The 51627-nt window shown below is 42.8% G+C and overlaps 1 protein-coding gene across 1 annotated transcript; it reads right to left on the bottom strand.

Annotated features, from left to right (window-relative positions):
* Nucleotides 1-27112: 27112 nt before the first annotated feature.
* Nucleotides 27113-48985, bottom strand: BUB1B (BUB1 mitotic checkpoint serine/threonine kinase B). The gene is made up of 22 exons (XM_056851076.1): nucleotides 48793-48985; nucleotides 47581-47640; nucleotides 47340-47484; nucleotides 46253-46449; nucleotides 45988-46160; nucleotides 45695-45894; nucleotides 44870-44964; nucleotides 43145-43371; nucleotides 42600-42667; nucleotides 42243-42385; nucleotides 41995-42044; nucleotides 41174-41258; nucleotides 40649-40751; nucleotides 38961-39235; nucleotides 37643-37800; nucleotides 36519-36662; nucleotides 35577-35686; nucleotides 34918-35079; nucleotides 34167-34309; nucleotides 32195-32366; nucleotides 31699-31805; nucleotides 27113-27302 (listed from the first exon to the last, which is right to left on the bottom strand). Exons 1-22 carry the CDS (start codon nucleotides 48930-48932, stop codon nucleotides 27113-27115), a joined length of 3147 nt encoding a protein of 1048 aa, XP_056707054.1. The 5' UTR covers nucleotides 48933-48985.
* Between the last annotated feature and the right edge of the window lie 2642 nt (nucleotides 48986-51627).

The following is a 51627-nucleotide window of genomic DNA, read 5'->3' as shown; positions in this document are numbered from 1 at the left end:
AGAGGTCAGTTCACACGGTCAGATGTACATTGCTAAGTGAAATTGCATCAAATAACTGGCCAGCAAAGGGTTGACCATGAATAAGATGCAGCCAAAGCCCAGACAGCTTCCTAACAGTGATGGCTAGAAAAGTGACTTTGTCCTCGTATGAAACCATCACATTGGCCTTTTATACTGGCTAAGCTGATGCTCTTATTCTTGTTAATAATGAATTATAAGGGGGAAAAAAGGATTAAATATATTATTTTTTCTAAGTCATGAGATTTAAACACCTGTTATCTTTGAGCAAGCAGAATTCAAGTGATTTTCAATTTATCAGTTGTTTTTTTTTGAAAAACAACAACACTTAAATCTTGCAACCATACATAGGAGGAACCGAGAAAATATGAAATATAAACTGCTTCATTTGCAGGCTTGATCCATTTATCCCATGCAAATTCTTTTGATGAACCCTGTTGTTTCACCTTTGTTATCTTCTTAAATTGAAAGAAATCCTAAATTCACACAACAGTGTACCATTAATCCTTTCTAATCTTTTTTGTCTTTTTCCTTGCTTTGTTGGCTTCCTCCCAAATTTAGACTGTATGCTGCTTGGGGCAAGTCCCTGTATGTTTAACTTTTGTTATTCTCCAATGGTATAAGTAACAACAACTTGGTCCCACCAAATAATTTCTGCAGATCAATGTGATTTCTGTTAGCCGAGAGAGATCTCCTCGCTTCCCCGCTCCTCCTGCAACCCAGAAGACCCCCTGGAACATCATGAGGAGAGAGTCAAAAATCTGCAGTGGGAGGGGAGAATCAGCAAAAATCACACACACACACACCCTTCTTTCATAGAAATCCTCCAGTGGATCCAGGTCAATCTTTTTTCTTCTTCTTTTGGTAACAATTCTTTGTCACAGATTGAAGAGCAAGAGCGAGGAATGACAGAACATTCCAGAGGCAGCCTATAGGAGCCGAAATTGTATTGGGACAATGGAGAACCCTTTGGAGGCGTCCGGTACAAAAGTCTCACCTCTTGATTACTGGATACTTGTCTGATTTCTAACAGTTTAGCAAAAAAAAAAAAAATGCACGTATATGTTTTCAGATTTTTCCCCTAGAAGCTTTGAGGGCTAGAAACATTTGTTAAAAAATTCTCAGATCTCAGGTTCCATGACCCTCAGGGCATTATAGGTTCTTAGGTTTCTAACAGTTGAACTCTCCCTCAAAGTCAAATACTCATTTCAGCATTGATAAATATGTTTTTGCATGGGAAACAAATAGTTCCCCTCTACGCCTATATTTGTATATCTAGCACACATTATTGTTTGCTATGTCAAACCCTGCAGAAACCCAGTGTTTACTCTCAGGATTTTCTTGGGCAGTATTATTATTTATACCTAATAATAGAGGTTCACAGCACTCTGCAAGCGAACAAAAAATGGAAGGAATCTTTTCCAGAGGTGCAAGTAGTCAGAACCCTCCTCCTGCTAAGGGGTACCACAAAGGCACGGGGGCCAAAGACTGGCAAAACAGCAAGACACTGCTCCCCACAAAATGATACTTCTCAGAGAGTTTTGGGATCCATTTTGTGTGTCAAGCATGGGTAGGAAGGCGGTTGACTACTATACTTCCCCCTGGCCCTAAGGTGTGCCTGGCTGGACAATGGGGCTAGCTACCCCCTTTGTGTTACCCTAAGGTGATTCAATCAGTGCTCCAAGCAGACTATTATTTACCCTATCTGCACCCATCCCAGCAATCAATCAATATTCAAGAGAATAGTCCAGGCATTCTCTTGTGTCTTGACGACTCATCAAACCTCTCCTGACTTTTTGTTTGAACCCTGGAAAAGCAATCAATTCTTTGTCTCTGGCTTTCCTGCCAGCTTCCTCATACTGCCTCAGAACCCATTTGGGGGTATAAATATTGGTCCTTTGGCCATTCATAGTGTGTGTGTTCTAGATCAGTATGCGCACCCCCATTTGCGTGTGGGCTCTTCCATTTGCTCCTGGAAACGCTGGTTGTTTTCCTCTTCAGCACTGCTTTCCCTGGATGTCCCTTTAAGACTGGTAACTATCGCCCATCCCAGAAACCCTATCCAACTTCCTCCCTTTTAGCTCTTGTATGCCTTGTGTCTGTATGTTCATTGCTTAATATATATTTCTTGTTTTATTGTTTTTATTCTTTCATAAAGCCAATTTTAATTATACAACTGCCTACTCATTTGGTATACATAGGTTATCATCCCAGTTACCCTCTCTCACTCTCTGTCTCCAGCTAATTTCCCCAACTAAAGTGAAGACTGCCTACTTAGGGTAACAGAGGAGCTGAACAATCTCATGCACACATAAAAGTAGTGTGCATAACCCACTGAATTCAGTGAATCATGTCCAAGTAAAAATGAATGAAGGTTGTGAAGTGCATTGTATTTTACATAGCAGGGGCTAGGAAGAAAGAAAGAAAGGTCGGAGGCCTAGCTTAGTATAAGGAGGATGGGAAGGCATCTGGTGGCTGCTGAGCTGACTTCACTCTTTGCTCTTTTAAAGAGCCACAGCTTTATAAATGCTGTTTTGCTTCCTAACAGGAAAAATCCCCCCACCCCAATTGCAGAGTGAGTGTAAGCATCTAAGATTCTTCTTTTCTCTCTGATAATAAAGCTGCGCTCCTGGCAAGATGGGTGTTTCCACAGTGTAAGCGGCACTGCAAACTGATGCGATGCTCTAAATCCTTTGTGAACACAGATTACCATTCCATTAGAAACAAGCTTAAGAGAGGGGTCATCTATTCGCTATACTGTGGGGTATATTTGGGGACAGATGAAGAAGAAGCTGCAAGATCTGAACAGTGGGGATTTTTGCACAGAATGAAAGAATAGAAAGGCTATAAATAAAGGCTCGGACTGCAGGGATTTTTGCTATTTTTGTTGCTCTTTTGTCTTTTTTTAACTGAATAATATCTGAACCATAATAAACCTTTGAGCTTGCAAAGAGCATTTTTGGCATATGACATTCAGTAAGACATCATGCACATGTACACCCCCATGCATGTGTCAAAGGAGAGGTTCTGTGGTATATATAGTATGAGAGGATCACTGCTGGAAACAGTGGCACTTAAGCCCCTCCTCTTCCTGCTCTGGGGATTAGAGGGGTGGAAGCAGGTGGCCCGTTTGCTGTGGTTGGAGCCCGCCAGGTTAGGGTTGCCAGGTCCCTCTTCACCACCGGCGGGAGGTTTTTGGGGCAGAGCCTGAGAAGGGTGGGGTTTGGGGAAGGGACTTCAATGCCATAGAGCCCAATTGCCAAAGCGACCAATTTCTCTAGGGGAACTGATCTCTATCAGCTGGAGATCAGTTGTAATAGCAGGAGATCTCCAGCTACTACCTGGAGGTTGGCAACCCTACACCAGGTGCTGGTGCAGTGGTGCCCCAGGGGCATTGCTAAGCACCCCTTCACCCAAGCAATGATCCACAGAGTGGCAATGTCTGCTGGAGAATGCTGGAGAAGCTGTGCCACTGTTGAACACATGAAGCTGCATGATACTGAACCAGACCCTTGGTCCATCAAAATCAGTATTGTCTACTCAGACCGGCAGCAGCTCTCCAGGGTCTCAGGCAGAGGTCTTTCACATCACCTACCTGCCTAGTCCCTTTAAGTGGAGATGCCGGGGGGTTGAACCTGGGACCTTCTGCATGCCGGGCAGATGCTCTACCACTGAGCCACAGTCCCTCCCCTCCATGACTGAAGTCAGATCAACATGACTGAAGTCAGATCAGTTCAGAGCTTTGGCTCAACTGAAGTGCCCCCTAAGATTCCTAGGATGTCCATGACCAGTCTCCATTCCAGCAGCTATAAATCCCATACATGACTCTTTAAAGAAGGAAGCAAGGGGTCCGATCTTTAGACTCGTGGTTCATATACTCACTCACATGCCGGCTTTCTCTGGGTATTGGCATCTTACACCAGCTATGGGGTGGGAGGAATTGGGCTAGGGAATGTTAGGAAGGGAGGGCCTGCCATGCTCTGTCTTGCCAAGGGCCTCCCTAAACTCTGGCATCAACCTTGCTGTTGTGTGCAATAAACATTATAATTTTACTTTGTTTCTGTTGTTTGAAAATTTCATTCATTTCCATTTCACTTGTGTCTAGCATGGTGTAGTGGTTAAGAGCAGTGGTTTGGAGTGGTGGACTCTAATCTGGAGGACCAGGTTTGATTCCCCGCTCCTCCACATGAAGCCAGCTGGGTGACCTTGGGCTAGTCACAGCTCTCTTAGAGCTCTCTCAGCCTCACCTGCCTCACAGGGTGTCTGTTGTGGGGAGGGGAAGGGAAGGGAAGGTGATTGTAAGCCGGTTTGATTCTCCCTTAAGTGGTAGAGAAATGCATTATATAAAAACTAACTCTTCTTCTATCATTTTTTATCCCTTGTTTCCATTGGGAACACCTTCTCATCCTCTCCCCGTCCCCAGCCTGCACCTTTGATATTCAGCAGGCACCCTGAGGACTGCAGTCCCCTGGGTTTACCAACATGCAGCACTGCAAATCCCCTCCCCATACTTCACTGCGGGGGGCTCCATTGGCTGGTTTGGCCAGTTGGCCCCTGCCTGCCTGGTTGTGACACTGCAAACAGCAGCAGCAAACCCATCCCAAAGCATTCAGTCAATGTAGAGGAGAGTAAGCGGAGGCTTACTCTCCTCTACATTAGTATACCAAATGAGAGTTCACACACGCATCCTTTGTATCAGAAGTGCAATAGGAGTTTAGTACTTGTCCCAGACACATGACAGCTCTTTTCTGCTCACTGCCACTGCATGTGGGGAGAAGCAGCTTCAGCGTGTGGGGAGAAACAGCATCCAGAAAATGCGGGCAAAATGTGCAGGGAGAGCACATACGAAATAGTTGGGGAGGGGAAACAGCCATGCATAAAAGGCTATGGTTTGCCATTGCCTTCCTCTGCAGAGCCTTCCTTGGTGTTCCAAGTACCAACCCTGCTTAGCTTCTGGGATCTGACGAGATCAGGCTATACCATGTTGCCTTCCCTCAATGCAAAAATTACATACAGCCATATAAGTAATGTGATATTCAAGTATGTTTGAATCAGCTGAAGGATCGATACTAGGGGTGTCAAACATAAGGCCCCGGGGCTGGATTTGGACCCTTGAGAGTTCTAACCCTAACTCTAACCCACGAGACAGCCGAGACAGCCACCTCCCCCAGTCCCAAGGTGTCAATGATCACAGACTGATATATAAAAGAAAATACTGTAAGAGTGTTATTGTGTTAAGCATGTTTGTATTTTAAGTAAAAAAAATAATAATAATATCATTAATTGGCTTCGCCTGTGTCTTCTATAAAGTTTGTATCTCCGGAACCTGGCATTAAATTTCATGATACACATGACCTGACCCAACAAAGTGACATTTATGTCAAATCCAGCCCTCGTAACAAATGAGCTCGACACCCATGGTCTATACAAACCTCTCACTAAATGGAAAACAACAAGACTTCTGAAGAACGAAGGAATTTCTTTCCTGTGGCAGCATGCCTGTTGCTAGAATTGTTCCAGGAGGTCATTATCAACAGTACTCAGAAACTGCACTGGAGCAAAGGAGGATGGCAGAGGATATAATCTACTTGCCACAGCACAATCTGTGTGGATCTAATGTGAACAACAACCAATTTATAATATATTTACACATGGTAATGAGGGATTGTCTAGATTAAGGAAGGCAAGAAATGTTCTATGTTTATGGTCTGGGTCATACTTTCACATGGGGCTTTGGAGTCACTTTTCGTGATAGTACATGCTTCCTTCCCTATCAGAAAGACGCATCGGGCTTGATAATGAAACATATATAGGCCAGAAATATATATAGCTATGTATAGCCCAGTGACTGTGCAACCGTTCCCCCTTTTTTCCTTAGGAGAGTGCTGCAGTCCTGGGAATCCATCCCATGTTCTCTCCTTCAGATGCTTAGCCATTGGGCTTAGGTTCTCACAGAAGTGTTCCACAGAAACCTGGTTTCTCCCTCTTTTTTTCCTGAGATCCATTTTTTCCCTGAGGTCCTTATCTGACCTTCACATCTGACCCATATGTGTATGGCTGTGGTGAGAGGTGCATGCCTGATCCTCTACTACATATTTATTTATTGGTTCAACATATTTCTACCCCATCTTTCTGCCACTTTTGACCCCCCAAGGTGACTTATAATTATTGATTTCATTCTGATGTGCTCTTAAAAGCAGCAGCAACAACAAAATGTCCAGCGAATAGGATCCACACCCCAGCTAAGTCTCTGTGTCAAGTAAGTGTCTCCCTATTCTACCACAAGTTTCTGTGCAGGTTTCCCAGCTCCATTATATTTTGAAGTTCTCACTCACCAGCTTGCTCCACAGGCTGCGGCCTCTTCACGCTTTGGTCTTGGAACACGCTTGATCCTTAGTAAGCTGGCCAAGAAGAGCACACAGCAGTGTAGCAGTTAGCAAATGTTAGTGGACAATTCCCATGCAGGATGCGATAATTATGCATATACCACAAGTGACAATTACCTCTTGCTTAAAGGAGTCGCAGGTTTGCATTTCTCTTAAATCTGGCAAGATGAATTCTTTGACAATTAAAAAATTTAAAAAATGTGTTACACCAAATTCCAGGGGATACAACTAGAGTATTTCAGGAATATAGACAAGGACTTTGTTAGCACATACAAACAGGTGTGACTAGGAATTCCCCCACAAGCAGAAGGCCCTTAGTAAACAAATGGCTGTGGTATGCATGCAGGTAGCAGGCAGACATGTACCTGACAGGCTTTCTAAAGCATCAATTGGGCCACCTTTAACTCTTTCCTCTCTGCCTAGCCAGTGTCAACCATTCATTTTCATTAAATAACCCACCTAATCTGACAATTTACAGAGAGTCACACACACACACCCAACAGACATCATGTCACCCCACAACAGATATACTTGCAGGTCCTCCTCCTAAAGGTCTTGAAAATGACCGGGTGAGCAAGGAGATCAGGCTTGCGGTAATGATGCTGGTGAGGACAGTTCTAAGGGAGACGGAAGAAAGGGCTGCAAGCGAACTCTACTTCTGCCATTGAGCAAAGCTGATTGGTGGATGGTTGTTGCTGGGTTACAAGAGTGAAGATGGAGTAAAGGCCTTCCCAAAGGAGTTCAGCTTTCAGTTTTCTTTTCTTTTTTCCCCAGAACAATCCCCTGAAGGGGGGGGGGAGAACTGCACAGCCCTCACAAACAGCTCACCCTCACCGTGCCAGCACATCAACACTCGGCATCTATTACTCCCCTTGGCAACCCCACCAATTTTCCCTTTCAATGCTGCCCTGCAGAGAAAGAGTTAATCCTCATCAGCAAAGCCACTGGAAAGCTAAGACGGTAGTTGAATCTGACAAATCCAGTCCTCCGTAAGCAGAGACAAACGGCATGCGGGAGCAGCAATCACAAGCCGGCCTTATAAATAAGCGAGCCTAGCCGTGCTCCCAGCAGAGCAGTCTTAAGGTTGCTTACCCCCCCCCCCCAATACTTTCACCGCTTCAGAATGAACCGGGGTTCCTCTCAGGTGAAGCCCGCTGGCTCCCAAAGAAACTTAGGAGTGAAAACGGCAGGCGGAAAACGCGGGACAGAAGAAGGGGGCGGAGGCAGACCTGACATGTTTGTACAGCGCTCTGATCACCTAGCTGGGAGTTTGACTTCAGGGTGTGGCACGGCAGACGTACGCTCAAGTCCTGGCACTGAGAAGGTGCAGTTTAGAATTTCAATGACTAGAGGTATGCTGACACCAAGACTTCTGGGATCTGCATCGGTCACTCCCATATCCACATCTGGAAACAGAGGGGCTCAGAATTTAACTACAGGCACAGCAGTGTATGGAGTATCCACTTCCATGCGATCCTAGAGCTAGTCCTCAATGACTGACCTACTAAACTTTGCTGAACTCATTAACTCTTCTCTCCCAGCTCTTAGAGCCTCAGGACCACTGCCATCCCTGATGAATCTTGACATTTCTTTCCCTGTTTCCCAGATTGCCAATTTCAGGATCAGCCTTAAATGCCTGGCTATGCCTAGCAGAAGCAGTTTAATTCCATATACATGGACACATGATCATGGATGAATGTTACTACCTTGCAGATGTCAGGACATAAATTAGTGCTTTTCTTCTTTTTCCATAGTGTCTTTCTAAATTGCTATCAGGTGCAGGTATCCTTATACTATTGTGTCAACTGTGCTAAAGTTCTAAGAAATACATGGTTTCTCCACCCGCCCTTCATTAGCCAACTGGATAACGATGGATGTACATAGAAAACACTGGCATTGGGAATTTGAGGAAACAGTAGGGTCAGAGTTCACAGCTTCCAAAGTCATCAGCAAACAATAGGGACGTCTTGTTTCTTTGCAAAGCTCTAATGCAAACAGTGACACCGAGCAATAAAGTGCTTAAGTCCAAAGAGCTAAGATAAAAGCCTCGACTGTGCGCGTTGTACTTTGTCTGTCTGTCGGTCTGTGCTGCCACAGCAACAACCCATTCACTATTCTCAGTTAACCCATCCAAATGTTTGCAGAGCAGCTGATTTACGCCTTGTTATTGGGGAACCTGAACTCGCTTCTTTCCAAGCTCTGTTCTTACCAAGTGACCTTCTGAAAGGCACTTGAGTCTGTTGGCCTCTGTACAAACTTCTCTCCATACAGAATATTCAGGCCCTTGAAGATTAATTTTCTTGCCACATTCACATGACACAAGAGCCCTACAAGGTCAGGAGCAAGAAATGGCAAGCTCCAAATGGGAAAGAGAGGAGGCATTACCTCCACAAAAGTATCGTTTGATACTGCCAAAGATGATGTTCCCAACGGGATGCCATTGTGAGCAAATGTTTACTGGTTCAGAAGTAACAGAACGAGAGGGTCTGCTATTTCCAAACACCCTGAGTTCGAGTGATGGTTATGGGATGGTTGAGATGCTGAAACTTGGGCTGAAACCACAGAGTTCTACCATGAACACTGGTTCCTTTGTGATAAAGCATGCCTCAATGGTTTTTCAAGAAGCTTATGACCAAATCGCTGTCCTCTTCCCTCAAAGGAGCTTCCACTGATGAAAGTAATTCCATTGGCACAGGAGCAGTGCCAGCCTGATTCCTCCTCCTTGTTGCAGCCTCCCAGACTGGGTGGCTTTTTTGTCCATACAAGTCCTGCAGCTTCCAGCATCAGCATTTTGGAGGTTTTAAGAGGCTACTGGGGGTGAGAAAGAGCCATCTTCACATATGTCCTTGTGCATGCTCCATAGGATCAAAACAACAATTTGCTAAATAAATTTTCCTTTTGCAACTTTCATCTTCATAGTTGTGTTGTGGTAGAGATCCATATGAAGAACTGGATCACTAAAAAGACCCAATGACAATGTCTCGGTTTCAATGGTCAACACAAGTTGATACTAGCCTCAACACTCAACCATGATACATGCTGTTCATTCCAGAAGTCCATAAAGACAAGAAACTGGTAGAAAATGTCAACCTACAGAAAGAAAAATTATCATGTTGGTTCAGCCTTAATGGAACCTCTCCTGTGTTTTCTCTCATTATATGGTCTTCATAAACACATTTCCATATTCTTATTGATTATCTACACCACCACACTTAAGATAATGGCATACTATACTGCCCAGCACAAGTTACATTTTTTAACTGGAGATTTCTCTCATTTAGCATCTCTGAGGTTGGGAAACCTGAATTTCATTCACAGAAGTGGTGCTCAGAGGCCAGTGAGACAAATTAGGGTGTGGTATTGGGACTGTCATTGGAAAGATGTGACAACATGGAGAAAAGCAAAATACTTGAGAGAAGTTTAGAAAATATGTCAAGAAACTTGTATTCTAAGTTTGGTGAGGCACTGCAACAAAAGCTGTTTCATAATTTGGCAGTGTGTTCTGTAGATAATAATATCCAGTCAGAGTAGGAGCCAATTTTGTTGTTGTCTTTCTACATATTTAGTCGGATCCAACCAGATTTTCAGCTAGTGAGAAAAGCCCTTTGACTTCCAAAAGGTTTGTTGGATGGGGGCTGCAGTAAAGAAGGGAACTGGTTGAGATTGAATGAAAAAGTTGGTTGGATCCAGCCAATTGCTAAAACAAAGAAACCACTCAGGCTGGTTAAATTAGTACTAAAACAACAATTCAGGGAGCAATCCTAAGCAGGTCTACTCAGAAGGATGTCCCATGTTATTCAGTGGGGCTTACTCCTAGGAAAGTGTCAAAAAAGTTTTAAAATTTGTATAGGCTTGCTGGTAGCAACAATTTGCTTTCAGTTGTCTTTGGCTTCAAACTTCACTTTGGAACTGGGGACAGTAAGGATAATTTCCAGATGATGACAAAAAGAATATACTTTTCTATGTTTCTACAGGTATCAGTACAGCAGTAATATTACGTGCTTATGGAACAGAAGGGAGGATAGCCTTGCTGTGGCAGGTCAGCCCGACTCTTGTTATGACCCAAGACAGATACCGGTATAACATTTTAAAAGTGGTTCGGTAGATTGACAATATTGCTGACGTTTAATTAAGCATATGTTTCTCTCTCCTGGGGCAATTTCTGAAAGGATAAAAAAAAAGACTGGCACATTTTCAGCCTGAGAAATGAACATATAGACGCATAATACATATGTACTGTGTTAAATTGTTTCAGATGGGAACAGTATGCCTGATGTATGTGGGATCACTGCTGCAAGTTAATACACCTCCTTGGCATAGGAATTCACTGCGTGAGCTAGCATTTTGAGTGATTGTATGTCTGACACCCAAATTGTGAAGCTGGGCTGATACAGTAGGTGGAAAAAAAGCACTACTTTCACCATCACCCTTAGGATGTTACATTTGCCAGAACAAATTGTTCTCAGTTCCAAATTTCATTTTGTGTCTCTACAACTGTGAAAGGATCTCGCAAATGCAAATTATTGTATGTAATTTCTAATCTGTTAATCTGCAATTTGGTTCTCTAATCTGCTGTAAAGTATAGATAAATTATGTGAAATTTATATTGCCCAAATTAAAAGACAATACAGAGCATTCAAAACAAGAGCCTACCTTTTATGGAGCTTTTAGGGGAAGCAATGAAAACTACAAGACTGTCAATAAAACAACACAGATGCTACTTAATGAGCCTGAATCTCATGGGAAAATTTACTGAGCCTACAGTAATCAAGCTGCCATTATTAACTTATAAAAACACCGGTTTCTAATTTAACTTTTATACAATAACTATAGGAGCCTGGAGGAACAAAACCTTTCAAAATAACTATCTCATTTCATTATATAGTTCCCCCCTTTCCAAAAGCTCAGTGAGAGTAGCAATAAAATTCAAATGCAAATATAAAGAAACTCTACATATTTAATCTGATAAATCCCCTATTTTACATCACTCTCCCTGGATACCCTCTTTTGGTTTAATACCTATGTGCCTTCTGTTTGTCTTATACATGTTCTATGATTTTGAACATATTAACATTTCCAGTGTGCACAAACATTGTGTCATGTTATATAATTCTTTGTTCACCACCCAAAAGCCTTGGTCTAAAGCAGCATCTTTTTTATATAAAAGAATAACTATACCATTAACATGGCAATTAAAATGCAAAAGTTTAGAACATTTAAGTGCTTCTCCCAACAGCCAGTCCCAATGAGCAAAACCTTCAACACTTTGGGCAGCCTATTCCTGAGTGTGTGTGTGTGTGGGGGGGTATTTCTGTGGCAGCCAGGAGCAGCACACCCACACCTCCTCCTCAGAGGCTTCATGGCTGCCACGGAGGTAAAAAGGGTATTTAAAAAGGGTGAAAGGGGTTAGGAAGCTGATTGGTGTCAGTTCCACCCCTGGGAATGCCAGGGGAACACCTCCCCCATGGCTGTGCAGGTGTTCTCTTCCAGGATTTAGTTCCTGGAGTGGCTATGCTGGCAGGGAAGGCTGGCGCTGCTCTGCGGCGCCCAGGCACCACCATAAATGCCCTTCGTGATGACGTAAATTCCCATTATGACGGGATAACTGGGCACTTATGTCATCGCCACAGGGTCACTCCAGCTCCTAATGAGCTTCGCCGGCCCCCCCCCCCCAGGAATGCACGGTAAATGATGCTGAGACCTAGGGCTCAGTTTACACACATATGTACGTCACAGGCTGACTGTAGCACCAAGTGGTAAGTTGGACAGAAGATGAGCCATTCACAGATTAATCACTAAATATAAAACTTTATCATCACTCAGTGTCAGTGTAAGCAAAGCTAGTTTACACATTTGTAGGAGAATAACTGAATATTAAATAATCAAGTGATAAGAGACCAAACATGTGACTCAGCCACCCAAACTTTGCTGGTTTTCCAAGGGCAAAGATTACTTCCACTTTTATTATTTGATAGCCACTGAGAATTCCTTTCTGCATGCCTTTTGCTTTCCAAACACAATACATATAGGGTGCAATTAGGAGAGCACCCTGCTGATCTCAGAGGACTTTCAGTCATTGCATGGGATTGGGAACAAAACCCAATTTGAGTTTACACTCAGGATGGAGTTGCAGCTACTTCTTCCTAAAATTACTATACCTGGGTATATGTTTTCAAGGATCTGTTTATTATATACATATGTCAACAAAAACCACTAGTGTACCAAGAGGATTAGAGAATTTCATGGGATGTAGGAAGAAAAGCGGTCTGTAAAGTATTCAGGATCTAAGCTAGAGGTGTCGTATGAGGGCTGGATATGACATAAATGTCATTTGGTCAGGCTGGGCCATGTGTACCAGCCCAGATTGGCCATGTGTACCAGCCCGCAGCACACTCACCAGCCCAGATCGGGGGTGCTGGGTGGGGTGGCTACCTTGACTGGCAAACTCACAGCAGGCTCACCAGCCCAGATCAGGAACGGAGCAGTAGCTTTCTTGGCTGGCAAGCCCAGTGTGTACATCAGTCTCCCCAGCATCCCCTGATTTTGAGGCGGTGGGGAAGGGTGATCTATTCGCTGGGCTGGTGCTTCCACCTTCCAATCCCTGCTGCCTGCGGGCTCCGACCTCCATGTGGAGGTCCCAGCCAGCAAGTAGTGTGGATCAGAAGGCCCCCACAGCCCAGAATCGGGAAGGGAGGTGGCTGCCTCGGCTCAGCTCACCGGCCAGGTAACAGTGCTCAAAGGGTCTGCGGGTCTTATTTTTGACACCCTTGGTCTAAGACACGCAGGACTTTAGATATGTATGCCTTAGCATTGTGCTGGGAAATCTGATAGTAAATCAGTACTCGTGATGTATTTCTAATTTTCTAATTTTCAAAGTAGCCTTTAAGAAAGGCATAAAATTCTTAAATCAACATTTCAAAAAATGATATAACAATAATTTCAGGGACTAAACACAATCTGATCTTTACTCCCACAACCTGTGAGATATACACATGTTAGTGTTAATCAACAGATGAATGTAGATAGATTTGATACACATTCCTCAATCAACTGAAGATAGAGCTTTAATTGAGGAATACTTGGTAATAGCATAGAAGCTGGAGCTTTATTTGAATTTGGGAGGATTAGACAGGTTGGTGAAAATTTAATTCAGCAGTCACAGAAGTGAAACTAACCACTGCATTTTATGAACAAAAATATGTGTAAAGGATAATTTGTGGGCAAAAGATGTGTTCACTTACAATGATGATGAAGAAGAGTTGGTTTTGTATATGCTGACTTTCTCTACCACTTATGGAAGAATCAAACAAGTTTACAATCACCTTCCCTTCCCCTCCCCACAACAAACACCCTGTGAGGTAGGTTAGGGCTGCCAGGTCCCCCCTCTCCTCCGGCGGGAGGCTTTTGGGGCAGAGCTGAGGGGATCACGCGCACCAATGCGCACCAATATTTTTGTGGTATAAGGCCCCTTGCGAGGTGGCCTTATCCGGTTTACAACCGGAAGTGACGTGTTGCGGTGTGCACGAGCGTGCACGTTTGCCCGCCGACCCTCAGCTGGTCGGTGGGCAGAGGTGTGAATTGCTGGGGGCTTGCCCACCACCCTCGGGCACCTGGCAACCCTAAGGTAGGTGGAGCTGAGAGAATTCAGAGAGAACTGTGACTAGCCCAAGGTCACCCAGCTGGCTTTGTGTGTAGGAGTGGGGAAACAAATCCAGTTCATCAGATTAGCCTCTGCTGCTCATGTGGAGGAGTGGGGAATCAACCCTGGTTCTCCAGATTAGAGTTCACCACTTCAGACCACCACTCTTAACCACTACACCACGCTGGCTCTCTGGCAGCTGTCCATTTAACTATCTGAGCTTCAAAATGTACCAAATAGACAGTGGGGTTCTAGTGACAGCCAGATATGCCATGCCTAGATTGAATAAATGAAGACTGAACAAACTACTAGGATCCAGGGCCACCAAGAAGAGGAAACTAGGGATACAAAATGATTAACATCCAGATTGCTCTGGGGGACCCAAAAATCCAGGTGGGTGGACTCTCATGACAGAACAAGGGAGCAGCATCAATCTTGGGGTTTCAGCAACAGCAAAAAGCCACCCTAGGAAGTCAACTTTACGTTAACTCGTTGCTTGTCTCAAAATCATAGCAAGTACTCTCCTGGACTTGTTAGGGCTTCCAGTTAAAGTTGCATCTATGCAGCTGTCTATGAAGGGCTCTGAGATTGCCCTCAGAGGTACTATTCATGGCTGGTTCAAGAGACGTTGCTAACAACTATTCATTGATTTAAAAAATGGTCTTTTTCAACCTATCTTTCAATTCCCTGGAATTTTACTGCTATCTTCAACTGAGAGGGACAATCAATATTAATGAAGAACACCTGCTTTTCAGTTGGCAAGCATTCCCCCCTCCCCAAGGAACATTAACACTGTTCCTCTTAATTACCCAGCATTCTCCAGAGAGCCCCAGAGCTAGGGTTGCCAGCCTTTACACTGGCCTTTCTAACTATCCCTTTAATATCAGTTTGCTCTATCACAGTTACCAGGTGATGTTATTTAACTTAATGCCATGAAGAGCTTCAACTGCCCAGTTCCATTAATTAAGCCAGGACATTTTTTCCTGTGCAGTTGGCTACCCTGTTACAACATCAATAAAAAAGGGGGGGAAATGTTTCCATCCCAAAATGCTGACATGCCGAAACCTCAACAAACCACTACAAAAATAGTTTCTAAAACCTATACTAAGAAGCTGCTGTTGTGTCATAGAATCATAGAGTCGGAAAGGGCTGTACAGGCCATCTAGTCCAACCCCCTGCAGAATCAGCCTAGAGCATCCCTGACAAGTGCTTGTCCAGCCTCTGCTTAAAGACTGCCAGTGAGGGGGAGCTCACCACCTCCCTAGGTAGCTGATTCCACTGTCAAACAACTCTTACTGTAATTTGGTCAATAGACTGCTAGATTTCCAGGTGTGTACAAATCCAGTAAGCCATTCCTATAAAGGCTAGATGGAGCAGAAGCAGGAGATGTAGACACTAGGCAGAGCCTGTAAATGGCAACTCAGACAGAGTACTAGGAATGCTGGCTATCTTAGTGGGAAACACTCTAATTGACCAGCTAGTGGTAGCCTTGATTCCCATGAGAGAAGTGAGGAACCCCTCCAGGAGTTGGGAGGGCTTGGGAGAATGGTGCAGCACCTGGAGAAGAGAACCAGGATTACCACTGAATGCCTTGGCCCCTCAGGGGGCCCAAAGCAGAACAGCGCTCATGGGCATACTGTGGCTTCATCAGAAAATAAAACGGAAAGTATTTGTAAGCACTGGTAGCTTAGGAGTCAGATATCTGCAGAGAACAAGTCAGTGGAAGAACAGAATGGAGCACATCTATCACCTATTCTAGTGTGACCAGCATGCAGATTGATATTCCAGCAACCAGGACATATATTAGCAAATTTGAAATCTAATGCACATATTTTATACTGAATTAATACTGGAGACCTCTTTACTAGTTACCCTTTTCAAGCTCTTTTGCTAAGCTTGGGATACGTCTTATTCATGTCAGTAATTTGGAATTAAAAAATAAATAAAAATAAAAACAGCATTGTTTATAAACTGAACTTCTAGTTGAAATCAAATATTAAAAATGATGATTAGGTCCACTTTGCTAATGGGGGGCACTTTGAGGAAACTTCCAACCACACAAGAAACACTTTCTCAAGCATAACAGTAGCTCATGCTGGCAGAAAACTCCATGGGCAGGAGGAGAACATCACGATTAGTGGAACAGATCCATAGAATCCAGCCCTATGTTCTTTTTATCCCCCCCCCATCCCTGAGACTGTCTTGAAGGGGGATCTGCTTTACTGATTGGTTTGACATTGTTAAGAGTTTCAGTTATATATCAACGTATCCTTAAGCTTTTGTTCCTATGATACCTAATCAAACCGGCAAGCTGTCAGATATCGTCATGACTTTTCAGGGACCATCTTCATTTTACATCCTAGCTGGATGCTAGGATGCTCTTCCACGAGCTTCTTGAATAGAAGTAAACAGTACAAAAAATATGCTATGTTCTTTAATGAACCCTCTGGATTACAACTCTTCTAATTAATCAATTAAGGGAGTAACTATCTCTGTATTAAATTTGAGTTGGGGAGTAAATCAGGATCACTCTCACAAGGATATGGCCAAATTAAAGGATGGCTTTCTAGGGTTAAAAGCTTTGCTTCTTTCCTCCATTTGGGATTTTAGGCTCAGAAATGTGGCTCCTATTGGTTGATTTAAATTCTCTGCCCGAAAAGGGTGTGTCAGAAAACAGCAGTGATAGAACTCAAACATGACATTTCCCACCTTTCTGAAGTCCAGAAATATATCTTTAAAACCCCAAATTAAAATGAAAGAAAGTTCACTTTTGAGCTTTCCTTTTGTCATCAGAAAGAAAAGGGGGTCTTACCTTGAAGGTGCTCCTCTGGTCTGCTGCTCTTGCTGGAGACTCCATTCAGCCTCTGCTCCTCTCTGACTGCAGGCTGCTGCTTGTCTCGGGAGGAGGAAACATCCCTTGCTTCAGGCAAAAATTCCCCACAATTTCATCTCTCGAGCTTCTGGTTCAGCATTACACATGCAGACACACTCAGAGAGACGCGCAGATATATCCTATTAGCAGCTGCTTCCTTGCCGGTGTTCTCCTTGTGCCAGCTTGCCAGCTGCTGTGGAGGAGCCTAGGAAAATGCCAGACGCCCCCTCGCCCAGGCAGGTGTTGAAAAATAAAAATGCAGACAAATTCGAGTGCCCTTCTGCTGAGGAAAGAATCAGGCCAGTTATAGCTCTCAGATTCGTACTGCTCCTCCCAATTCAGTCTCAACGTTCAGAGGAATTTTGATCTGTGCCACAGTGAAGAGATCCTCCCCCCCCCCGACACACACAAAACTTTTAGGTATTGTGTATTTGTTCTGTAACCTCAGCCTAGAGGATGGGATTAAGTATTGAAAGACAGAAGCTAGAAGACTATAATCAAGGTTACCTGGGCATTATGCACACATCCTAACTTTTACAGCTAAATCCTAAAATTACAAAGTCGCTTTCTTACGGACCACCCTGAGTGAAGAAAGACTGAAAGGTAAGAATATGCATCCCATGCCTCTAAAATCCAAAATGATAGGGTCAATTGCTTGGCAGAGCATAAAAAAGCACTTGCTCATTAACTAGCTATGGCAGTTTGCGACCCAAGAAAAAGAGTTCTCTTCGCTCAGTAAAAATGCTTCCGTAGCTTTAAATCTAGCAAAGTAGGGGGGGAATTTTTGTTGCATGGGGCAGGCCACCTGCCTTGTCACTAAACAAAAGTGAGACAGTGGTGGTTATAATGGCCAGCTATCAAGTAACTCTTTTACATGGGTCCCTACGTGGCAATCCTTGACAGTCTCTCACCTGAAACAAAATGACACAGGACAATGGTCTCCTGCTCCTTTCAAAATGATGCCCAAATACTGAAGTCAGAGGACAGTTTTTCTCCCTCCCTCCCATCCCACAGCTGCCTGAAGCAACTACTTTGGCTAATTTCATGGTAAGGCTGGCCCTGCCCTGTGATTTTTAAAATGACAGATGACCTCCAGCATGCGTCTGATGTAGCAAGAGAGGACTCCGAGACACATGTCTGAAGTCTGAGAAGCAACTCATGGTTGCGCCGCATTCTTTAATCAATCACTGATGAACTGTTGCACATTTCGACTAAGACTACTGCAATTATGGCAGGGAATCCCAACAAGTTCTCAAAAGGGCACGGGTAAAATGTGCAGCACCGCCATTCAAGGAGGACTGCCAAAGAAGCACGCCTGTTCTTCCCACAGGTCTCTCTACATTAAAGCCAGTTGTTTCCAGTTTAGAAGTCTGTCAGACACGATAAAGTTTCCTGAATGAAATTGAGACGCAAAAGCAATATTGAAAGAAAACATTGTCCCCAAGAGAAGGGCTCTTGTTGTTCATACTTTTATTTCCTCACCAGTATATCCAGAGGTGTGTATTTTTAGCCATCGACAGAAAAAAATAAATGCTGCCGCTTACCACCGTTTCCCCTCCAAATCCATCCCTTGTACAGTGTTTAATAATTCTGTTCCTTGTTTGTTAACTTGAAAAAACCTCTGGTGTTTCATTTCTACTGAGATAAAATATGTAAAGGGGACTAAGGAGAAAAATTAAAACTCTAAATAAACATTCTGAGAAAGAAGTAGTCTCTCTTTCCCTCAGTCATGACGGGACGGGGGATCGTGATACTGACCAATGATTAAAGATGAGGGAACAAAATTAGATGGAAGAGGAGGGTGAGATAGAAAGATAAGTCACGAGTGCGTCACACTTAGGCCTCCTGCTTAGTCACCTGTGCATCTTCTCTGCAGGCACCCTGAGCTGATTGAGAGGCCCACCCACTTCCTCAGATTGTCAAGGAGAGGTTTTGTTTTAAAAAAAGGAGGAGGAAAGATCTGAAACAGAGTTTTTTAAAGCTGTAATCATAGTGCCAACCCTTCCAGAGGAACTGAGCTGACAGTAGCCCTCTGCCAGTACCGGTACTCCTCCCACTGTTCAGTCCCCCCCCCCCCGGTTTTATTTCTCAATTAATTCATGAATCAACTTGTTCATTTAGAGCATTAAATTTCCTAAATGTTGCCTGGCAATTTTGGCCTCATAGGAGGTTGCTATAGGGATGAGGATGATGTCATTCACACAAAAAGCACAGAATTTACACATACAACAGGAACAGAGCTATTTTTGAAAAACCATGTTTCTTTCCTCATCCTTATTGGGGAGAGGCGGGCGGGAGGGCAGGCGGGCCTGATGTACTTTGTTGCTTGTCAATAAATGCTCCAAGTTCCTGAAATGCTGTCAGGTTTCAGGCATCATCTGGTGTAGGCAGCAGGCTTTAGCTTCTCATTTCTAGTCCCTAGAGGTCAGAGTATTTTGCATAGTATTTCAGCAGTTCATTCTGAATGATTTCTTTGGCCCATTAAACCCATGCTTCCCAAGAGATGCAGTCGAAATGCAGTTCCAGAGATCTTACTAAAGGTATGAAAGGTGGTGCCCCTCTGTTTCATCCCACCATAGAACTGCCCAGCACACTCAGTTCTCCTGCAGCAGATTCTTTGTTTTCTTTGGTCTTTTAAGGAAACTCACAAGTGTACACATGGGTTTCTTCAAAGGGCCAAATAGCATACCCCTGGGACCATTGCAGGTTGGGGAAAACTCAGCAGGAGAGGCTAAAGCCTCTTCTCCATTTGTGCCACAGTCATGCTCCAAAATGGTCACCGCTCAAATGGGCATGGGAATGGAGAAGAATCCACAATGCACACGTGACTGTTGCACTCACAACAGAGGGAGGGGACCATGGACCAAATCTGTGTATGCCATAACCACACCCACGCCATGATGTAATTACTGAAAACAGGAAAGCACAACAAAGGCATTCCGTGTGCACTCTAGCACCGTCTTCATGCACCGTCTTCATGCATATCTAGGCAGGGGCTGAACTTCATGGCTGAACAGAGACCTGGGTTACATTTTCAAGGCACACGGAATGTTGGTCTTTAGCTTTACCAGAGACCAGGTAGGGAGCTTCCCACGTCTTACACGTTGGCAGAGTAATTAACACAGCAAAAATAACGGCCTGATCAAATCATGATGGGTAGCCCTGTTAGTCTGTAGCAGTAGAAAAGAGCCAGAGTCCAGTGGCACCTTCAAAACTTACAACCTGATTAAATGGTAGATAAAGCTTTATTCAGGAACTAACATATCTGATAGTGAACAGGAGACAGAGATAGTGTCCGAATTACATCACTAGCTGAGAGAGAGAGAGAGAGAGAGAGAAAGAGAGAGAGAGAGAGAGAGAGAGAGAGAGAGAGAGAGAGAGAGAGAGAGAGAGAGAGACTGACTATGTAGATAGGGATGCCAGCCTCCAGGTGAGACCTGGGGATCTCCTGGAATTACACCTCATCTCCAGACTACAGTGAACAGTTCCCTGGGAGAAAATGGATGCTTTGAAGGGTGGACTCTATGGCATTGTACCCCATTGAGGTCCCTGTCCTCCCCAGCCTCCATCCCCAAATCTCTAGGAGTTTCCCAGCCTAGATCTCTGACTCTGTCAGACTAATCTTATCTCCTTTTTTGAGAAAGTTACTACCTTGCTGGATCAGGGGAATGCTGTAGACATAGTTTATCTAGATTTCAGTAAGGCTTTTGATAAGGTTCCACATAGTATTCTAGTTGACAAATTGGGAAAATTTGGGTTAGATCCTGTTATTGTTAGATGGATCTGCAACTGGTTGACAGATCGTACCCAAAGAGTGCTAGTTAATGGTTCCTCGTCCACTTGGAGAGAAGTGACTAGTGGAGTTCCTCAGGGATCTGTGCTGGGCCCTGTGTTGTTCAACATCTTTATAAATGATTTGGATGAAGGAACAGAGGGGATGCTTATTAAATTTGCAGATGATACTAAATTGGGAGGGGTAGCAAATACGGTAGAAGACAGAGCCAAGATGCAGGATGATCTTGACAGGCTGGAGAAATGGGATAGAACTAATAAAATGCACTTCAACAAAGACAAATGTAAAGTTCTGCATTTAGGTAGGAAAAATCAAATGCATAATTATAGGATGGGGGAGACTTGTTTGAGCAGTAGTGTGTGTGAAAAGGATCTTGGGGTCTTAGTAGACCAAACACTGAACATGAGTCAGCAGTGTGATGCTGTAACTAAAAAGGCAAATGCAGTCTTGGGCTGCATCAACAGAAGTATAGTGTCCAGATCACGCAAAGTGATGGTATCGCTTTACTCTGCTCTGGTTAGACCTTAACTAGAGTACTGTGTTCAGTTTTGGGCACCACAATTTAAGAAAGATGTAGACAAGCTGGAACATGTCCAGAGAAGGGCAACAAAGATGGAGAGGGGTCTGGAGACCAAGTCCTATGAGGAAAGGTTGAAGGAGCTGGGTATGTTTAGCCTGAAGAGGAGAAGACTGAGAGGGGATATGATAACCATGTTCAAGTACTTGAAGGGCTGTCGTATAGAGGAGGGTGCCGAGTTGTTTTCTGTTGCTCAAGAAGGTCGGACCAGAACCAACTGGTTGAAATTAAATCAAAAGAGTTTCCGTCTAGACATTAGGAAGAATTTTCTAACAGAGTGGTTCCTCAGTGGAACAGGCTTCCTTGGGAGGTGGTAAGCTCTCCTTCCCTGGAGGCTTTTAAGAAGAGGTTAGATGGCCATCTGTCAGCAATGCTGATTCTGTGACCTTAGGCAGATGATGAGAGGGAGGGCATCTTGGCCATCTTCTGGTCACTAGGGAGGGGGGAGGTAGTTGTGAATTTCCTGCATTGTGCAGGGGGTTGGACTTGATGGCCCTGGTGGTCCCTTCCAACTCTATGATTCTATGATCTGGCAACCCTAACCTCCCATCCCCCACTGGTGACCGGGGAGACCTGGCAACCCTAAGTGTGGAACTTCCAAGAAGCAGGATATTGTCCTAAGAGTAGCAATCTGGAGACAGACAAGGAAGGACTCTTAACAGGAGAGAAGGTCTGACCTCACTATCCTATCTAATTGTCTTCCTGCTGCTCTCTGCAGGGTCTCCTCTTCTTTTTTGTACAATAGGCATTGCCCATTTCAACATCACATACAAAAGGGCAGTCATGGCACTGGAAAGGCAAGAGACAGAAGTCATTTTGGGATGACAGAAGATTTTTTTTTCACAAAGAGGAGTTGGTTTTTATATGACGACTTTCTCTACCACTTAAGGAAGAATCAAACTGGCTTACAATCACCTTCCCTTCCCCACAACAGACACCCTGTGAGGTAGGTGGGGCTGAAAGAGCTCTAAGAGAGCTGTGACTACCCCAAGGTTACCCAGCTGGCTTCATGTGGAGGAGTAGGGAAACCCACCCACCCAGATTAGTGTCTGCTGCTCATGTGGAGGAGTGGGGAATTAAGTTCAGGTTTATTAATACGGTCGACTGACCAATCACGAGTGGGAAATCAAACCTGGTTCTCCAGATCAGAGTCCACTGCTCCAAACCACTGGCTGTCTGGTGGTGGCTCTTAAGGACCCAGCTTCAAGCTAGTTCATGGGATTCTGGACTGGAGGTCCACTAGCAGGACTGGAAAGATCTACTTAGCACCTTTGAGAGGCTGTTCCATTCGGGGTATTACAGCCCTTTCCTTCAGGAACAATTAGTTTAACTATGCATAAGAACAGCACCTTAAAGACTGACTCAAAATGAAATATTTTTAGCTCTGAAAGAATGTCCACATTATGCTGTAAAAATGTCCTCAGAAAACCATAGTCCTGGTTACTTCTAAATATATTAGAAGCAAAACCAGAAACAGAGTATACACTATTTTATAAAGTTACTTGTCTGATGTGTTTTGATATTACTTGTTTTCAATGAATACAAATACTGTTCTAACCTTGTCAGCCTGCTTCAGAGAGAAAAAATACTTTATTTTATGAACTATATTCCATAAACATCTTTGAAATGTCTTAAGGCATTTTTCATAAGATATAGTTATGAGATTTTCTTGGGTGAGAAATATTAATAGACCTGAAACTATTTTGTTGAAAGGTTCTTTCCTGTACTTGTAAAGAAGTGTTTAGGAGAGTTAAGCAAAGCACCGTAGAACTGTAGCACCCTCTTTCTGTAAAGTGGGATGTCTGTGTGTGGACATCCCTGACACCTGGATGAAGAAGGTCAGAGTAGAAATAAGTTGACGTCCCCGTAGAAAAATAGCAAGGGGTCTGAATGGCATTCTGCTATTCTCCCAGATTCTAAAAAATAGTAGGGACTAAGCAGCAGGTACACAATGGACCTCATCTGCTTGAGTTTAAAAAGATCATGGGAGCGGAGTAATAAGTAAGCAGTAATAAGTCACTAAATGCTGCCAACAGCTCTACCACCCACCACAGAGCATTATTCGTCACCAAACAGATCCTTGGAAGGAATACTAAGGATGTTTGGTGATTAAAAATGCACCATAACTGCTCAGAGGACCCTGGAAGAGGGGAGCATTGATCATACAGAACTAACCTCCAGATCTAACTCTGCAGATCCTCCAGATCTAACTCTTCTTTCTCCTGTGAGGCTTCTTGGGTCCTGATTTATCACATAGATACCAATATGTCATTCCTGCAGTCGACACTGTTCATGTTGGAGAAGAGGTCAACTTCTCACCCTTGTACTTCATTGTGGGGGGGGGGGGCGTTGACATTTGTTTCGTTTTTTCAGTTGTTTTAGATCTGGTTCACACCCAAGTACTCATTACTTGATTATTGATGGCTTTCATGAGGCCACCACAAATCTAACCTTTAGGTTACCTTACAATGTTTTTCATTGCAAGTAGTTCACACATTTAGTTGACAGTCAACAAGGTGGTCAAGATGACTAAGACAGACAACTTTCACCAAGAGAAAGACGGGCGGGGGGCGGGACACATGTTGATTCTCCTGTCTCAGCAGCTTCTCATAACATTGATCTTGGTATAATTCTAGACTGGCTGGATGAGACGGAGGCATCATATTTTGGTGGTACCATTCCTATCCTAACCGGCAGTTCTTTTCCATATTACTCAAAGCAGTTCCCATAAAACAGTCCATAAAACAACTGAAACCAATCACTAGTTTCAAACCAAGGATTGTGGGATCCTGCATGGCAGGGGGTTGGACTGGATGGCACTTGTGGTCTCTTCCAACCTTGTGTGATTTTGTGATTTGATTTTGTGATAAGTCAAATCCATAGATTTTACAGATTCACAGAATACTCACCAATGAGAACCGGATCTGCCCAATGCACTTGTACAAAGCTCCGCATGGCACTTTCTTCCAAACAGCGACAGGGGTGGCAGAGCCCTCACCTGGGCAACCTATTCCATAAGGATGGAGCTGCCAGAGAAAAAGCCTTTATCCAGGCTGTTACAGTTTTGACCTTCCTTAGCAATGGGATAGTGATCCCTCCTGAGAAGAATAGAGTGCCCTCATTGGCTCATAAAGGGAACTAGATGAACAAAATGAACACCCTTTAGAACAAGAGTCCACAGACAACATTATGCCAAGGGAGAAATTATCTCCAGAGAGATCATTTCTGACTTCAGTAGAGGCTAGAAAGAATTTATAGGAAGATTAAAAGGTCTGCTTTTCAGTGATTAATAATTCATTAATTAAATCACCATAAAGCATTCTTTTTCAAGAGTATCAGGGACACTGCTGAGGGAGAGCAGTTCCTTATAGCCCCATTTCCATGCTGCAGACAATGTGAGATTATTCTTCAAGAGCATCTGTATTTCATTATTGTGAGGTATAAAAACACCCCCATGATTGTAGACACATTTTTATAGATCATAAATATTTGTATGACTTTTGCACACCTCCCCCCCCACACACACACCTATTGGCAATAGCACTCCTGAACTGCCTTGGTTAGTTACTATTGTGACAATCCTTACTATCTTGCCACTTTGTGTACCATAATGTGGTATGTCACATGATCACTCATATGGACCAGCCATGAGACTTAATAAATACACACATTTTCAAAGGCATAGACAACACAGCATGTTTGCTTCTGGTACTTACATGTTTACATGTGCGTGTCCAATTACTCAGGTCTTGCCACTCCCAAGATTAGGATTAAAAGGAAGAATTGTACCGGATGTGGTAGCAGGCACACACCCACATGTACAGGATTCTCCTTTCCATCAACATGCCCACCCATGACTGGAGACATGCTAGGGTCACCCTTACATTATGAAGTGACAGAACCTGCAGTCCCATGAATACATAGTGTAGTGGTTAGAGTGCTGGGATAGGATTTGGGAGACCCAGGTTCGAATCCCACTCTGCCTTGGAAGCTTGCTCGGTGATCTTGGGCCAATCACACTCTCAGCCTAACCTACCTCATAGGGTTGTTCTGAGAATAAAACGGAAGTGAGAATGGTATGAACCCCTTTGGGTCCATTGGAGAGAAAAGCAGGGTAAAAATGAAGTGAATAAATAAAAGCAGACATTTTATGTCTGTAGTATGGGATCCCAACTTGCTAGAAGCAGCAACCCTGTTGCAGGGATATACAGAAACTGGGTCTTAGTCCTCACTGTTTAGTAAACAAAATTCTGTTCTTCCCTAGTACCAGGACACTAGGAATCAATATATTTAATTTTCAGCCTGGCCCTATCTGTGGATACTGTAATCCAGCAACTGGAACCATGAACAGAAATGGATGTCCTCCAAAATCAGTGGCCATTGTGGGGGTTGCTAAGCTACTATTGCCAACCTTCAAACCTTGGTTTCTGTCAGTAAAAGGCAAGGGGCAGGGCCCTTCCAAGGGCTATTTTGGCCTTACAGTCCACCCCTGCTCCCATCCTTCCTGCTCTGGAGGGAGGACTCATCAGGGCCAGGGCCAGCAACAACTTCTGGTTAATTTGCCACTGTGCAACTTGTGCAACTCACCAAGGTGCAGCAGTGGCTGCCTACCACCCAACTCCCTGGGCTCAGTAGCAGTTTTCACACAACTTGTGCAATTTGGCCAGGGCTGCAGTGGTCACCACACAACTTACCCCAGTGACCTGCTACTGTATGACTTTCAACTCGGCCAGACTTTTCTCAAGGAGAGGCTGCCAGGAGGAGGGAATGCTGAGAGCCAGAATGGTGCAGTGACTAATGCAAGGATCTGGGAGACCAAGGTTCAAATTGCCACTGTGACATGGAAGAATAAGAATTGGTTTTTATATGATGACTTTCTCCACCACTTAAGGAAGAATCAAACCGGCTTACAATCACCTTCCCTTCCCCTCCCCACAACAGACACCCTGTGAGGTAGGTGGGGCTGAGAGAGCTCTAATACAGCTGTGTCTGGCCCAAGGTCAGCCAGCTGGCTTCGTGTGTAGGAGTGGAGAAACCAACCTGGTTCACCAGATTAGCATCCGCTGCTCATGTGGAGGAGTGGGGAATCAAACCCGGTTCTCCAGATCAGAGTCCACTGCTCCAAACCACTACACCAAGCTTGCTAGGTGACCTTGGGCCAGTGACACACTCTCAGCCCAATCTGCCTCACAGAACTATTGTGAAGATAAAATGGAGGACAGGAGAATGATATCAGCTGCTTTGGGTCCCCATTGAGGAGAAAGGTAGGGTATAAATGAGTAACAAAGAAAGCTGAAGACCGGGAGGTTGACTGGTGAGTGGGAAGGAGAGAAGGAAGTACTTTCTCCATTAATATACTTATCGTCTTAGACCTGGTATTCTCATTCTTGTCTTTCTTCATATAAACCATACACAAGCTAGCAAGCCTTTTCAAAAGAAAACACCAATCCAAAATTACAGCAAGAGCCGAATGTGGCTACAGAAACTTCATTCATCAGAAGTCACTTAAAATCAATCTCAGAAACGAGGTGACAGGTGATTACAAAACTTTTATTGAACAGTGAACTCAGTATCACAGAGTGATCAATACTGAACATTCAACAGCTATAATATGAAGGTTTAATGGAACAGAGGTTCAGTGAGAACAGATATTGACAGTACATAGCTAAGGTACCAGAAAGCATTTTTAAAGGACATGAAGGGATTGTGAATGCCATACGAATACTTTATATACACAGAAGTGAAAGAACTAAAGCTCAAAGTCCCAACTCTTGGGAGTGAGCAGGGAAGAAGAGTTGAAAGGCATTAAAAGCATGATGAGTTTATGTCAAAAGACGCTCTCAGGGTTGAAAAGGTCTTCCAGCTTTGTCAAGGAATCAGAGAGGCGAAATGGGAAAGAGCTATCAAATGCACCTCTCAATTCTTCTCTTAGTTCTCTTAGCAGAGGCACACTAGACCTACCATTTGCATTCAGAAGTTGCACAAAGAACTTACTCCACAGGTCACTGTCAACACACCTAAAACCAAGAGGAAAGTCATTCTCACTTAGAAAGTCATGCACGTGTGTTCTTGGTTAAATTTATCAATGACCCCTGAAGACCCTAGCTCACTGTCTGAATCTCAAGTAATATACATGTGTGAAAGACTGGAAAAGAGTCTCAAATGTCCATTTTAGCTACTAAGATATCTGCACTGGCCACTAAAGTTAGTATTAAGCTGCCTGAGAATCTTAAGCAAATGTTCACTTACAAAACATCCTCGCTTAATATGAGCGAGTGTACAGGTATCGGATTTTGAGCTTTGAACTGGTATTCATCACCCTCTGCTTACTCAACAGAAAGTTCCCTCCCTCAAACAAAATTTCCCTAATGCCATAGAAGGATCACCTCTGGAAAAATATGGTAACACTGAGCAGAACAAGTGAATGTTATTTCTCATTTGAACAAAATTGTGGATCTGCTCTTCTATGCCAGTAAAGCATTTCCTCATCAACTCTTTAGGAAACCTCATCCAAGACCAGAATGAGACCTATGCATAATAATTCAATTACAAAGCCCTATGTAGCCCAAATATGTCATATTTGTATCTGCCTAAGGCAGAAAAGAGTTAACTTTAGTCAAATTTATCTGTCTAGCAGGAAATCTTCCATCTGTACAATGTAACAATCACTTTAACAACAAGCTCCTACACATAAAATATATTTGGCAGAGATATTTTTGCAATATACGGAATGTTCTAATTCGTGTAAGGAAGCACTGAATATACTGTAAGACGTAATTCTTTGGTATTCTGGCTTTAGGCTCCCTGCAAACCCATCACACCCACATGATGAGCCAACTCCATGAAATACTGTTGCTGATGCATCTATCTATTTTAAGCTTTAAAATGCATAAGTGTAATAGATCATTTTCTGGGAATTCTCTGACTTGGTCAAATACAATAGTTTGACAGCAGAAGTGCACAGACCAGTCTTCTTCAATATGTAGGTAACATTCCCTTGACTCTACAAAAATAGATTATGAAAACAAAACGTGCTACAAAGATGAAACTACTCCATTCTTTTTTCTTTAGCTGAGAGCCTCCTGAAAAACAACTTTGAGATTTTTCTGCATTTATCATTAATCCTTCATTTACACAGTAGGAACCAAAACTGGCTAGCATAAGCTTCAAACATACAGAGGTATGGGATAATTATGCCATATCACCTACATAAAGTAGAGTTGAAAGGTCTTGTTGGTTCAAAATGGGTGCGTGATAAATGGGCCCTGAAACAGCTTTGACAATATCATTAATATATAAATTAAATAGATAGGGGGATAAGAGGGAAGCTTGTGGAACACCTTGAAAGGCAGGAATTGAGTCCATGGTCGTCTTCCAAACTTCATTGAATTTTAACTTCAGCACCTTGATATGGTCTCATCAGTAACCATAAAAAGCGCCTACTAATCGTAGTTCCTGCAGTTTCTGCCACAGCCTAGTTCTACTATCAAAGACTGAGAGTAAATCCATAAGGCTACATGTAAAAGAGGAAACTATAAACAAGTAGGCAAACGGTATTCAGTGTCAACCTGAGCTGTCTTCAAAGAAAAGATTGTTGTGTTGCAGATATAAAGCAGTTCCATCAAACTTCTTCAGTCTATTGACTAATTTTCTCTATGACATCTGAAGCAAGAGTTCCATGTCACTAGGGGTAATAGAACTCAAAAGCCAAATTGCCTCTTACAAAAACAAATGCTGCAACCAGACAACATTTACAACATTTTGTATCTCACCTTTCCTCTGAACAGCACAGGGTGGAATACATGGTGTTTACCCTGTGAACTAGGTAGGTTAGACCAAGTATCAGTCATCTGCTCGAAGCCCCCTAAGTTGCTTCAGAGTCAAGCAACATTTCATTGAGGGAGAATCTGTATTCAAGTCCACCACTCTTACCTAGTACTACATACCAACTCTCCAGTTCTATCCAATAAGCCTCCAGATCTCACTTATTTGTAAAGTCTTGCCTCAGCCATCCTAGCCCAATTGAGTCAAAGCCCTACTGCTATCTGCCCAACACCTGATTCCTGTACCCAGACCATTTATTGAAGTCCTTTAGTCAAGGAGAGTATTGAGTATTTTGTACTCCTTTTTAGAGAAAAGATTGGGTTGTGTTAATTAACGCGTAGGGTTACTTTGTTAAATATATATTTATTTCTTGGTTTTACTTCAGACGTCTGCATAATTGGTTTTAGATTTATGGATATTAAGCTCTGTGAAAAAATAATCCAGTTAGTTATGTTATATTGCAGAGCACCTGATGATAAACATCTGCATTACACTTCTGGATGGGGATGGCCCACTGCCAGCATGTCTGCAGCCTCCCTGCCCCCTCCCATTTCTGCCTGGTCCCTGTCGCCTACCAGCTCAATGCTGCTGCTGATCAAGGTGATGCCATTGAACTAATACCAGTATACAAGGCAGTACTTGGCAGCTAAGCAGTCACCCCTCAACCTTCTCAGCAGTGAAGAGATGCCCCAGAAGTCCCGTTTCATTCCAGAGGACACAGAAGCATCACTTCCATCAGTACCAGGAAGATTGAGTGCAGAGGCTGGGGCTGCACCCCATCCACCAATGCCTGTAAGAGCAAGGGAGGATTGCCAGACATTGAGAGGTATTTAGAAGTGGCATGCACCTCTCAGACGGTACTCTCTAAGCAAGTGCTTGGTACAGCATAAGATGAATGCTGCCTTCTTAAGTATGTGCAGCTCTCTCTCAAAGCTCTCTGCTCTCAGTCTTTCAACCCAAATGGCTGGCACTCTTCTCATCACTGAAGATGTTGTTACAAGCTACAGAACCTGTCAATCAAAGGCTTGTGATATGTCCTGTCCTTGAGTACTGAGAGGATTCTTTAGTGAATCAATTACAGCTACTCCCCCTCCCGCACACACACAAAGATGTAGGAAGTCAGGAGAGAAGTAATGGCATCACAGCTATGGGCGTCCCATCCCCCTAGTACCTTGGCCCATCCCTATCCCCATTTGAACAAAGTGGTAATCCTTGCTCTAAACAGTCGTTATACTAACAGGCCATAGGTGCTGAAGCTAAGAATTAATGCTTTATCTTCCAGTACTAAAATGCACAGAAATTTAGTTGCATGTCCACATTTGTGTCATTTCTCTTCTTCCCTCCATATTTGTTAGCACCTTAAGAACATAAACTGAGACTAGGTTGAGCTAGAGGTCTATAGGCTTCAGCATCCTGTTTCTCCACACTGGTCCACCAGATGCCCTGAAAATCCCAAAGCCGGGATCCAATGGCCAAAGCCTCCCCATGTTGCTATCTGATAACAACTAGCATTTGTAGGTATACTGCCTTCATATCTGGAAGCCCCAATCAGTCATCGTAGCTAACAGCCATTGATAAGACCAATCCTCCACAAATCATACTAAGCCCTTTCAAAGCCAAACGTTAAGGCCATCACAATATCCAATGAGAGTTCTACAAGTTAATAATAGGGTTCTGTTCTGGGAGGCAATACTATATCCCCAGTTTTAAGTTATCTTTTGGGCTTGGTATCTCCATCCACGGAGAATCTTTGGACCAGCTTAACGCTTAAGTTTGCTAGCTTAGTCTGCCTTTTTGTCAGTTACAACACCTACAATATGTCCTAGAGTTCATATCTAGAAGTGTATTTTATTGGTTTCTCATTCCACCATATCTATGCCCTCTAAATGTCCAATTGCATCTTAGAATCTTCTAGAATTTGTTTATGAATACTTGCTTTCCTCTCTTAAGCGTGCTTGGTATGAAAGCTTCCCTTTATGACTCTTTGGTCTCCATAAAGGGTTGTCACTTCCTGCCATGAGGTTAAGTTCTAGCCTGCTTTCATTTAGGTGACCCAGATCATTTGCCCCATCCTTCCTTAGATATGAGTCTGCCCAAATGAGATGCTCTCCAGCTTTCCAGGGGCTCCAGCCCAGTGCAAAGTTGGGGGCTGCTGAGAAGGGCAATGTATGCATTGGGCTGTGTCATCACCAGCTGAGACAGACCTCCTCCCCAGTCTTGGCTAGTGAGCATGCAGCAAAGCAGGTTTGGATCTAATCAGTACCTGGATGGGAGACCTTCTAGAAAACCTATGTACACATGATGGAAGGAAAAAAGATATCTACAGTTTTATTAAGTTGTTAAAAGGACAGACCTCTTTGCTTGCACACTATCACTAGAACCAACACAGAATTTTTAAGAAGTGTGCTCTTAAACTAATCTTCATGAGTCAAAGAGAACAAATTTTAACCAGCTTAAAATGTATGTAGCTAACTGAAGCATACACATCCCTTATACCAAATGATAGTACCACCTCCACAGCCAAGCGTCTAAGAGACAACAAACATTGAGTTAAAGAGCTAAAATTCTGAACTGTTGCCCAGTACTTACTGGGATACATCTCTGGTAGTTTTCCAGAAGCCTTCTTCCTGATGAACTTGCAGGCTTTCCCCGAAGAGCATAAGGTGGACTGTATTTGCAATGCCTATCAGGTCGACCTGAAAACATAGCACACCAAACTCTGTATAACATTTGTTAGAATTGTGTTTTCAGAACCACAGTCCATTCCAAAAATACCACACCAATTTCTATATTGTTTTTGTATGGAAATTTCTAGTATGCATCTGATCCAAGAAATAGTTTACTCTGGTTGCTTCAGCCTTCCACATAATTAAAGCATTTAACTGCATGTGGTAATGAAACCTACACAAATGTATGGAACTTTTTTATTTCAGCCAAAGGAGAGAGGGATATGGCATTCTCACAAGAGGCGTTAATGTTAACAAAAGCAGTTTCAAAACCCCATGCCAAACTGCATAAAGATCAGCACATCTGATGAGTGCAGATGCACTCAGGGGTCACCTGGGGAATTTCCCTCCCCTCTCACCTGGTAAGGAAGAGATTTCTCATTCAGGATCTGTTGCCCGGCCTGGGTCTGAGCTATTGGAAAGCCTTTCAGAAAACTCATTCTTGGCTGTAGCTTCAGGTCCAGGCTGTGAGAGAAATCTACTATCTTCAGAGCACGGGATGTCTCAGCACTGGCAAAGACATTATAGATTCTGTGGGAAAAGATGGATTAAACAATTTTATGCAGTCTTATATTGTATTCACATTGAAGAAGAAGAGTTGGTTTTTATATGCCGACTTTCTCTGCCACTTAAGGGAGAATCAAACCAGCTTACAATCACCTTCCCCTCCTCTCCCCACAACAGACACCCTGTGAGGTAGGCGAGGCTGAGAGAGAATGTGACTTGCCCTAGGTCACCCAGCTGGTTTTGAGTGTAGGAATGGGGAAACACATCCAGTTCACCAGATTAGCCTCTGCCGCTCATGTGGAGGAGTGGGGAATCAAACCCGGTTCTCCAGATCAGACTGAGCCATACAACTTTTCTTACTCTAGCGATTACCTTTTGAAAAGGGCACTCAATGAGTTTTAAGTGGCAATGGTTTTTATTAGAATAACAATTGTAAAAAAAATTAGGTACTTTCCTTCACATTGTTTCAATTCAAGAAAAAAACCCAAAGGCACAGAGAACTGTTGACAGATGGATGTTAGCACAATATGTCATGGACATGGTTGTCCACTCCTCTGTTTCAACAGAATTTGCCTCTCAAACATGGAGGACACTCAGGCACCTCAGCACTTGCATTATGTGTTAGTATACAGTTGCCAATCTGGTATGGAACTATGTGAGAGGAGACATAGGAATTTTAGAGTTAGTTTTGATCTGACCTGCAGCCAACGATTTCTTAAATTTAGAGTATGGAGCCCTGTGGCACAGAGTGGAAAGCTGCAGTGCTGCAGTTGAAGCTCTGCTCATAACCTAAGTTCATTCCTGACAGAAGTTGGTTTCAGGTAGCCGGCTCAAGGTTGACTCAGCCTTCCATCCCTCTGAGGATGGTAAAATGAGTACCCCGCTTGCTGGAGGTAAAGTGTAGACAACTGGGGAAGGCAATGGCAAACCACCCCATAAACGAAGTCTGCCTGGTGTCAGGCTGTTACGTCACCCCATGGGTCAATAATGACCGGGTGCTAGTACAGGGGACTACTTTTACCTTTACATGTATGTATGGTTCTATTATTGTTTACTGTACAGCCTGGTTTATAAATCAAAGAATGCATGTAATCTCAAAACGTTCCTGGGGAATCACCCCTGAAAAAACATTGAGCACAAGCTTGGCAGTAAAATTACCTAATATTCTATTGACAATGACATCTATTCATTGTTGTTAATTTTATGAAACAATGACTGTATAGAAATTTTCAGCAAAAAATAATAATCAAGCACTGGCAATTTTCCATTTTAGAAACTCACCTGCCTCACATTTATGTAATTTGTAAATGCCCTTTATGTAGTACAATTCAAATGTTAACAATACCTTGCATATGTTAATTCAGATGAAGGGCTATGACTGTGACAAAGTACAGTTCTTGCACCTTATGCATTTTTTCATGACGTTATTCTAACATGTGCTATCGCCCTCTGTTGGCGTAAGCAAGTATCACACCATCTCCAAAGCCAACATTCCTCCAGTAATTGCAAAAGGGAAAACATTTAATAAGGCATAATTGTAACATAAATGAGTTTTTAGTGACATGTTTCTGATCTAACTTGCCTATGGGCCTTAGAGATAGGCTAGAAGTAAAAACATGCAAGAATGTATTTTATTATCACAAACTCTTCTCTAATCTTTATTCTGAATTAGCTACAGTGAGGTAAGAATACACATTACAATTAGATTCTTTTCCTAACGTCTACATTTTCCATTCCCTAACATATAACTTGCATCTACTCAGAATACAACTTTAGAAATCACTAATCCAACTGCAAAAGGTTCAGGTTTCTGAAACGACCAACCTGTCTCCCAAGAATAACGTTGCTGGATGCAGGTTTCCATGAACTATCTCTACTGTATGTAATTTTGCCACCACATCTAGGAGATTGTCGACAATCAGCAAGACCACTTCTTGTGGAATAACTGTACAGAACTGGATCACATCCTAAGAAGAAAAGATTAGTATAATCTAGTACTGCAACATACCACACTGGCTCCAAGACCATAAGAAAGGTACTATCTAGGGCCATAGAGATTGAGGGAAGCATGCTCTGAAATTTAAACGAGATGCCTTTCCTCATTCAAATACATTTTGTGACCAAAAATCCTCAAGAGATTAAACAAAACAGCAGGAACTTGACTTTATATTTTAAACCCTTGCCCAAGTTACGCAGTGACACAAATGTCTTAGTATGTCAGCACTTTACTCAGCCAGAGAAGAAATTGATTTCTCATCCTTTCATCAATCCAACATGCTCAAACTCATCTCCCTCTGCCTTTTGCTCCACTCTTCTTCTCTTATGCGTGTTTGGTCCCTGGTTTATGCACAGTGCCTAGTTACTGTAGGCGTTCTAGGAAGGAGTATTACATCATTTTGAACCAGCTCTACATAATTGATTTTTTGTAATGTCATCTAGCTTAAAATAAGCATTCCCTTTGTATTTCTGCTTTTACAGGCTCAACACTCGGCCCCATATACCAAGCAGAAACCAAAATTTCTGTTAGTGTGCACCTCAGTTCTCCCTGAATCATATTCTAGTTGTCCATGCTGACCTGAAGAGTAAAGTGATTTATCTCCTTATGTAGAGTCACACAGCCATTGTGGTACAAGAAACAAGTGTAGCTGTCACTGAAGCTCTGATCAAACCCAGCACCTAGTCGCTCTTGCAGTTGCAGCGTGATGTAAAAGTCCCAAGGCACAGGTTCAGAGTGCACCTACATATATAAAAAAAGAAACTTACCATTTTCCCATGGCCCAACCCTGACACATTATTCACATACAGTTTTTAGAAGTTTTAACACTCACACAGCAGAGTATCACCTTGAAGTGTCAAGGCTGATACCCATCACCAGGAAACCAAATCTGGGGACCAAATTAAATGTTATGCAAGGGATCTGTGATTGATCTTCCAACATTTCACATAGATATGAGCAGAATCTGAATTTGTTAGATCAATAGCTCTGACCTTCCCATCCAATGTAAAATAGCCGATAACTTTACACAACTGAATAAAAAATAGGGGAAAGAGGGGTCCCTACTGAGAACTATTTAAACAAACAACTTGTAGAACATGCTGAACCATGCATCAAGAGTACATTAGGAACTATCCAGAACTGAGGAGGAGCAACTTCCGTTCAGAATCACAAAAAGAATATTTGATAAACGCCTGCTGATAGGGAAAAAGTTACAGTAAGCCATAAGGATAAGATACCTTTATTAAAGATGCTAAGGTTTCATGAAGAAAGATGGCTAACACAGCAGAGAACATCTTGTCATCTTCGTTGATAACATACTCACGAGTGATATTGTAAGTTTCATTGCCTGTTGAAGCAAGATTTTGTTGTGATCACTACCGAGAACGCTTATTCACAAGGATGTACAGCATCAAGACAGCTATATGCCTTACAAAAGCTGTTTTGCTATCTTTCACTTTTCAAGCCTTGTAAGGCCCTGTCCTTTCCTCAGTTGAGACACTCCAATTTGATCCCCAGTCTCCTTGTAGGTTTCAAATGGGTGCCCTTCAAAACACCTAAGTGCAATGGGGATTCCTGGGATTAGTTTCAGAGATTCAAACTCAGGACACTAGGACTCAAGCTCAGTTGAACACTCAAAAATGGCAATCACTATCAACTGGAAACAACTTGCTGGTGGTCCCCAGCCCAAACAGTGTCTGTCTGTCCTTGACCAGAGCCTTTTCGGCTCTGGTCCTGCCTGGTGGAACTCTATTTCAAATGAGACCAGGGCCCTGCAGGATTTAATGCAATTCTGAAGGACTTGCAAGACTGAGATGTTCTACCAGACCTATGGTTGAGGACAGTGACAATTTTCCATTTTGTCTGGCTTCCCTTCCCCTTCTTTTCCCTCTTCCTACCCTGCCTCTTCAATTATATTAACAGTAATGCCTATCCTAACCTTGATCCCTTCTTTGTTGAGATCGTTTTTATCACTACTCAGCTGGCAACCACCACTGGAACAATTAAGGGGACCATTAGAAATTTTAAGATGTTAAAGAATTTTAACTGGAATTATATAATTTTTAATTGTGTACTATGTTGTCGTGAGTCGCCCCAAGCCTGGCACTGCCGGGGAGGGGCAGGATATAAATCAAATAAATAAATGGATCCCAGCAAAGTAAGAAGGTAACCATCCTTACCTATATCAACTTCTTTTTCTACTTCCATCCAAGGCATAGGCTGAGGCTCTAATTTCAAGTCAGGAGACTTTGTTAGAAAGTCTGGAAGGGGCTGCAAGAGCTGTTTGCGTTGTTCTTTATACTGCAATCCCCCTGCAGAGTTGCCTGGAAATAAAGTTATCAGAAAGTTGCTACACTGGCTCTGACTACTGATAAATATCTAGGTCAGAGGTCTCCAAACCTTTTGAGTCTGCTGCAGGAGGTGGAGCCAACCACAAAATGTCAGGGACTGAGGTTATGCTTAGCTCTAATGGTAAATCTTCAGTGTATAAGGCAGAAGCTCTCTTTAACAGAATGCCTTTTAAAATTAACATATTGTTTAAAAATATTTTCTTGCAAACATAGTAACTTAGTGGAAATCCTTATGCTGTGGCAGCAGTTGTTGCTGAAGCAACTTTTTAAAAAGCAGCACAGCCAATCAGATCTTCAACAGACAAACAGAAGCCCTGCTGGGAAAAAGCCCTACCTGGCCCATGTCCACTTTCAAAAAACACTTGGCAGGCACCAGAAAATGTGCTGGCAAGCACCATGTTGGGGACCCCGATCTAGACATTTACTTCCTTCAGTGGACATTAATATAGTATGCCGCAGCACTACATCAGCACAAGTAAGAAATTTAAACATTTTTCTTCTGGAGTCAATTTTGCCTTACCAGATTATCTCTTTTTACCGAATAGCATGGCTCCATTAGCTTCTCTTCCTATCACTAGCTTTAGGTGATTTCTCACTCCCCATAATTTGGTAACATTATAGAATGCATTTTATTAATGCAAAAACAAGCCTCCCTCTCCTTTGCGGGCCTAAAAAAATAAGGGATCATCTTCAACTTGCATGCAAATTTACTGGTATGTAAAATCTGTCCCCATTCTATTACTGGTGGGCTCTGTGGGTGGGGGGAGGGAATATGGCCTCTTGCACAGCCTACAGAGAGATGCAAGAGGATTTGCCTTCAACAGCCTGGGAAATAGTGTACCATACCTTACAGGGTCAATACGAAGGTAAAAAGAAACTTGTTGAGTTTCAGGAAGACAATGGGACATCTAGAGTTTAGGTGATGAACATTTAGAAAACAATTGTAAACTCACTAGAGAAATTTTCTGTATTGCTGGTGATTTCGTGAGTGCAGCTCTGAGCCAATTTCAGAGTCTCTGAGATCTGTTCAAACGTATTCGTGGAGCTTTGTGTAGGGGAAGCTGAAGATGCAGAAGATGCAGTATCTTCCAGGCTTGCTTCTATAATTGGACTACCAGCACGGAAGGGAAAGAAAATTAAGTCTGTTGGATGCAACATTCAGGCATACTTTTTCCACAACAGTTTTAAGTCATTCTTTGAGAGAGCTGCTTCAAAATCTATATGTTGTAGCAAGGAGCATTCCTTAAAGATGTATTCCTTAAAGATGTGTCACAACACAGAATCAGAACTGCTTCAGATGCTGCTCTCCAGGCTGATATTCTGAGTAGACCTCGCCTTGCACGCACCTCTTATAACCTTATAGCCATAAAAATTCTAAGGAAGGCATTGATTCAATACAACAACTTAGTTTAATTGCCTATTAAAATTCTCGCACAAGCCTTTCAAACAATGATCCTGCCTATAAAAGATAGCTTCCATGCATGCTGCCCCAAGTTCCTTGGATGCTAGAAACAAATCATTAGCTCCCCACACTTGATGGACTGTGTATTTTCAAGAAGCAGATGGGTTGACTGGGAAGAACACCTGTATGTTTAAAGGGGAAAAAAAACCTTCTCTCCAAATTATTGTAGTCCTTTCACCCCAGTATGCCAATTTGGAATTAGCAGATTTTAAAAATATACTTCAAATAACATGAAGATTATTCAAACATTGTCTTATGCCTAGTGTGATGAGAAGACAATGTGATTTGACAAGCACCAGAATAGTTACACTTGCTGCATAACACTTGGGCCCATAACCCTGTTGCGGGAGCTGGCGGATTGTGCCAATGCCCAGGAATAACCAACAGTACCGGTAGAGCTTGTAGAAAATGCAGTTTTTATTCACAGTGCTATTAACACACTCTTCCACCACTATCTCCCGGCATAGACTCATGGGGTCAAATACTTATATAGAGATGCCATCTCCAGGCAGCAATTAGTGTTACAGGCTGAGTAACCTCCAGGTGCAACTCATTACCTTCAGGCTGAGTCACCCTCCAGGTGCAACTCATTAACTCAGTCTCAGGCCTTCTAGGGGCTTTCCAGGTTATTAAATCAGCTTAGCTTGACACTTAGATCCCCTGAATCTAAATCCACCTGTCATAGCTAATATGAACAGACTTGCATATTCTGTCAAGTTTTCAGTGCATTTTTTCAGGCAAAATACCAAAGCCATTATGCAAACATACGGAGGCAGGAAATGCATGCAGTTACAACACTGCTTTCTTACCTCAGTTTTTTTACATACAGGGCTTCGGCATACTGATCCTCACTAACAATTGTATGCTGGCTCAGAGATCCTGCCTGAGGTTCTGGACATGCTTCCTTTGGCTCATTATCAAGTCGACCTCTCTGTTCTGTTACCCCATGGAAAGGTGTTGAAGCAATGTGGGCAGCCGTAACAAAGTCACAAGTATCTTCAGGGTTGGAGCAGAAGGTTTTGTTTCTATATGAGCCCATAACAACTAGATCTTCACTCAGGGGTTCAATTCCATGAAGCTCATCCTAGAAAAATCACAGACCAAACCAGCTCAACATCAGCTACAGCCATTTCTGTGTTTCAGATTTGTGTGTGTAAAACTCAGCCAACTGAACTGCATGAAGAAATACCTAAGGACATACATCTGAAAGTCAGCTCAGATAATCTCAAACTCAAACAGAATTAACACGAAGGGGATAATCCTTCCCAATTTTCCACTTACATGTAAAAAAGGTTTACTCTCTCAAACCTTTCCCATATATATTATTATTTGGTATGGCTGTTACAGACCAGGAAAAATTGCTCCAAGTGGCCATATCCAGCCACAGGCTGCTTATTAGCCATTCCTGATTTATAGGTCTGCAAGGAGCACAGGAACTCCTGTCATATACTATTGCAGACAAAAGTGTAGTTTTTAACTACCGTATATACTCGTGTATAAGCCGAGTTTTTCAGCCCAAAAAAAGGGCTGAAAAAGCCGAACTGGGCTTATACACGAGTCAATACGGTAGGAGAGGGGAGGGGGGAGGAGGGAGGAACTTACCGCTGCCATCGCCGCCTCGCCCGGGAGCCTTTCTCCTGCCGGCAGGGGCCTGGAGGGGCAGGCAGGAGGTCCCTGCTGGCTGCTCCGCCGCAGCCCAGGCGCCTTTCTTCTGCCGGCAGGGTCCTTCCTGGGCCGGCAGAAGGTCCCTGCTGGCCGCTCTGCCGCCGCCCAGGCGCCCGGAAGCTTTTCTCCTGCCGACAGGGGCCTGGAGGGGCCGGCAGGAGGTCCCTGCTGGCTGCTCCGCCGCCGCCCAGGCGGTCGGACGCCTTTCTCCTGCCGGCAGGGTACTTCCTTGGCCGGCAGAAGGTCCCTGCTGGCTGCGCCACCGCCACCCACGCGCCCGAGCGCCTTCCTCCGGCCGGCAGGGGCCTGGAAAGGCCTCCTGCCGGCCCAGGAAGGCCACGCCGCCGATTCGCCGCGTCTCCCGGTAAGTAGGGGGTTCAGGGGCTCTTCCCCCTCCCCCCCTTGGATGGCACTGGGGGTGGGGTGGGGTGGGGCGGGAGGGCCTGGGAGGCGGCGGGAGGGCGACCTGGGGCAGGGGCTCTGCGCACTAAAATGGCGGCCGGCATTTTAGAGCGCGGCATTGCCGGTAAAGGGAATTTCTTATTGACCCTCGGCTTATACGCGGGTCAATAAGAAATTCCCTTTTCTGGCCTCAAATTTGGGGGGTCGGCTTATACCCGGGTCGGCTTATACCCGAGTATATACGGTATGTATATTTAGACAGAAGATATGCACACATGCCATGGAAACAGTGATTTGTCTTGCATTTTTCTCCACAGTAATGAATGAAGTGGTTCTTAAATGTAAGATCCCAACTAACCTTTATTCTCAAAGATACACCCAAGAAACGGGAGACCAAGATTCTACCAACACACAGCTTTGAAAAACTTACAGAATTTTCAGGAGGTACGTTTTCCTTAGCAGTGATACTTTCCGAAGTTTTGCGAACAGCAAGAGGACATTTGGCACATACCAGTGGCAGACGAGTAGAAAGACTAAGATGAAAGACAAATATGGTTTTCCCAATGACATTCTGTAGTTGATTCTGTACAACAATTGTACAGAATGAACATAGTGTAGTGGTTAAGAGTGTCAGGTTTGGACCTGGGAGATTCAGGTTCCAATCCCCACTGCCATGAAAGCTCACTATTGACCTTGGGCCAGTCACTCTCTCTCAGTCTAATCTACCTTCACAGGCTGTTACTATGATGATAAATTAGAGAAAAGCAGACTATAAATGTCTACAAATGTTTCCTAGGATTACAAGGTGACACAAATGAAGTTATAAGAATCTGAACCAAAAAGGTCAGTCCTTGACTATGATATGGAACAGAATAACGAAATATTCTCCCCTCCTTCCAAAAAAGAATTGAGAGCACTCACTCTTCTCATGTGGGTTTACTTTATTTACATTTACCTGACATCCTGGTTTTCTGAAGCAGATGACTCATCAAATATGGAGAAAGGCACTGAGGGAACCACCGAAGGAGGAATTTCAGAATCTGGAACACAAAGCCAATAGTTTATATATGGTTGTTTGGAAAAATTAGAAATGCTACTGCTTAAGAGGTATTTTGCAGAGGAGCTGTTCGATTACAATCGGTTAAGTCCCCAGTGTCTCATGGACAATCACAGATCAACGCAAGATTCCGTAGGCATCTACCCACATTCCATCCGTAAACGCACTGGGGGTTCACATGCATGTTCTACTGTTGTGGACAGAGCAGAGGACAGGAACCATACAGTGCTATTTAAAGCTTGTCCCGTAGCACCAGCCAATCACATGCAACTGTTAACACCCCTTCATTAGGAACTACAATAATTTCCTACCCCCATTTCCATTACAAAATTTGACCCGCCGGGAATACCCTTGGACCGTTCACATGAAAGTAAAATTTCTTTGCAAGACTCTGAATCTACAATACCACATTACTTACTGAGTGACAGAGCAAGTATTTCACAGCTTACTGGCACAGAGCATATAAACCAATCATCCTGAACAGAACACATGAGCAAGATGACGAGTGTTATTAGGTAGTTATCAGAATTTTTATAGCCAGGGGGTTCTTTGATAAAGGCCAAGAATAAAATAGGAAAAGAAGCATTGTCCACAGCCAGTGACACCCCTGCCTTAAAATAGTTTCAGTGGGGCTTTGGCTAGACTACAAAATGTTAGATTCATTCACGTGAGCATTTAAGGACTCTCCTCAAGTAGGAATCAATGCAAATGGAACTTACCGCTGGAGCTCGACTTTCTGTGTTGAACATTTTCATCCAGTTCAAAATTGCTGTCAAAGTATAAGCAGTTTTTTGCTCAGGTAAGCAGAGAAACAGATACAATCAATCCCTCCCCCGCTTTCAAAAATCTTCTAACCTGAAACAATAGATCACCTCAACACTACAATGGGCCTTTTTCAGAAAAAAGCCTATAGTTTTATAATATTATTTGCAAAAGCATTTTCTCCTAAGCCAACCTTCTAAGTTACCTGTTCAAGGAGAAACAATCTGGAAGAGATCTTTCAGTGAGTGCTGCGGTATCTGTCACTGAGGGCTGTGTTTGTGTCATAGGAAACGTCAGAACTTCTGGCACATCAGAAGTCAAACCAACAGGCATCTGTGATTCTATTTGCTATGATAAACAAGGAAATAGATAGAAGCCAAGATGTCATGCTCCAAATGTACTTGACACCTGTACGTTTCTAATACCTATTGAATGGTACCCGAGTAAAGTTCCTGTGTGTCCTACACAGGTCCTACTTAGTATTATACTGCAAGTAGGTAAGATGGTGGGATACTACCTGTGCATATGGCTTCTGAGCATGATTAGCTTGTTGCTCTCTCACGATCTTCTCCATCTCTTCAATTTTCCTTAGTAATTCTGCTTTCTTCTGTGCTATTGTTTGTAGTTCTTCTGTACAAAAGGGAAGTCAAGACGCCATACATTATTCACAACAAAATTGCAGCTAGTGAGCAACATCTCCTAGAGTGGGCTATTTTAAGAGCAGAACTACCAGCTATCAGAAACACTGGGATGCCACTGCAAACAGCAGCCCCAAGTTGTTGTCTGTCCCACAATGTAACTAGACCTACTCAGCATTACGTTCTAACTGCACTGCATGGCCACTTTCAGGGGCCAACCTTGTGCGCCTCATAGTGCATAATTCTGCCCTAAAGCACAACCGAATCATAATAATGTTACAACACATCAACACTCACAGGGTTGGTGAGCTGAATGAGTTGTGGCATAATCCCAAAGTGCTTGTTCATTAAATTTTCAAACGCAAGTGGCCTTTACTGTTTGGACCATTATGACCTATGAATGAATTCTCTAGAACTGACTGGCTCTAAATAATACTAGCAGATTTTTTTAAATTTTGCCTATACATACCTTCCCTTTTGTTTTTTTGTTTTTTTCTGTAGATTTCAGCTCTGATTTCTTCCAAGGAGAACTCCTCAACACCAGCATATACTCTCTCTTTGCAATACATCGGCTGCTCCTTCTTTTCCTGATCATCTTGCTGATGACTTTGCACACGATGTAATGGATCTTCCTCCTTCCCTGGCTTTCGAGCGCTTAACACGCTATTTATGCTAGACTCTATTTTACAGGGAGTCCTGAAAAAACAAGCAAGAAACACAAATAAGAAGGGGACAGAATACAGGTGGTTAACCTATCACTAGATACTAGTCATAAGAAAAGTCCACATGATTCTGTTTTTGCATGTGTGTGTTTTTTAAAAAAAAACATGGAATGGAACCAGTTAAGACTAACCCTTAATTAAATACAACTGATATTGCAGCTGTCCGAAACAGATAAGGAGGAAATGAGCAATAAAATTCCATATGCAAGCAACTAACTAGATCAAATTAAGCCTGATCTTCCCCTAAAAACTGAAATGACTAAACTGAGGCTATTGTACTTTGGTCACATTATGAGAATACAAGAGTCACTGGAAAAGACAATAATGCTAGGAAATGTTGATGGCAGCAGGAAAAGAAGAAGACCCTACATGGGATGGATTTCTATAAAGGAAGCCACAGCTTCAGTTTGCAAGACCTGTGCAAGGCTGTTGACGATAGAACGTTTTGGAGGACACTGATTCATAGGGTTGTCAGATGTCTGAAGCAAACTGACGGTACTTAAACACACACACACACCTGTATTAGTTTTTGCTTTCAGTATTAAAGATTTGAGCTCCTTTATGAGCAACAGCTTAAAGCTTATGTTCGAGTCTATCTAGATTTTGCTACTTTCCAAAGTTTCCACCAATATTAGTGCCAGCAAAGACAAAAAAAATAATAGAGAATTTATTGAAATACTTTAAGCACAAACCCTGTTAAGTGAAGCAAAAAATGCTTTCTAGGCAACGTTTGTTTCATTAGGCATACTATGGACAGACCAGGAGAACATAACAGCAGTAGAAAACAGAAATGAATCAGATATGCAGGGGAGGAAAAAACCATTTTGACTGGAGAAAGACAGTGAAACAACATACTTTCCATCTTTACAAAGACTAAAGGCAAGTTATGGGAGATTTTGCTAGATCCGTAACTAAACTGCCTCTTAAATAAGCAGGCCATGCCATGACTTCCTCTACAAGAGCCAAACAGAACTCTTGAAAGACATTGAAAGAATACAACATATAATTCAATGTGTACCAATATGCATTTTCAGTTGCTTTTTAATTTTTTGATATGTATTTTTGCTATGACATTGGATAAGTGTTTTAACAAGCAAGATATTAGCCTGTTGTTTCACATTTTAGTTGTAATCATTTTTGGCCATTGTGTGTCTTAGATATTTGAGACAGCTTTTTAAATATCAACAAACCTTAATATAAATGTGCTCTAGGGACTGCAAGGGCAACCTAGCCCCTTACAGATGTTATACAATGAGAAAAGCGTTGTCTTTGCTTGACCACACTATTCAATGATTCTGCTGGACAAAGCCTTATAAGTAGTAAGAGGCCACGGAGCTACAAACATTATAACCAGGAGAAAACAAAACTATACTTATAGCTTGGGTGCCCCTCGTTCTATTTTCTGATGAAGAGTTTCAAAGACTCATATCCCTTTCATAGATAATCAATAGACTAAGGAAGAAAAAACTTACATTGTTTGTTGCTGTGCTGACTCTTCAACATACGGAGTAAAATTAGGGAGCACAGTAGGAGCCACAGGGCTGGAGTCCGTGTTGTTCCGAGGACGCTGGAGGAGAATGAACACAGTATCTTCTCATATTGCTAGCCTGCGCACCCTGACTGCCCTTCAGATATTTCTTCAGCCAACTTCTTCACATAGACATGCACCACACTAGTACCCCTCATCTTTTAGCAACCTCAGCACTAGAGGAAACTGGACTTTTTTTTTCTTCACTGACCAGTTATAGCAGGACAAGTCAAAGCTACGACAGGAGAAAGGCCTTTTCAGATCCACTGAAGAACCAAGTACTCAGAAATTATAGACAGACTTCTCAGCCAAAGAGCAAGAGATATCTCTGTTGAAATGGTCGTTTTGCCTAGGTAGCAGATCCAGATAGGCATTTCGCTGAGCCCCTACTTTACAGCTTCCTCTACATCATTTCTCCTGCCATCAGTTTTTCTTCGAACTGCAGCTCTGAGTGTGAAGCAACTGATTCATCAAAGATAGCAATGAAATTCCACAGTTTAAGGGTGTCACTTCTTACTCTTAAACATGTAAGCCACTCATCGTTTGCAAACACACAAGAAGAAATTGAAAGTAAAGTCCTTAGCCTGAAAATACTCAGGGCAAGCTCTGCAACGTCTAAAATAGTCAAAGGGAATGAAATTTAGTTTAAGATTAAGCCTAGTTAAAACCAGAACTAAGGAGGATATGAATCCCTGCAACCCACCGAACTCCTACAGAAATTCACATGTTCCATCTGTTGCTAGCAATCAATTAGACCATTTCTCCTTACCCTCCCCTTGTTCCACGGTCCTGCCTGCAAGTCATTCTCTTTGGCCTTTATTGTTGGAGGGGCTGCCCATGGCTGTGGTACAAGCGCTGGAAGCTCAGCTCTAGAAACCTCTGCTTTATTCTCATCATATACTGCAAAGGCTGGACAACTCGACACCCGCTGACCCGCTGGATTCTGGAGCCTCTGCCCCTGGCTTGGGACTAAGAGAATAAATAAAGTGAGATATCTGCCGTTCGTACACTGTATTGAAATGTAGTTGCAGTACTTTTCCAATGTAGCCAACCTCAACTCACATTTCACAACATTTTCTACACGACTGATTGGGGCTCTCACTGTTTTCTTCCCTCTTCCTTTTAATTCTGCCAGCGTTGTTCTTTGGGGTTCAGAAGCAGAAAGACTTGAATCTTCCTCGTCATGTCCTTCAAGATCTTGCAAGGCCTGCCGAGATGCACGGGCCTGGAACTGCCTAAACACAAAAGTATAAACACCCCTGCAATGTAGCCGCTATCACTGAAGGCACAATTTGTTCTTCACATATGCCTATCTTACAGTAATTACCTATGGTGGGACTGCAGCTTGTCCAATGGTTCAGCCTTACACAGCAGGCCATCCTGGAATATCAAGTCAGCTTTCTTGTAGTTCCCTCTTGCTTCAAGTTCCTCTGCCCAAGTGATATAAAGCTGCGCCAGAGATGTGCCTATCCCCTGGCTGTGCAGATAGCTATACAGGTCCAGAGGTTCACTACAGCAGTTCCCCTGTAAAATATGGGAAGGGGCAAGGCTCTGTTGCATCAAAAGTCAGCTTCAGAAATCAAAAACTTGTACTCCTATAAGTATTTACTGGAGCAAAATGTCTAATTAGTTGTGAACCCCTGCTCTGCAACCAACAACAAATTAACTTCTTCCCTGTTTTTCAAAAAGCAAGTGAAAGGAACAGATCGGTCCTTGGTCTGACCTATAGACATAACTATGCTTTTCCTTAAAGAAGTTTTTATAATTGTGTTACCATTGAGTTCTAATTATAATCTAAGCATCTTAATAGTAGCATTACAATTCACTTTATGATTTGCTTTCTCCTCTCAGCTTCCAGGAAGATTTGATAAGGAGAATGAATGAGCTAAAATAATATGTGCATACATGGAGTGCATTTTAGCACCTCAGGGTCACCCAACAAAGCACAATGTCTCAGTTCTTAAAGGCATACTCCCATGGGGTATATTATATACCAAAATAACATTTCTGAGTGCAAAGTAGCTCTGCAATACTGAAATACAACCGATGTTCACCTCACAACTTCAAGAGGTTGCCATTACAGTAACATCATTAATCAAAGGGCAGGAATTAGTACATTTATTCTCCAGTGCACTCTTGAGTTGTCTATAGACCTGCTGTTATTTGAGAATCTATTACCTTTGTTATGATCTGAGGACCCCATGCCCTTCAGCTTAGATATCAAAGTCTGGTGAAGGCACAGGTGGAGACTGGCCCCAAATAAACAGGTTATGATGAAGTACAAGGACCACTACGTTAGAATTGGATCAGTAAAATGCACAGCTTAAGGAAGACTATTTTAACCTGCCTGAACAAAACAGAGCTCAAATGAACTGAAATATGAGCACGCGAAATATTCACACACTAGAACTCACAAATTTAAGCCAGAGGCTGAGGTACCGGGGGTCTTGGTAATAACTCTGCTGCTCACTCAGTGCTTTAACAGCTCTCTCCAACACAGCAGAGAGGTTGCTCTCTTTACCACCTTGAGGAAAGGTCTGCTCTGTCCATTTGATGTATCTAGAGATGTCAAAACAACCATGAGCACAAAAAAGCCACCCGTGTTGGTGATTGGCAATTAATTACAAATGATCTCGTCACAAAAAAGAATCTTACCTGTCCCAGACATCTAGAGGATCACCACCACAGTAAAAACGAATTTCAGATTCAAATTCCCTAAAGTTAAAATTAAACACAAAGTAGCTAGAAAACCATCACTAGTCTGGGAAACAAGAGCAATATTTTGTGAATGTCTATCTTATGAACACATTTTCTGGTCATTCCCAGGCAAGATCAGAGATTCAACATTGGTAACATTTCTTGGTTTACAGAAGCATCTGACGGACAACACACCACATTTTGGAACATTCTTCTTCCATGGGTTATAGCATTTGATGTTTATAGTATCAGCCATCCTACGCCATAGAATAGCTCTGGAAGGTGAACAGACAAGTACATCATTTTGGTTGAATGAGGCAAAACTGCATTTTCCCAAGTAGCAGGTACCTCCTGATTGCACAAAAGCTCAATCTGGATTTCACTTAAAACTCAGCATAACAATACGTATGCATCATTTTGACCAACTAGGTCAAACTACCACCTTGATAGGAAAATAGAAGCAACTTTTGGAGCACGGCATTATGCCTCTTGTTTTAAAGTTACTAGCCCCACATGCCAAAATATTATTGCTTGATACACACCACTCTCCTTGACCCCATTACAACCTGTAATAGATTATGATTTGAAGAAAAGTCCCAGAGCAATGTCCATATGAATACATGTAATACTACACACAGAGAACTCACCATTAAAAAAAACTCTGTTCTAGAGAATTCCACAGATATGTACCTCTGTAGACCTACTTATTTTTCCTTTGCTTCTCTCACTATACCTAAAAATCAAAAATCTAAGCAACAGTAAATTATTAGTGAAAAAAATCCTTGCCTTTCTTGATTGTTTCCAACTCTTAACTCACACAAAGACAGCTTGCCATGTTGGCCTTACGTGCAACACTAGCTTTAGTAACTTAATTCTGTTATTGCTATATTTAGCACATCTCCACACTTTTACACAGCAAACTCAATCGACATGGACGTATCTGCACCTCCTTAGCAGACATAAGAAGCGAGAATGACATACATGCCTCTTCGAACACTCATAGGCTAGTATCAGGGAGAGCCAGTCGAACCAGGAGTGAATACAGATACTTAAAGATGTACAGTCATCAATCACTCCTCAGACATTCACTACAGGAAACACCAATTGTATTGGTGTGATGCTGAGCCTCTCATATTCCTTCACTTAAAGAAAGAAGATCAGTATATTTACCTTTTTTGCTGCTGGATAGCTGCATGGCTGGAAACATCCTGCTGAGCCAGAGCTTCCTGCAATGTAGCCATAACTCGCCCCTGCCGAAGAGGCTGGACATTCTCTTTACTTAGCTCCCACTCATTTCCATCCGAAGCCATGGTAACCTCTTTTTTTAGGTTACTCTACAGCATCAACAGCAACATGTAGCGGTGTAATTCCAGGACTAGAAATGCTAGCGATTAGAGGAGATAAAGGAAATTAAGATTCTACATGAGGAAACGAAAGAACCTATTTGTTGAATCGTTATTAACCAGAGACCCAGCACATTTACCGTAATAATTGCTTCAATCATTTTAAGGGGCATCAACACTTATCTTTGAGTTGTAATGACAAGAGTTAAAATGTGTTAACCCTTCGCTATCTGACAGAAACGAAACTCGCTATCTAGTTCCCAACAAAAAGCAGCCCCAAAACAGAGTCGACAGCCTTTTGGCTTCCTGCATCAATAAGGAATCCCATGAACAGGAAAGGTAATCAACCCTCCTTCGCCCCCAAGCTTCCGCAACCAGTCACAGGGCAGAAAACCCATCCCTATTCTAACCCCCGTGCACATTTGCTTGGTATTCGTTCACTTACTGAGCACGCCTGTAGAAAACCGACTCATAAAACCCCAGTTCAAATCCGGCTCGCTTTCTCAGTACGTCTTTCCTCCGTCAGTGTTCAAATTTTAACCGCCACCTTCCACATCGTTCGCTCGTCCTCATTGGTCATCTCCTCCACTTGACACCTCCTATTGGACTTTAGGAGCTGAAAAGTCGGCCCGCACACTGGTGCATTATGGGAATTGTAGTTTATTGTGGTGTCGTCGGAAAACGAGCTTGTCGCTGTGACAGTGGAAGTGGGAGGAGAGAAACTAAATTCATTTTAAATCATGTCAGATGTGGTGGTTTCTTTTTCTTTACCGTTACAGCGACCCTGCGAATACATTTGTACCTCTTTCAAGAGTTTATTGTTAGACTCCCTCGTGTAGCTTCTGAGTTGTGATTTATTAACGAGTTCACATTTTATTAACGAGTTTTGAACCAGGCCTTGGTGTTTGTTTTTTATCTTAATGTAATTTATTTGTTTACGTTATTTATGGTCCGCCTGTCTCACTCAAGTTGTATTACACAGCATACGAAAAATACAATCAATCGGATGGGATATCCAGTAAACAAAGCAATTAGATCTGCAGAAATCTGCAAACAAAGCATCTACATTAACATGTCACCTTAAACGATGTAGAAATTACATAGCAAGACCACACCTTCATCAACAGACGATTCGTATACACCGTAGTAAAGCCCACACACACCCTGCCCTTTTACCAAATCTTTCTGAAACAGCCCTGATTACTTGTATTAAAAAGCCTGAAAAGGCTTAGGTGTTATTAGTTTGTACCTCTGCAGAGGCATATGCTGTTTGACCAAACAAGTCAAGTCACATATATTTTTAACTTCACATGCTTTCAGCTTCATGTTCCCTGCTTTGGGGGCTCTATTTGGGTGGAAAGGCAGCCGAGAAAGGTTTTAATTAAGTGTCCCTTCTTTCCTCAAAGGGCAATGGTGAAGATGAATAATAAATTTGTTTAGTAGGGCAACAATATAATTAGGAAACAACCTTATCTGCTATATATTTCCACAGATACACTTCATTATAACAGTTTTAATGTACAGTAATTTTCTCAAAAGAAAAACAGCAAAATAGTAAGTTCAAAGATGTCCATTCCCTGTAGCTTCATTTTTATGAACGTCTGACAAATATTTGCTAGTAGGCCTGCATCATTTCAGAAGCAAGCATTTTCTTTCCTTTAAACTACTTCATGCTACATCCATAACCTGACCTTCCAATGCTTCTGTTGGAGAGAGTTAGGCAGGAAGGAAAGTGAGTGGGGAGCTGGGTTGGGTGAAACATAAGGAAGCAGCGGTGGGTCGCGGGGGGGGGGGATAGTACATATGATCTTCCTTTTCCCAGTGTGTGTAGCGTGCCAACCTCCTGGTGGGGCCTGGAGATCTGGAATTGCAGCTCAGCCCCAAATGACAGAGATGAGTATCCCTGGGGAAAATGGCTCCTTTGGAGGGTGGACTCTACGGCATTATATCTTACTGAGGCCCTTCTCCCCACCCCAGGCTCCACCCCCAAATCTACAGGAATTTCCCAACAATAGTTGGCAACCCTAGTATGTAAACTTGGACTTAAAAAATGAGGTGATTAGAGAGCTCATTGTGCCACTATTTCCTCACATTTTGACCGCTAGATGCTGCTGTTGGGATAGTGAATTTTTTCAGACCTACATTAATCTACAGTCAAAGATTTCCTATTCAAACTGTGTTCATTTTGCCCGTTGCACTAATTGTTATGAATATGAATGGCATCAGTTCTGAATGTGGTACATCAGACGGCTTCTTCTAATAATCCCAATTAGGCAATATATCCTGCATCCAGGAGTGTGGAGTGTGTCTCAAAAAAAGCATTCCTTCCCCTAATATATTCCTGTCCACACTGCAATCACCATCCTAGCCTAGTCATGTTAACCATATGGACTGGTGGCACAGCAGTGTAGCTTGGCATAACTTTTGCAAAGGAAAAAGACTGCACAGTTTGGTCAAAAAGTCCTATGTGACACGCTCATTTCTGAAATTAGATTCTGCTTATTACATTCACTATGAGTCTTTTAGAAGAAGAAGAATTGGTTTTTATACCCCGATTTTGTCTACCTTTTTAAAGGAGACTCAAACCGGCTTACAGTTGCCTTTCCTTCCTCTCCCCACAGCAGACCCCTTGTGAGGTAGGTAGGGCTGAGAGAGTTCAGAG

The sequence above is a fragment of the Euleptes europaea genome, chromosome 6, assembly GCF_029931775.1.
Source record: "Euleptes europaea isolate rEulEur1 chromosome 6, rEulEur1.hap1, whole genome shotgun sequence".
Taxonomy (NCBI): domain Eukaryota; kingdom Metazoa; phylum Chordata; class Lepidosauria; order Squamata; family Sphaerodactylidae; genus Euleptes; species Euleptes europaea.
This window is presented reverse-complemented; position numbering and strand designations above follow the sequence as displayed.

Coding starts and splice junctions, on each gene's coding strand:
- BUB1B (XM_056851076.1), bottom strand. CDS start 48,932: ATGGCTTCGGATGGAAATGAGTGGGAGCTAAGTAAAGAGAATGTCCAG. Junction 46,161..46,252: donor AAGCTGCAGTCCCACCATAG/GTAATTACTGTA, acceptor TTTTGTGTTTAG/GCAGTTCCAGGCCCGTGCAT. Junction 34,310..34,917: donor TAAATCACTTTACTCTTCAG/GTCAGCATGGAC, acceptor TTTTCTTCTTAG/GATGTGATCCAGTTCTGTAC.